Below are 61,504 nucleotides of genomic sequence, written 5' to 3' on the forward strand. Positions count from 1 at the left end.
CATTCAGGCCAGAATATCATGTTGAATTTACCCGACATTCTAAACTTCCTGTACTCATTTACAAAAGATATGTACATCAATCATTTGGAGAGCGTCATTCGTGACGTCTGACTGAGTAAGCATTCGGATCATCCTCGGTGGCTATAAAAACCCAAGGAGTTCCGGATGACTGAGTAAGCTGTACTTGATATGACCGAACAATGAACAGGTGAGTTGACCTGGATATAAAAGTTATTCCGGACATGAATATTCCTCTCATTAATTAAAATTGTCTGGTACAGAGTAAAGTCAACACTTTTCAGGATTTACAAACAATACTTATTAAAAATATTATTATCATTTTCCGATTACGACTAAATCTTACAAAAAAAAATATAACACAGCAGTAGTCATGTGACACTCATGTGACAGTCATGTGATAGTCATGTGATAAAGTAGTGCTTCACAGGGAAGTTAATTACATTTATCAACATCTTAATTTATAAAAACATATCAGTAAAAACTATATGGAGATTTTTTTTATTTTACTTTATGTGATGTGATGTTGGAAGTGAATTCATTTTTGAATATCTAGCAAAAATCTATGACAAAACAAGTGAAATATATGAAATGGAATAAAATTTCAGCTTTTATCAGCCTCTCAAATTTGACTATAAACTTCTCTTAATGATAAACCCCTCTAAAAAAAACACCAAAAAACAGTGGAATAGAAAAAAATATTAATTCATTTATACATTATCAACGTAAATTTAATGTATTCTGTACCACTATCATCAGACTTGAAACATAACAATTACTTTAGTCTAGCCTTAACTACACAATTACTTTTGTCTAGCCTTACTACAATACCAGTTATGCAATGGTCAGGCCCCATACAGTCAATAATAATAATATTTCTTTTCATGTAGGTTGGATACACTTCTTACGAAGGTCCACTATTCTCTGGCCTTTTTAGACAAGTTACAGTCATGTTGTATACATACATCAGTCTTTCACTGCAGGTATTCACATCAATCTCTGTCCCTGCTGGCCTTCATAGACAGCTAAAAATTATATTTGTTTGCCGTTCACAAAGTTGAAGTTCTCTCCGACTTTTATAGATAGATTAAATATATAGGAAATAATTATAATCTTCTGTCTCCAACACACAGGTGTACATTTTTTAATACAAAAGCCAATTTCTCTAGCCATTACAGACAGGTTATTCTCATGTTTAATCTTCTTTTTTGAGCTAAATTATCTCAAGCCTTTATAAACAAGGTACATTTGGATATAATTAATCTTCCATCTCAGAGATAAAGGAGTGTAGGTCTGTCTACGAAGGCAAATTGAAATTCTCTCTGGCCTTATGAACATGTCATGACATGATAAACTGTGTATAAAGGCCAAGATATATTCTGTCTTATAAACAGTTTAGAAAACAAATTTCATAGATATTTCCCTCATTGTCTCCCGCCCACTTCCTGTTTATAAAGACCACTGGCCTCTATAGACAGGTACAAAACCAAATACAAAGATACCTCCCTCATTCCTTCCCACTTCCTGTTTATAAAGACCACTGGCCTCTATGGACAGGTACAAAACCAAATACAAAGATACCTCCCTCATTCCTTCACATTTCCTGTTTATAAAGACCACCGGCCTCTTTAGACAGGTTACAAAACCAATTTCAAAGATACCTTCCTCATTCCTTCCCACTTCCTGTTTATAAAGACCACCGGCCTCTTTAGACAGGTTACAAAACCAATTTCAAAGATACCTCCCTCATTCCTTCCCACTTCCTGTTAATAAAAACCACTGGCCTTTGTAGACAAGTTACAAAACCAAATACAAAGATACCTCCCTCATTCCTTTGCACTTCTTGTTTTTAAAGACCACTGGCCTCTATAGACAGGTACAAAACCGATTTTATAGATATCTCCCTAGCTAATTGTCACCCCTCCCACATCCTGTATATATTTGTATAAAGATCCATAGGCCTCTACAGACATGGGCTACAAAATCAATTTCCTTGATATCTCCCTCAATTTCCCCTCCATCGTTTTAAGGTCAGACTATATTCAGTCTTTAAAATAACAACAGTGGAACTGGCTCCATCTGGGGAAGATATTACTGTCCAGTTTGTATGTAATGAAATAATAAAATACAGCACGGGGGCTTGGCACAACTTCCCAAACCAATGTCCATATAATATATACACTGTAACTTTTCCTCTGTTGGTACAGAGGATTACGGACATAGGCTGCCCTCTGGTGTCTACAGTAGGAAATGCAGCGGATCGGGTGTGTCGTATAATTTTGTGCTATAATAGTGACTGTTCAATCATAATACTGTCAAAGCCATCGGGAGGCTGGTGGTAAAATCTGTCGAATTGGACGTCAATCACAGCACCTTCATCCACTGTAAAGAAACCAAGTCACGTAAGGTTTGTAAGGAAACCAAGTCACGTAAGGTTTGTATACCAAGCTCTTCCAACAATGAGATAAAAATCGTAGCTTCTTAATAATGGCCAAAGCAACAAATTCTCGTATAATCATTGAACCATGGAACTAAATAAAGAGGAGTTCTCTGGATGATTTGTTCGGAAATGGCAATTAGTATTTTTTCGTTTTTCACTGCGATTACCAGAATTAGTGCCGATTGAGAGTAGAATTTGTATTTTATGTATTTGTTGTCATATATATCCTTGATTAATGGTTCTTTAAAAATATTTGAAAAATGAAATCATAGCTGGACAATTTTTCATCAAAAACTTCTACACAGAAGTATAACTCTTATAGAGCAAAACAATATTACATCATAGTATTACTTACAAACTTTCAAAAAATTGACAGAAAGTAACCAAATGCATCACAAATTCTGATGTAAAATTTCTAAGGGGCTCAACTTCGGCAAGTGTCAAAATAAAAATATAATCTAGTTGATGATACGTACCATAGAAAACAGGGAACACTGTTCCTTTGATTCCCATCAGAGGGTTGTTGAGGGCTTTACCGTTGAGAAAGAAATTCAATTCCACATGGTCATAAGACAAACCCTGTAAACAAAAGAGGATACACAGAATGGAATATTGATCAGTAATATGATGCTGTACTGTAATAGACCTATAGGGGCCAAGCTCATCATATCTATCCTGCAAGAGGTCAATGTGATAATGATATCAGTTTTGGTAGAGCTATTATTGAAATGTAATATGTAGACTATGGTCGATTCATTACCAGGCATAAGGTTATACAAATACACAGATAGCCAAGGGAATGTAAAGCTCACTTGATTAAAATTTTTGGTTACTTCGACAAATATTTCTGAAACTTGAAATCAATATAAAACAGAATGTACAAGGTAAAATGTTGTGTTGTGTTATATATGTATATGAATGACACATGTTTTAATAAAGAACTGGAATATATATGTATATGAATGGCATATGTTTTAATCTTGACCGTTTGTATAATTTACGTTTCGAAAACTTAAGTTTTTCAACATAATCAATGAATGGCATGCATGCAAGCTGATCATTCCTAAATAGAATCACATGAATTTCAGTAATATGTTTACCAAATAGCTTTTTCTTTAACAATTAACAAGGTAAATTTTAACTGGGTGCTCTGAAATGAAATTAACTTTTTCTTAATCCACTATAAATTTTCCCATCTGCTGTTTTTGTTTTTTGTTTTTTTTTGGAAATGAACCTGTGCAGAAATAGTAAGAAAAAAAGAACTGGAAAATTAAAGTGCTTATTTCTGTTGTTTTTATCTTTTTATATTTGTGTTACTTTCAAAATGATAACTGATCACTCAATTTTCTCTTCCATAACCAATTGCTATAAATAGATAAGATATCTACAAACTCCCTGGGAATCGTTTTGACACCTACCAGAATATCCCCTTCCTGTGGTACCTCAGGGAGCTTGCCTTTCTCTTCGTTGTTATGGTACAGAACACCGTCGTGTCTCATTACCCAGGATTCCTTGTTGTTACCCAGGGGCACCGTATTCATTTGACATAGCTTGGTAGCTAGACCAACACCCCATACACCTGTAAATAAATCAAAACATGGCAAAGGGCCTGTATTCATGAAATTTATTATCATGCTCACGCAAACATGAATTACATTGTATGTGCTCAACCCAATTTTCTTTAATCTATCTTAGAACATGAAATAGCAGTTTAAAGGAAAACGTTAACATAAATATTGAAAATAAAATCTCACTTGAAGAAGAAGAAGAATAAATTCCTTCAAAACAATGAAAAAATATTTATTCTGATGTAAGATACATCAACAAAATTTTTTGAGTCTCAATCTTAAGCACAAAATGTGTTTTTGAGTATAAGTAAAGTTTCGTGAATACAGGCCCTGGGAAATCTAGTGACTTAAGTCTACCAGTGTCTTTCACATGCAGTGTAAAGTGATTGTATAAAAGACACAAAGACACAAGACATAAGAGTCAAATACAGCAGAGCTAAAGGTAAAATTAACATTAAACTGCATCTTCCATCCTAGCTAACAGGAAGGATTTTAGGTTGTTTCCATACAACACTGTTCAAACTGTCCCAATGGAAAAAGAAACATTCTGCAATCAACAAATGTAACTTTAGACTTTACAGGATGCAGATAATTAATTTAATTGGCAGAGTCCAAAAAGACATCTTCAGAAAGTGACTTAGTTTCAGACAGGCACTGCTACACCAATCACCAGAAACCCATAAGACACTACCCTCAGAGTCTCGTGAAATTCTGATGATGTGCTGGACCGTACACCATACATTCTAGTTAGTGTTTTAATTCTTTTTGAAATAAAAATATATATGATCATCATCAGCAGAGATATAATTAATGTGATATAAATTTCTCTGCTGATCAAATATATCTTTATTTCAAAAAGAATATCTTCATCAGATACTATTAGAAGAAAGCGCAGCAATGATGGGCCATGGTGGCCGAGTGGTTAAGGTGTCCCGGCACTTTATCACTAGCCCTCCACCTCTGGGTTGCGAGTTCGAAACCCACGTTGTTGCCTGGTACTGACTGTAGGCCGGTGGTTTTTCCCCGGGTATTCCGGATACTTTGGCTTTCCTCCACTTCCAAAACCAGGCACGTCCTTAAATGACCCTAGCTGTTAATAAGATGTTAAACAAAATGAAAAAAATAAAATGATTATAACAATGATAAGATACAAACTGTTACCTGTACTCTGCAATTTGATCTCAAAAGTAGGCCTTGTCTTGTGCGATTGGAGCATTTGATAAGGCCGATCCTGTCCCACAGATTCGCTTCCCACTTTTCACAATCACAACATCATTTCCTAGCAACAAAAAAACAACAACGTCATTCAATCACATAAAATTAGAACCAATTCTTGTGTTTAGTTGAACTTTAATATTTCTAAATTTGAGGACTGCTAAAAATCTTTTAAATGTTTTCACACATGATCAATCAGTGATAGTGTAAAAGTTTAAACTTTAAAAAAAGATAATATCACATAAAGCATAAGAAAAAAGAAGAGAAAGGAACAAAATGGGCGCTCCCAATGTACATTAACAAATTGGTTAAATGTAACTTTTTAAAGAAACAATGATTAAATTAAATTGCAAGTGATATTTCCCAATTTGGCAAACCAAGAAAAATGACAGAGATGTATATTCCCATGCATTTTTTTCACTTTATGTATATATGCTGTATGAAACACAAATTCTCAATATGATATGCTACATCTTGTAGAATTGTATTGTAATGCCTTGACTGAATTTGCGCTGAATATTTCAGTTGGTTCAAGTCTATGCCAGTTCTCACAAAGTATGAGTTCTTACACTTCTGTTTTGGAGTGTGGATGGTATGAATATGCTGTTTGTGCCTCGTTTTATTATTGTATTGTTATTGAAGAAACCACTGAACGTCCTAGCTCTGATTTGTCTTCTTTTCGTTGATTTGACCAACAATTATCCGGGAGGTATAGTACCGGTACCACTTACAAAGAGTTCTAGACTGAGTCTCTTTCTTCTACTTTTTAGTTTTTGCAGCTCAAGGTCTTGGGTGTTGTAGCACTGCTATGTGAATTGTATCGCTTGTGGCCCGAGTTTCCTCTGGCCCTGACACCATGTCTGGTCAAATATGGTGTCGGGGCCAGAGGAAACTCGGGCTATATCGCTTGATGCTGGATGTGCTCTAATTATATAATTTATATATATAATATGTTTGTCGGGGGGGGGGGGGGGGGGGGGGGGGTGTCACGTCAACAAGAAAACAAGAATTAACAAACGACTACACAATCGCCATATTTCTTACCCATATTCGTCATGTCCAGTTTCACGGTGGGAATTTCTTTGAGTTGAACATGGCCGGAACGATTGGTCCTGTTCCCACAACAAAAACACGGACAGTAGAAAGATGTCCAGCTCATTTCGCTGGTAAACCGGAAGTTTAGCATTCGACGCTAACTTTCAAGTCGGTATATGGAATGCATATTCCGTAAAACCCAAGTCTCTGGTCATAACGTAAAATCACTGAAATAAATAATAGGTTAAAATGATAATTTAAGCTTCAAACTGTTGAACAGCAAAAACACCAATGTAATTCGATATTGAAAAAATATTTTTGAAGACTAGCTACCTGTACAGGTCCATCTCTTCATAACTTACTATTTAATGACTCTTTAATCGGGGCTCGGGGATCAAATTCGTATTATCAGATGAACATATATGGCAACATTTTTCATGACCATTTAATGTAGAATTTAAAAGACTTCCGATCCGAAAAAAGTGTATTTTTTCTAGCAGTCTGGTTACAGAAACAGTAAAATAAAAAAAAACATCCTCCGTGAATCGCATGATTTGCAAAGTATACTGACAAGTTTTCGTGACAAGATTTCGTGCAAATCATGCATGTAATAAAGTATTAAATTTCTGAGTTGTGTGTTAGAATTGGTTGAACAGGTGTCGGAATTAAATAATTTACAATCAGCTTTGACAGGAAATGATTCAACATCTCTTAAATATATATTGCATGCTTTTTCTTTATTGCGAATAGTAATTATAGATGTTTATTGATGGACAAATTTACCTGCGGAAATAAATATTTTCCTAGATATTCATTGGTAGATCTATAATTTATATTACAATTCCCTAACTGATAAGTATACTTTGTATGGTGTGAGGACTGAAAAAAAATCAAAGTTTCGTTTTTGTTTGTTTTTCAGGAGACTTTATGACCTAGATTCTTGTTTTTATCAGACATGAATTCGGACGAATTCACACGAGTTAGCAAGATTCTCTTGATCAGTCTCGTTTTATTAAGATACCTGGTACATGTATCCAGAAATGACCTTAATTTTCTGAAGTCTTGCTCCGATATATGTTATTGATTTTATCGAATAATTCCGAGTGATTAATGAACCTTTCATTTTTAACTTCGCCAATTTCTTTATTTTTTTCTCTCTCAAAATACTGGTATTGTACTTGTGGACGCTTGTGGTTCAATTCATAACCGGGTCGATTAACATGACTTCTCGAGATAAAGAATTCTCTTTCCGTTTTCTCAACTTTTTTTTACGTTTCCTAATTTTAGTTCAACACCTTCGTTTATAAGTTTTGTTGGATGAGATGCATTTGTGTCAACCCTTCGGTAGCTTCTTGCCGCTCTTTTCACTGTTAATGATATACATATATCTATTCAAATAGTATCTGTCATGGAGAATACTGAAATTAGTTTTTCTTTGGACTTATCTTTCCAAATAATGTTTTTGATATGATTTTGTTTACGTTTATTTATTAACACAAGATTCTCTGAAACTACAATTAACCGCATGCTCGGACATAAAGTTAGATGTTTATAACATTGAAAATTCTTAATCCTGATTTAACCATTGTAGATTTACACAGTACATTTACGCATTAGTTAATATAACGAGGAAATTCAACTTACGCGAGGGAGAAATTTACGCAGAAAAGTGATTCAGCCGCGAAAATGTCTCCCACTTGCATTTTTTTTGTGGCGTATATGTGGTATTATGAAACAGATGAAAAAAAAGAAAGTTTGTAGAAATAATTCCCGCGCGTATAGTTTACTTATCGAAATCGCGAAATTAAACTCGACGGAAATAGCCATGTTTACCTTATATTATACATGGCAAAATGCTTGGAAATGGACGATGGGCGGATTACAGCTGTGGGATCACGGACGATGGACGGATTACAGCTGACGTATCATGGACGATGGACGGATCACGGATGATGGACGGATCACAGACGATCGACGGATTACAGACGATGGACGGATTACAGCTGACAGATCACGGACGATGGACGGATCACAGACGATGGACGGATCACGGACGATGGGCGGATTACAGCTGACGGATCACGGACGATGGACGGATCACGGACGATGGACGGATCATGGATGATGGACGGATTACAGACGATGAACGGATCACGGACGATGGACGGACCACTAACGATGGACGGATCATTAACGATAGACGGATCACAGATGATGGACGGATTACAGACGATGGACGGATCACGGACGATGGACGGATCACAGACGATCGACGGATCACGGACGATGGACGGATCACTAACTATGGACGGATCATTAACGATAGACGGATCACAGATGATGGACGGATTATTGTATGCAATTACAAGACGAAAGAGTGATAGTGTGTCACAGACGATGGGCGGATTACAGACGATGGACGGATTACAGACGATGGACGGATTACAGACGATGGGCGGATCACGGACGATGGACGGATCACTAACGATAGACGGATCACAGATGATGGACGGATTACAGACGATGGACGGATCACGGACGATGGACGGATCACAGACGATGGACGGATCACGGACGATGGACGGATCACGGACGATGGGCGGATCACGGACGATGGACGGATCACTAACGATAGACGGATCACAGATGATGGACGGATTACAGACGATGGACGGATCACGGACGATGGACGGATCACAGACGATGGACGGATCACGGACGATGGACGGATCACGGACGATGGACGGATCACTAACTATGGACGGATCATTAACGATAGACGAATCACAGATGATGGACGGATTGCAGAAGATGGACGGATCACGGACGATGGACGGATCACGGACGATTGACGGATCACAGACGATGGACGGACCAGTAATGATGGACGGATTACGGACGATGGACGGATCACAGACGATGGACAGATCACGGACGATGGACGGATCACTAACGATGGACGCATCACAGACGATGGACGGATCAGTAACGATGGGGTCACGGAAGATTATTTAAAGCAAGTATTTTTTTATATTTAATTGGATAGTTTTATAAGGTTTCCATTAATATGAATTCAGATGTAACACGTAGATTCTACAGCACAAGGAATTCACAAAAAATACACATTTATTTCAAGTGTGGCAAGGACTCGGCCAGTAGGCCAGGTATCACGGGGCGAATAGTTATATATCGAAATAACTATTCAAAGGCTTGTGTGTTACAAAAATAACGTGTATTCAGTATCGGTAAAACATGTGTTATAATTAAGTACAATGTACAATGCAAGGGGGCAATGGGATACAACATTAACTATAATAAAGCAGAGTGTCAAAAAAAACATCCTCTCATCACAACAAGCAAGCTCTCTTTTTTTTTTTTTTTAATTATAAGGTTAATTTATCTACATGAATGTTTCTCAAAATCCAAAACCCGAGCCCCTGTGACCAGCCGCTGGGTTTTGAGTGTGCCCATTCACACGACCCAGCCTAAACAGTTCTCCCGCAGTATTCGCTACACACCTTAACTGTAATATTTCTTTTTGTCTAATCTAGATTTTTTTCTTGCATTTAATTCGTTCATTTATCTAAAATTTGGATGTTGATATTTTTAAAACCCGGCGTTGGTAATTCCGTAATTATTTTTCATTCGGGTTAAGATTTAGTTTGTTTGTGTCTGGATCTTTGGCACGCTTATTATTGATAGAATGCGTCCATGAAAATTTGCACATGTGTGTGTATATATGTTAAACAGGTTGCACTCGCCGACCCTTATGTCACTTGCTAACAAATCACAAGACTCATCGACAAAGCCCTCATGTCATTTGACAAACCTGGCAATTAACGGTAAGTGTTTTGTCATCATTATAACTTGCTGTTTAACCTTTACATGCTGTCGAGTTGAGACTTTAAAAAATTGTGCACATGCATCGCGCATGTAACAAGACGCCGCAGCGAGTGTCTGTTCCACCTGTCTAGCGTTTTATAATTATTCATCGATTATTTAACTCATTTTCACAAGACAGTGGCCTATTTCAGTGCCCTACTGTCGTGTCGTCTAAAACAAAGGAGCTCTAGATCTGGAAATTAAATTTTAATCAACCATGAACATGATGAAGATAAAGATAAGATAATGTAACTACATACGCGCGATGAGGGCTGGTAAAGTATACTTTCTTAAAAAAAAAAGATTTACTAAAGTATTGGAAACATATACTAATAAATGTTTCCTAATCTGATTGCTTAAGATGTGAAGTTTCGTGCCTGACATTTAATTCGTAAATTACAATTCAAACATATTCTATGGTCGCTGAATTCAGTTTTTTGGAGAGTGTACATTTGTATTAGAACATATTTTGAAACAACAGTGATGTATTTTAAACAAAACAACAAAACTTGGCATCGTCATTTTTGTAGTATTGTTTTAAATGCACTGTGTAATTATATTGCAAGAAATATTTCGTTAGGTTGGAAAAAACTGCCAACTTGTATGTATTACACAAACTCTCATACCATGTATTTAATGCCAGTTGGAGTATGGATCTGATATAAGAAATAATTTGGTATCAAAAAAGACTTAATTAACGTCATGGTAAATAATGTTTGACTGAAAGGGTTGTCTACTTATATGATTAGAAACTTGATGTTACTGTATCGGAAGTATTGCATTGGTTTTTGGTACTTTCCAAAGTGCAAATAATTTTTACTTTTGTATTTGTATGATGTTTCATGACTAGATAAATACGATATGAATAAAAATGTTTAAAACTTAAGTTTGAAGTGATTTTTGCTATTTTTAGTAAATTAGCCATACCTTGACTGGTGTACATGTATAATAGACAAGTTTGTGTATTATACATGATGTACAGAAGTTGTTTGGTTTTCTCCAGCCAGTTCATAGCTATACGCATGTCCTGATCAATTTTGATTGGGGTATTGCAGTATATGCATATGCCATTTTCTGTTAAGCAAGAAATCTTGCTCATTTGATCTCTTTCAAAATCAGCTGGCTTAATATATTTGAATTTTCCCAAGCAATATATTGATTTCACTTTATAATGCTCCTATAATGTTATTCACCTCCACAGGTTTTTCTAGAAAACTTGGCAGGCTTTCATAATACAGGGCTTTTTCTCACTGGTTTGGAAAAGGGCCTTTTGTCTCATTTTGGGAAGAAAATTGGTGAATTGGGAAAGATTTTTTCAAGAGTAAACTGCAAATTTTGGGAATTTGGCTAAAATGTGAAATAATTTCAATTGGGAATGGGGCCCATTAACGGCCCCAAAAAGCCCCCAGAAAAAGCCCTGTAATATGATAGTGTTTTCTCAAGGACCATTTTGATATGACCATTTTTTTTTCAATTATGATATATAAGTAATTAGTTGTATAATTGTTGAGAGTTACTTTTCCCAAGGACCATTTTGATATGACTTTTATTTTGCAATTACAATATATAAGTTGTATAATTGTTGAGAGAGTAAATGCTCCTTTGTTTATTTCATTATATTATAATCATGTCCAGAGATCGATTGTTATAACTTTGTTTTTTTAAATCTTGTTGAACTTCGATATCTTATTCAGTTTGATACAAGAATCTGGCATTTTGGCATTGGATGGACACATATTTTATATGTTTTCCATTTCCTGAGTTGCATTGAAAGATTTTAAGAATCCACATGTAAAAATGTTATTATCAAACAAAGCATTATTTGTGTTTATGAATTCTTGATTGTATACAAAAATGAAAACTTTGTTTTTGATTTTTTTCAAGGTTTAGATGTATTCAACTTAGAACATGGGAGATAACTCGCATCCATATCCCCAGGATGGGGGCTGGGGCTGGATGGTTGTCTTAGGTAAGTCATGGGCGATATTTTACATCCACCTCCCCCAGATGGGGACTGTTGCTGGATGATTTGTCTTATGTATGTCATGGGAGATAACTCCCCACCCCCCTCTGGATGGGGACTGAATGACTGTCTTTGGTATATCATGGGAGATACAATTATGTGATCGCACAATGATCCACGATGTGCGCACGCACGATGTGCGATATGTGCGATACGGATCATGCAGGAAAATGTTTGCACGGTGTGCGCACGATGTTTTTGGAACGTTGTGCGATCACACAACTGTAACTCACATCCACCTCCCCTGGAGGGGGACTGGATGATTGTCTTTGGTATATCATGGGAGATAACTCACATCCAAGGGAGGGGACTGAATGATTGTCTTTGGTATATCATGGGAGATAACTCACATCCAAGGCAGGGGAACTGAATGGTTGTCTTTGGTATATCATGGGGGATCACTTGCGTCCGCCTTTCCTTGTCTGATGAAATATAGATCAATTAAGCTCTGAAAAATCAAATATAAGATGTTTTGTAAGTAAACACATCGCAAAGTTTGAATATAGTGTATGTCTTTCCTGTGTATTTTTGGAAAATCCAATTGACCAAATCAGGAAAAATTTACATGGTAATTATTTGAAAATAATTATATGCTAATAATTGTTTCATGCATATACTTGTTTGTAAATTCTAGATGTACACATGATAGCACAAACCAATTTGACACTTAGCTATTCTTTTTTTTTTTAATCTATTTTTTGTGTTTACAATAATTGCCATGATGTTTTTTGTGCTTTTCATGAGTTTTGGTCTTTGAATACAATTTAGAATTTGGATTTCTTTTAAGGAAAAATAAGGCTAAAATGAAATGGGAATGGGGTCGTTTTGATCACGCAGTAATATAGGCAGGGAAATCACTGGAATATTGATAACAAGGGGACCGAACCTTTATGATTTTTAATATAAATCTTAATAAAACTTTTTCTTTGTTGATTTGATACAGAATAACTGATAATAAATGCCTTTTAAGTTTTTGGAACATTAGTTGAAAATTACCAGAATAATGAAAGTGTATAAAAACTTGTTCTCACTGATTTGGGAAAGGGCCTTTTGGGAGTAAAATTGGTAAATATTTTTTCATTTGTGAATTGAAATAAAAATGCATTAAAATATTCTAAAACATAGCTAGATGCCTAAAGCATCCACAGCATTTGCCCCAAATTTGGTTAATTTTTTGCATATACCAATATTGTATTTCCCTTTCTGTTCATGATCGATCAATAATTTGATCATTAATCTTTTAAGAAAATTGATAGCGATTCCCAACACTAACATAAAGCATATATATAGTTTTCAGGGCTTTTTCTGGGAGCTTTTTGGGGCCGTTGATGGACCCCGTTATAAATTGAAATTATTTCATATTTAAGCCGAATTCCCAAAATTTTCAGTTTAAATACTCCTGATATTGTTCATTTATTGATTGTTGAAGTCGCCTGTAAATCTTGAAAATTTCTTTGTTACAGTCAAACTGACAAACCATGATCGATCATAAATATTATGATTGATTAGTCATAGTCAGAGGTAAAACGATTAACCATCAGTTAAATCGATTAATCGGAACAGCCCTACTTGCTGTGAGCTTTCCAATATAAAACAATCTCGTTATGTGATTTCTAAAATCTAATGATTAATCATTATCAATTAGCTTCATGTGCATCTTAGGTGTGCTTACTTGTCGAGGTGAGTCTTTATATCTAACTGAATTATCTAACTTCACAGGAAGCTTCAAAGTACAGTCAAAGGGTCAAACCTGCTCTATAGACCACTTACAAGTCTATAATGACCGTTCTGCAATGGTCCCAAGAATTTTTGTTATGAAATACGCCATGTATATAAGGACCCTACACCTCCACAGTGTTATCAGCTATGGCTACGTTTTTGCTATCAAAATTAGACAACAATTTTATGGCAGCCATAATGAAGCAAAGTAAAGGGTTTTAGAAATCACAAGATGAGCCACTTTATATACATATAGCTACATTGTAGCTTGCAATTTCCATTTGAGTAATGGATAGATATTGCTGACTTTTCAATGGTAGTCTTTACTTAATGAGTATCCAGATCTAGAATGATCGATAGAAATTAGAAAACATGTCACAAGATTCATATACATTAATTGAGAGCAAGTTCATTATTATTATAAATATTTTAAGAAAAAAAGGCTCAAGTTTTTGACAAATGTAAATATAAATTTGTTCATTGCAGGTTTTTTTGGCTGTAACTTTTTCATGGTTGGTATAGCCAAGTCCTTCGGAATCATGCTGGAAGAGCTTGTCCTTTATTTCAGCACAGACATTGCCACGGCAGCTCTCGTCATGGGGGTGGCAGGTGGCATTTACACACTAGCCTGTGAGTAGCATTAGGTATTATGTATCTAATCTGAAATGAGCTATTACTCTATACAGTGATTGTCTTGACAAATGCAACAGGGCTGGACATGTTAACAGTATACTGTATTTACTCTAATAAACAACCCAGGGTGACATGTTAACAGTATACCATGTTTACTGTAATAAACAACCTGTGCTAGGGCTGAACATGTTAAAAGTATACCATGTTTACTCTTATAAACACCCCAGGGCTGAACATGTTAAAAGTATCCCATGTTTACTCATATAAACACCCCAGGGCTGGACATGTTAAAAGTATACCATGTTCACTCTAATAAACAACCTGTGTTAGGGCTGATCATGTTAAAAGTATACCATGTTTACTCTTATAAACACCCCAGGGCTGGACATGTTAAAAGTATACCATGTTTACTGTTATAAACACCCCAGGGCTGGACATGTTAACAGTATACTATATTTACTCTAATAAATACCCCAGGGCTGAACATGTTAAAAGTATCCCATGTTTACTCATATAAACACCCCAGGGCTGGACATGTTAACAGTATATCATGTTCACTCTAATAAACAACCTGTGTTAGGGCTGATCATGTTAAAAGTATACCATGTTTACTCGTATAAACACCCCAGGGCTGGACATGTTAAAAGTATACCATGTTTACTCTTATAAACACCCCAGGGCTGGACATGTTAACAGTATACCATGTTTACTCTTATAAACACCCCAGGGCTGGACATGTTAACAGTATACTATATTTACTCTGATAAATACCCCAGGGCTGGACATGTTAACTGTGTACTGTATTTACTGTAATAAACACCCCAGCGTTGGCCATGTTATAATTAACTGTGCTCTATTTACTGTAATAAACACCCCAGGGCTAGACTTGTTAACAGTTTACTGTATTTACTCTAATTAACACACTGGGGAAGGGGGCTAAATTTAGGATAGATAGAGTACTTTTCTTTTACACTAGGGGAGGGGGCTTATTTTAGATTAAATACGGTATTGAACTTTTAAACTAGAGGAGGGAGGGGATTAGTTTTAGGATAAATACTGTACTAATATAATCTTTAACAACAGGGAAGGGGCCCACCTGGGCTTATTTGAGGATGACTACGATTAAAAACTTTAACACTAGGGGGAGGGGGCATATTTGAAGATAAAGACTGCACAGTGCTTAACTTTCACACTAGGGGAGGGAGCTTATTTTGAAATAATTAAGGTGCTTAACTTTTACACTATAAAGGAGGGGGCTTATTTGAGGATAAAAACAGTAATGTTTGGCTGAAATTGACTTGTCTGGCTCTGGCAGTAAAGTCTAAAGATTTGATATTTATAAGTTTTGAATATTTACACTTTAAACTTTTCATGTTGTTTAGAATTGAAGGAACTTTAAGTTTACAAATGTTAATTATATTAAAGATTATTTGATGATTAAGGAAAATCTAGACATTTTTGTTTTTAATTGTATTATAGAGATTTATCCAAGGCAAATTTTGATTTTTCTTCAGCTCCGTTTGGTCTAGCATTTGGACAACATTTTTCTCAACGTATTGTTGTCATATTTGGTGGGGTGATGGGATGCTTCGGTGTGGCCTTGTGTTATTTCGTCATCAGCATTGAGTATGTCATCTGCATGTTCGGCATCTTTGCAGGTAGGTTTGACTGAAGTGCCACGTAGTAGTTGTATTTGACTGAAGTGTCACGTAGTAGTTACGTTTGACTCAAGTGTCACGTAGTTGTTACATTTGACTGAAGCACCACCTAGTAGTTACATTTGACTGAAGCGCCACCTAGTACGTTTGACTCAAGTGTCACCTAGTAGTTACGTTTGACTCAAGTGTCACATAGTAGTTGTATTAGACTGAAGCGTCACATAGTAGTTACATTTGACTGAAGCGCCACCTAGTAGTTGTATTTGACTCAAGTGTCACGTTGTAGTTACGTTTGACTCAAGTGTCATGTAGTTGTTACATTTGACTGAAGCACCACCTAGTAGTTGTATTTGACTGAAGTGTCACGTAGTAGTTGTAACATTTGACTCAAGTGTCACGTAGTTGTTACATTTGACTGAAGCACCACCTAGTAGTTACATTTGACTGAAGCGCCACCTAGTAGTTACGTTTGACTGAAGTGTCACGTAGTTGTTACATTTGACTGAAGCGCCACCTAGTAGTTACGTTTTACTTTAGCTCCACTTTATAGCTTATGTAGGTTACTTAGAAATCTTATCACAATGTACAATCATCCCCTGACCTTGACATACATATGAATTTATGGCTGTCAGAAATTGTCTGCTGGCGTATACGACAAATTACCTGTATGCTAAAACTACAGAGATCGAGTCATTGAGTTAATGAAATCATTCATTATCCTGAAATTAAGTCACCTGAGCATATTATGTTTGTTTGCACTGAAAGCGTGATATTTCAGTCAATGCTAATTTCTCTGATATTAAACTTATTTATCCAGCAATAATTCTGTGCCTGGTAATTAGCCTGTGAAGAACGTTTCAATAAAAAGGCTAGCTAAAGCTATTTTCTCTGATGCATAAGATTTGAATACAATGGAGCGTAACAGTTTATCAAACTTCACAATCCTTTACAGGTTTGTCCAATGCTTGTTTGTTTGGGAACGGTCTGGTGATGCTAGGTTACTACTTCGAGAAGCGACGGTCAATAGCTAATGCCATGGCTCTGATTGGTGCAAGCGTTGGTCAGTTTGCAATTCCCCCGATTCTGCAGTACCTCCTCGATACCTACACCATCCGAGGTACCTTCCTGTTCCTTGGTGGATTCTACCTAAACTTGTGTATCTGTGGGGCTCTCTATCGCCCGTTATCATTCTACTCCAAAAGGAAAAGCTTGGATCTGGAAGCAAAACTTCCTTTAGATCAGAACAATGCATCATCCAAGTTCGACGTTAGCTGTGTTGAAAAAGAAGAATGTCTTGATAATGAGATGGAGACCCTCGGGAACTGTCACAAAGTCGAAGTGTCGGAAATAGCCTTGTTAAAAGCGGACATGCGATACGGACATCTTTCCAGTACTGGAAGCCTGGTAATGGGCTCCATGGAAAGTCTCGGACAAGTCGTCATTGCGGAAACTCAGCAGTCCGACAAGGACAAAGAGAAAACCTCAAAAAGGTCATCTAGATGTGGACTGAACTGTCCAAAACTCATATACTGGTCAGAGTTCAAAAATCCTATAGTGGTCATCTACACACTGGTCAGTTTCTTTCTGTTCTTTGGATATTTCAACTTTATCATATTCATGCCAATTGATGCCGCCTCGAAGGAAATAGACAAACACAGCAAGACCTGGCTGGTGTCGATTTCGGGAATTGGCGACCTGCTCGGTCGTATATTTATAGGTGTTTTAGGAGACTTGAACGTATGTAAGAGGTACAAGATAATGTCTGTAATGTGTGTTATTTGCGGATTAAACATAATTTTGTATGGAATCGCGACCACATACTGGTGGATGGCAATCCACGTGGCGGTGTACGGGTTTTCAGGTGGAGCTTACGTTGCCATCAATGCTGTTGTACTGATTGACCTTGTTGGTTTGGAGGTCATGCCCAGAGCTCTTGGTATGATCCTGCTTATACAAGGATTCGGTGCTGCAGTTGGGCAACCATTTGAAGGTAAGAATAAAAAATTATACAATCATAGACTTTATATAAGGTTCATACATATTCTTATCAATCCGACAAAGTAAGATGTAACTTTTGATACTATACAATCATAGACTTTATATAAGGTTGATACATATTTTTATCAATCTGACAAAGTAAGATAACCTTTGATACTATACAATCATAGACTTTATATAAGGTTGATACATATTTTTATCAATCTGACAAAGCAAGATAACCTTTGATATTATACAATCATAGACTTCTAGATTAGGTTGATCATTGTTTATATAGACCTGAGAAAATATATTGACTGAAGATGATGTAAAAGTATATTTTATCATGAACTTGTTGATAGCTTTTTGATGAAAAATGTACATTGTTTTATATGAAAAATATTGACTGAAGACTAAGATTTATAAAACTATGTATCAATCTTATTTAAATGGCTATATTTGATTATGGAATGATATGTTTTTAATTCTAATGAATTTAATTAACTGATTTTAGGTCAACTGTTAAAAAAAGCAATACTGTTTTTCCTGCCTATATAAATTGGTGCGTAAAACACAGCAGTTTATATGGTGATCCCGGACAGTCTGTGTTGTAAATGATTGCACATGATTAAAGGTCTAGGGGAGGTAACTCAGACACAATTTCACTTGGTGATTAAGCATGATTTTAAAATAAATATTATTTATGCTTGGCCCCTGTCTTAGTGTGCGGGTATATACATCACATGGGCCTCTTGTTTTATTGTAAATCACTACTTCCTTTAGACTACAATTAATAGATCTGTCTTCTACATTAACACTACTGTCAGTAACTGAGTGTACACATTTCCAGAGATTCTGCCAGTTGTCTTTGGGGTTTGTTATAAGATTTCAGTCCAAATGCTTGGTCTGACCTTTCTGGGGCCCGAGGGGTGGGGCCAAAAAATGTGGGTAAACCAAGCTATGTGTTCATTAATTACATTACTGCATGATACCATATTGTTGTGTTCTGGAAAGTTTGTAATTTAACTTACATATGAGTTTTTAGGTCATCTGACCCATCGTGCTTCGTCCGTCGTCCGTCCGTAAACTTTTCACATTTCAATCTTCTTCTCAAGTTCCACCAATGGGATTAAGCTGAAACTTGCTAGAAATGATCCTGAGATGGTCCTGACCAAGTGTTGTTATTTTTCGGGTCGGTCCGAAATCCAAGATGGCCGCCATAGCCGCCATTTTGAAAACACATTTTAAACTTCTTCTCACGTCCCACCAGTGCCATTGAGCTGAAACTTGCCTGAATTGATCCTGATATGATCCCGACCAAGTGTTGTTATTTTTCGGGTCGGTGAGAAATCCAAGATGGCCGCCGTGGCTGCCATCTTGAAAAACACATTTTAAACTTCTTCCCAAGTTCCACCAGTGCTATTGAGCTGAAACTTGCCTGAAATGATGCTGATATGATCCCGACTAAGTGTTGTTATTTTTCGGGTCGGTCAGAAATCCAAGATGGCCGCCGTGGCCGCCATCTTGAAAAACACATTTTTAACTTCTTCTCCAGTTCCATTGGTGCCATAGAGCTGGAAATGGGTACCCCCGGTGAGGATGTCAAGGAAGGCGAGCCAACATAGTGTTGTTATTTGTTCGGCCTCGTAAAAACTTTGAAATGGCAGCAATGGCGGCCATTTTGTAACATGATTGCGCAATCATGGTTTTCCTGAACAACACCTATTTCAAATTCCACCAATGGGATTCAGCTCTGACTTACCAGAAATGATCCTGAGATGGTCCTTACCAAGTGTTGTTATTTATCGGGTTGGCCAGAAATCCAAGATGGCCGCCATCTTGAAAAACACATTTTAAACTTCTTCTCCAGTTCCACTGGTGCCATTGTGCTGGAAATTGGTGAGGATGTTAAGGAAGGAGGGCCAACAAAGTGTTGTTATTTTTCGGCCTAGTAAGATCATTGATTTGGCAGCCATGGCGGGAATTTTGTAACATGATTGTGCAATCATGGTTCCTAAACAATGCCTATTTCAAATTTCTTCTCAAATTCCACCAGTGTGATTCAGTTCTAACTTACCAAAAATTATCCTTAGATGGTCCAGACCAAGTGTTGTTATTTATTGGGTTGGTCAGAAATCCAAGATGGCCACCATGGCCAACAGTGCGACTATATACTTTTTACAGAGAATACATACTACAATTATATAAGAGTTTTAATTTAGAGTCAGATGACCGTTAAGGCCCCTGGGCCTCTTGTTGTCATACTTGGGAAGTTGCTAAAATCCAGGTGTGCAATACAAGCCCTCTGGGCCTCTTGTTGTTTGAGTTTAACAGCCCATTGATGGCATTGCCTTTGTAGAAAGGGACATAAATATAACTCGGTCATTTGTATAATTTCACATGCTGGTTTTCCTGTTGTTAATAGCCACAACTTTGTCACGATTCCATTCCAGGTTACCTAAAGGATATCACTTCATCATTTCAAACACTGACATACGTAAATGGATTCTGTATGATATTTGGAGCTGTGATCCTCTTCCTACATCCAATGATTGTCCAACTGTTTGAGCCAAATGTTGAACAGCCGCTAGATGAGGCCACCATCGCCAACACATCAGCCTTCAACTCATTCAATAAGACGTCCATAGAAAATGGAGATAAAGTAGAGGCAGTAGAATAATATTGTACACGTTAATCTACAATTGTATCCTTGAAAACGAATCATGAGATTAAATGTTCTTAAGTGTCTTTATCAAACTGAGTAACACTAGTGTACGTATCCTGCAATAAGTCCATTAGACCAACACAAATTTCTGTTACTCAAATTAGACAGACAACTTATTACAGGGTAGTGAACTACAACAGAATGAATGGGCTTAATACCATGCATAGATTTGGCTTATTTCCAAGCATGAGCTTATTGCTAGACATTATGTTACTACGAGTTATAGGCTTATTACCATATGATTGTTTATTACAGAAATGGGCTTATTAATGTCTTATTATCAGACATGGGCTTATTACCAGGCTTGTGATAGACATGGGCTTATTGCCAAAGTTTGAAGTATTGCCAAGCTTGGCATACACATGAGCATATCGCAAGGCTTAGGCTTTAAACCAGGCATGGGCTTAATACCAGACATGCCTTATTACCAGACATTAGCTTATTGCTGGGCTTGGTCTTGATACAAGGCAATGGAGTCATTAACAGGTATTGGCTCATTGCTGAGCTTGGTCTTGATACAAGGCAATGGAGTCATTAACAGGTATTGGCTCATTGCTGAGCTTGGTCTTGATACAAGGCAATGGAGTCATTAACAGGTATTGGCTCATTGCTGAGCTTGGTCTTGATACAAGGCAATGGAGTCATTAACAGGTATTGGCTCATTGCTGAGCTTGGTCTTGATACAAGGCAATGGAGTCATTAACAGGTATTGGCTCATTGCTGAGCTTGGTCTTGATACAAGGCAATGGAGTCATTAACAGGTATTGGCTCATTGCTGAGCTTGGTCTTGATACAAGGCAATGGAGTCATTAACAGGTATTGGCTCATTGCTGAGCTTGGTCTTGATACAAGGCAATGGAGTCATTAACAGGTATTGGCTCATTGCTGAGCTTGGTCTTGATACAAGGCAATGGAGTCATTAACAGGTATTGGCTCATTGCTGAGCTTGGTCTTGATTAAAGGCAATGGAGTCTTTAATTTACCAGGCATTAGCTTATTGTAGGGTATGTGCTCGTTACAAATAGTGGCCTATTTCTGACCATGGGCTCATTACCTGGCAATGGCTTATTGTTGGGAATGGGCTCATTACCAGACACTGTAACTGACTGAGCTATTGCCGCCCTCACCACCTGAGGTGACGTGGCTGGCACTCTGACTGAGCTATTGCGGCCCCCACCATCTGAGGTGACGTGACTGGCACTGTAACTGACTGAGCTATTGCGGCCCCCACCACCTGAGGTGACGTGGCTGGCACTGTAACTGACTGAGTTATTGTGGCCCCCACCACCTGAGGTGATGTGGCTGGCACTGTAACTGACTGAGCTATTGCGGCCCCCACCACCTGAGGTGACGTGGCTGGCACTGTAACTGACTGAGCTATTTCGGCCCCCACCACCTGAGGTGACGTGGCTGGCACTGTAACTGACTGAGCTATTGCGGCCCCCACCACCTGAGGTGACGTGGCTGGCACTGTAACTGACTGAGCTATTGCGGCCCCCACCACCTTAGGTGACGTGGCTGGCACTCTGACTGAGCTATTGCGGCCCCCACCACCTGAGGTGACGTGGCTGGCACTGTAACTGACTGAGCTATTGCGGCCCCCACCACCTGAGGTGACGTGGCTGGCACTCTGACTGAGCTATTTTGGCCCCCACCACCTGAGGTGACGTGGCTGGTACTCTGACTGAGTTATGTATTGTAATGAGACATACTGTACCAGGAATGATTAATTTCAACATCTCCCTTCTTGTTATTATGTAAACATGATTTATTGTTGTTATTGTAACCTAGGAAACCTGTTGAAATTAGAACTGTTGCTTGTTGCTGTTATCTTCTTTTTTTTGGTAATCATAAATAAGATCGTTATATGTTTATCGTTACAGATCTCACAATCCCAGAATCTGTCGCACAAAATGTCTGTTAGGTATTTGCCTTCTTCTATTTATTCCATGTTATATGGTCTAGTCTGTTGTGCCAGTAAAGTCAGGTCTATATTTTCTCACTGATGTATTTTAAGTTTTGCAATGGTAAGAAGAATAAAATAAAATTAAAAAAAAAGAGAAAAAAAACCGAAAAAAAAAAAATAAAAAAAAAATTAGAAAAAAAAAATAATAAAGTAGAAAGCATCAAAAGCAAGGAAAAAGATTCTCATGGAATTTGGAAATTGGGGATCGTGTATTTTGCTAAGTTAACGGCCCTTTGAATAGCAGGGTTATTTTCTGGTGGTTTCTCCTTATATTAGCTGGTCGCATTCTCAACTAACATATGTTGGGTAAATCATATGTTATCTCTCTAGATGTATTAGGTTCATTGTCTTGGACACAACCATCACAGACCACTGGACTGGCCTTGATCTTCATGAGGAACCAAACCACCCCTTGTAGGGATCAAATACTCATCTTCATTCTTCACTTGAGATTGTTTAAGTCTGATATTCATATGGACAAAACTTTTGGATTCACATCATCACTAGTGCCACAATCACAGGCATTACAGTGGTGAACCTTTAAGCATCACTACATATGTAGGCAACACAATCTTAAGTGAACTTCTGAATCAGTAAGGGAACTCATGTATATCTCCTCACACAAGCCCCCTCCTCTAGTATAAAAGTTTATTACCATATTGGTCCTCAAATTAGGCCCCTCCCTTGGTTTTCAAGTTTCGTACCTTATTTATCCTCAAACAGGCAAGTACCGTATTTATCCTCAAATAAGCCCACTCCTGTAGTGTAAAAGTCTGTTGGGGAAGTTTAGGGAGGTCTTACTTTGAACCACTTTACACTGACTGTTTTAAGATTGATGATTCCGTAAAAATAAAGAAGGGGGCTTATTTATGGATAAATGTGGTAGTCATGTCGGTAATGAAAGAGAACAAGTGCAAATAACCTGGATTGATTTGTCATTGTAAAGCTTACAGGCTTTTAAGTTCAAAGATTCATTTTGCAGCTGTAATCATGCTGGGCTTATTTGAGAATCAATTGAGGTATTTGAGAGATATTACTACTCAGCTTCAGTGTTTAGTCACATGGGTTGGGATAGTTTAAAGACAAATTTAGGTATCGGAGTGAACGTTGTCCTCTGCTCAACTTCAGTCTTTCTTCAGTCAAAGGGGATTGGCTAATTTGAGGAACAATTAAGCTATCCGAGTGATAATTGCCCTCTAATCAACTTTAATCTTTCTTTAGTCACATGGGGTTGGACTAATTGGAGGACAAATTTAGGTATTGGAGTGCTACTTACTTGCTACTCAGCTTTAGTCTTTCTTTAGCCACAGGGATTTGCAATTTTGAGGACAAATTTAGGTATCTGAGTGCTTCATGCACGCTACTCAACTTTAGTCTTTCTTAAGTCACAGGGATGGACTAATTTGAGGAAAACATTTAGGTATTGGATTGCTACTTTCTTTAGTCACAAGGGATAGACTTATTTGAAGACAAATTTAGGAAACAAAGTGTTTACACTTGCTCTTTTCTAAACGTCTGTGTATCTTTAGTCACAAGGGGATGGGCTAATATGAAGATAAACTTACTTATAGTGGTAAGAATATTAACAAAAACATTCTTCAGGGAGCTGGTCTTGGTCACAGTCAACCTTTGTAGAATAGAGGTAGCTTGGTTTCAGAGTAATGCATGCTCTTTCCTCAAATTTATTCATTGGAGACTGGACTTATTTGAGGATAACTTTATTCATTGGAGACTGGGCTTATTTGAGGATAACTTTATTCATTGGAGACTGGGCATATTTGAGGATAACTTTAGTCAATGGAGACTGGGCTTATTTGAGGATAACTTCATTCATTGGAGACTGGGCTTATTTGAGGATAACTTTAGTCATTGGAGACTGGGCTTATTTGAGGATAACTTTATTCATTGGAGACTGGGCTTATTTGAGGATAACTTTATTCATTGGAGACTGGGCTTATTTGAGGATAACTTTAGTCATTGGAGACTGGGCTTATTTGAGGATAACTAGCTTATGTAGTTTATTCCTCCAATTAGTTGTTTCAACATTGCATTATTTTAAGGTTCAAAGGTTAACGGTTATAGGGTAAGACCACTGACGTTATTAACCGCAGGAGAAGAATAAAACTTGAGATTAAGGCTAAAGATTAAGGTCACAGTTGTTTTATATGGTAGTTTACTTAGAGAAGTATCAATAGCAAGAGTGTGAAGGTTAAAGTTCAAGGTTATGTGAGTAAATTTTATTTGTTGTGTATTTTAACTGATACTGTAATCCTAACTTTGCTATTGTGTTCAGTATATTCCCCTTTATGTTAGTTATATATATGACAAATTTATCTTTTGTCAAAATTGTATATTTTTTCCACATATCAACATACTAGTTTTGTTTTTGTTCTTATCTGTGAAAGGAGGAACATATCATATGTCATTCAAACATTGGGTTGTTTTGTCACTTTTTTGTTTGTATACTTTTAACTACTTATATTATTTCGACATTTTTACTGTAAACCAAATCTTAAATTATTGATGACAACAGGCATAATGCTCAATATACACAATGACACTTTGCCCCCATTTTTCTTTGCATTTTAAACATAGATGTGTCTTTGTGTAGTATTATGTATCTAAGCTAGTTGTGGCATATGTTGCTGTTTTAAAGTAACTCTTTAAGTGATGTAGGCGCTGTGTGTTGCATGTGTGTGTGTTGCATTGAAAATTACATAGAATTTGAATTTTTATCTTTTTTTTTTTTATCTTTTTGTTTTGTTTTTTTGTTTTATTTTAAAATATGCTTGAAAATATAAAAAAAAGGAAAATGCTTTTTAAAATACCTGTAAAGGGCTTTACAAATGCTTTTTTGGACTTGTATGAACCATAGGTATGTATGTGTGTATTTATTGTGTTTGCCTCTTGGGAGCGGTCAAAGGGTTCTATATAAATTGTTTATATAGGAACCCTGCTGTCCCCGCTGAAAAAAAAACAGATTTTTACAAGATAATGTGTCAGTGTAAGGTTTTGCCTCCGACACGTTCCAAGGTGCTTTGCTCGGGACCAAGGGTATGGTCAGTGTTACTATTTTTAGAGAATATTTGTTATTGTTGTAGAAATTTACACAAAGCCTCATATCAAATGATATACATTTAATAGATATAACCAATAACTATGTTAAGCTTACTACAATTGAACGTACTTTAAATTAAGCCTGATAAGTGCAGTATGGATATTGACACAATACAGCAATGCTAGGCAGTCGTATCTTAAGGTCTTTACTTCAAAACGTGTGTACATATTTTGATTGAATTTATAGTTTTTCTTGAAGAGAGATAAATCTACAAATCATGCATGCTAAAACTTCAAGATAATAACGCGGTATTTAATGGCTAAACTAAGTGAGTTCATAATGAAAATATATTAAATATTTTGGATAATGATTTGAAGCGCGTTCTTTAAGGAAACAAATCAAATCTTTTCGATAACGTTTTGAAGCGAGTTCTTCTTGAAAATAATTTAATCTTTCGGATAATGATTTGAAAGCCGGTTTTTTATGGAAATAGATAAAATCTTTTGGAAAATGTTTTGAAGCGAGTTCTTCTTGAAAATATATTTTATCTCCTGGATAATAATTTGAAGGGAGTTCTTCATGAAAATATATTAAATATTTACGATAATGTTTTGAAGCGGATTTTTTATGAAAGAAACTCAAATCTTTTGGATAAAGTTTTGAAGCAAGTTCATCTTAAAAATGTATTTTATCTTTTGGATAATGATTTGAAGCGAGTTCTACAAAATGAGATTTATGATTTTATGATTTATTAAAATCTTTTGGATAATGATTGTGATGTCAATATCTGGTTGTGATATTATTGTATCAACAAAGTATCTGTTTCACATAATAATTCTTGTCTTTTTAATAATGTAAACCTACATTTTTAGATTTTTTACGCTAAATATTTTCTCAAAATTATGGGCTGATAGTAATTCGTATATTGATCTGTACAAGTATTACTTTGTGAATACGCCAATTCTACACTGTGTTTATCAATTTAGTATTTTTTGGTACTAAAACTTGAGGGCGCCAAAAGGATGTGCATTTAGATATATGCTGATTTGGAAATTGGAATTATTATCGCTCTTCTTAACGAGACTGGGATTACTTTGTACCAGAGAAGGGTATCTATCGGTGCTTTCAAATTCTCTGTTACTCACAGGTGTCCACCTCTGATAAAGTCACAAATCACTGTAGGTCACATAACAAAAGACTTGAGGAAAAACTTGTCACTTTAGCTCGTATTGATATTGATAGTGCAGTTGTTTAGGTTTCTTTTTTTCTTTTCTTTTTTCACAGGCGGGATTCCAAATGTTGAAGTATATTATTTTAAGGAATTTCTCTTTCTTTGTTTTCACACGATTTTTGTGTAACTGCTACTATTAGTAAATAGCATTTAGGTACATCCATAAACATTATCAATTATTAAGTTTTAGGTTATATGGTTTCATATTACTTGTCCGGGTTTCATATTTATCTCTGGCTCAGGAAATATGAAATCCAGGCAATATGAGATCATATTTCCTGCCTAATACCTAAATTACAAATTTATCATATTGGAAAACCCATTTGAAATGAACACTGATGGAAATCAAATAGCCCACATAAGTCAACAGAACTTCTATCAAAATAATGTCTGATTTATTCGCAGAAATGTCACAATTTCTGTTGTACGTAGATGAGCCATATTAATTCCACCATTGCTGTAGAATTGATCACTCTTTGCATGCGACTTGTATATTACATGCATGACATTATATTACCAGTGAAGAATCAGATCATCTTTGGGTGACTAGCCAATCAAATGTTTACGGTTTTATTTTGCAGTATGACGAATTGATATGTTTAAGCAGTAAGATGTATAATTATATACATATTAACATTTTTGTATATATGACATTTTAATCATATTACATTGTTATGAAATTTTATTTATTTTTCAGAGCATAATTTAAACACATCGATATCTAATTAATGAAAGATTTCAACACCAATTTTACATGAATTTGGTGTTGTTTTAAATCAAATTTAGCTGTGGCAATACCGTACGATATTGATTTTTTTTACTGATTCGTTACTGCTCTATCGCTTCTGTATTGCTCATTCGTTATATAGCTCCTAAAACTTCACAGTTATCACATCTAAATCAATACATTTAATTATATATAATAGATTTATCGGCAGAGTTGGTTATTTTGATAAAATGTTTTATTATTGTTTAAATGTTCGCTTATTTTAGATCTCTAGTTGTAATCGTTTTGTTTTATTGTTGATTATTTCACAGAAATCTGAAATACCTCTTTTTATTGTTTAAGCATGCTCACAACAAAATCTCATTTTATTTATCAGTTCTTGCCTTTTTCCCGTTGAACATTTTTGACACATACGTTTTATCAACAGACGTAGTCTGTATTTTAATGTTATGACAATGAAAGAAAATATATTAATCTCAAACATTTTCTGCTAGATAGTATCTCAGGTGAGTTCGTTGAAATATTTAGCTGAAATTTTATTGTTACTGTAACATAATTTAAAAAAATAACTCGATTACTCTAGAGTGATCGCTGATGGTGCTGAAACTAACGAGGTTCTAATGGGTATATGTTGATAGTAAAGAGGCGTAGAACATAATATTATTTACATGCCTGAAATTAACTTAACAAAAAGTATACATTGCAAAAGATATTTTTTGATTGATGAATTAAAAGACAATCGCATATTAGATTGATTTGCAAAATAATTAGATTTTAAATAATATATAAGTGATAATATTTAAATGTCTATATGATGATAGAGCTATTCAGACAGTTTCACGAACTACTTGACACTTTTTGGGGGGGAAATTTCATGAAGGATATAAAATTGTGCATGTTTGAAATTTTAAACCTTCTTTTGAAAAAAATATTAATTTTAAATTATTGATTATTAAGAAGATTTATTGCATCATTAATACCTCTATATAAACTGGATGTGTCGGAGCGACATGATTACCCCCGCCAGTAGCCACAGAGAAGTTTGCTATAATTTAGGGTGTCTTTGGGCAACACGTTCTTGTTGATTCGGGAACAATATAAAACATGTTTTTGTAAATGAACGCTCTATCACCAGGAACGTGACAGGAACACGGATATGGCGTCTATTACGCAGTGGAGAGTGAAAAAGTGAAAATTGAAAAACGAATTTGCTTATTTAAATAACAGGATAGCAATCTCAAATCACCGTTTGCTATCTAACACAATATGGATAAAATACAGACGTTTGACATTTTACAGTTGACATAGCGCCGCCATCTTTAGTAGTTTGACGTCCTTGCAACAGCAAGGATCATATGAAAATAAGTGTCAAGGAGACACCTACAGAAGGAACAACAAGGCACAGAAAGGCTGAGCAGTGAGTCAAGAGAGGAAAGATTTCTTGTTCCTAGAGCATGTTCTGTACTTAGTAATCGATTTTAGGACATCAAGAAACTGTTCACGTGTTCTAGAACAATCAAGAACGGTGTTGTTGTCGCCCAAAGACACCCCTAGCGTTATTGTCTTGGGTATACTTCTGAGTCTTAGTGGTAGTGGCCTTAGACAGTTACTAACTGTCGGGGATATGTTTTATATAAGCTGGATTCAGTCTTTTTCCAAGATGGCGGGCATTCTGAATTGTCTATCCGATCTTCTTTCTGTAAGAAAAACTTGAAAACATCTCTACCGGTATAATTTGGGCACCCCCAACTTTAAACTTTATTTCAGTACAAAAACCTGCGCAAATTACATGGGTTTTTACGGTAATTTTTACGGTAGGCATTGTCATGTACATTGTGCTTTTACTAAAGCAGATTCTACGATTTTGGTATGCAAATGTACTATATATATATCTGTGATTTTTGAAAATTCCCACTGGTGTTAAGTAAAGGTCCCTACTATGCTTGTAAACGTTTTAATGTAAAATAAGGGTAAAATATGTACTTTTTCTTCCAAATATATAATTGTCAGTTTAGCGACTATAAAGTGAAATATTTCAGCATACTGTAGTACTAACCTACAATGTTCATCATGTAGTGCTTGGCAAATTTCTTTTGCCTATTAAAAATTGACGGAAATTAATCAAACGGGAAAACCTACTATAGGATGTGTTTAAAATATGATATTTAAAATAAGTTTGTTATTGAACTAGGGTATATGTAACATTTTATCTTCATAAAGTTTGCTATATTTGAAGATCTGAATACCTCTCTGTTCAGGATGTTAAATAAACCTGAGAACTATTTATAACTGAATTGCTGGAGTATGAGTGAAAATCAGCATTAACTCATCTTTCAAAAGCTCTTTCATGAAGGCATGAATGAGCATCTAAACCAAAGGTAGGCATGGAACCTGTAAATGTAATACATTTAATTAGATATTATGCTTCAGTTCGGACAGCGTATAAAAAAAAAAAAAAAAAAAATCATAAAATGGCTTCCAAGGAATGGAAATTTATCTAAAAAAAAAAAAAAAAAAAAAACTCTTCTGAAAACAATCGCTTGAAAAACCGAAAGTTACATAAGACATATAGAAGCACAAAAGAATTTCTTCTGGGTACAAATATAATTTGAACGATAAAATGTGAAACTCAAACTCTAAACATTTTGAAGGGTAGTAGTAACGTAAAGTGTGCAGCTTTTGGTTTTGTATGAAAGTATACAACAATCTATTCTTGTTTACAATTGATCATTATTATCGGGACTGGAGCATCTATCTAATCATACTGTAAACGTGGTTATTTAAGCGGGGCTTAATTTCGCGATTTCGATATGTAAACTATATGCGTGGGGATACTTTTCGCGACCAATTGACCTACTTGTATTTATAGATTAGGAAAATTGATATTAAAATGATACGCTTGGGGAAAGTTTACGCGATCAAAAAGACTCCGCTTAATTAGCATAAATTCCCTCGCGTACATTTCCATGTTTACAGAAAGTGAGTTTTATTGGTACACTGTTCTATATTTTAAATGCTATTTTGCTGTAATCAGAACCGTCGTGAGGTCCAAAACATCAGAATATATGAGGTTGGGGAGATCCATGGCTACCAATTAATCATACGGGTATGTCGGTAAGTTCTGGGATTTTTTAATGTCTGTGCGTAAAAGTGTTTTAATTTGTTTTCATCACATTCACATGACAATATTTCAGCAATGTGTTATAATTCACTTGCATGACATCAACTAATTAAACTGCATATATGCCATATGTTAACAATCTTGTATGATTTCACATTTATAATCGAAGCAAACTTGAAGAATAAGACAAAACATAATTGTATAAAACATCAGTTTCTTCGAAAACACGGAAATATTCCTTGACCTTACTTACATTCTTAGTTTTTTTTTGTAATTTGAACATCAGACATTAAAAAAATCTTGGAACTGTTTTGCAGCTAAATGATATTTATATCATTATTTCAAGAAATCTGATTCAGAACTGTCTACCAGAAGCTTTTGCATTATTGCCCATAAAATGATGAATTAATAGGGAGACATTCCCTAACTTATTCAACGTTTCACAAACGGGTCATGCAGGGTGAAGGTCAGATACTTAATTCCGTCATAGCGTAATAATGGCTCTTAAGCTATTTCAAACATCGTGACGGTTTGACTGAGAACACTTTTCTTTCGACTATGCTTTTTGGTGATTTTAACAACAAGTAAACAAAACATCTGAAACGAAATTTATCTCACTTGAGAACAGTTTTAGGACTAAATGTCTACACAGAAGCATACATAAAATAAGAAAAGAAAAGTTTCTCTCATTAAAAACGGAATATTTTAATATGTAAATGTATAATGGACAATAGATAAACAACAACTGGACAGTTAAACTAAGGACCGAGAGTGTTGAGTTGAAGAAGCATCATCATCAGTCACGGATAGAAAAAATGGATATTACAATGTATTTCTTTTTATTGTTTTTAATGATATATTGTTTTTAGACTTATTGCTCAACTTCTTTAGATACTCATATTTTGTTGTGTTGATTTTATCCTGCATTGTTTATCCTGCAGTAAGACAAGGGTCAGCATAATCCCTAAACTATCAAAATCTACATGACAGTATCATTTGATGGCTTTCAAACTGCAATATATGGCTCATTAGCAGCTTATTGTTTGATGAAAAGGTATTATCTCGATATATTTACTCCTCAAGAAATATGTCAATTGTTACTTTATTTTTTATCATTGATGTATCGGACACAGGCATTTTTGTGTTGATATCCAATGTGTTCAGCAGCTGCCTGGATAGCAGTGCTTGTGTAATAACTTCTGTATATAGTGATGGGACTGTACGATGTGCAACGAAAATGTCAGTAACTATAGTACTGTAATGTCAGATTAAAATGTATTTTTGAAAATAAAAGATGTGATAGTTGTTGTAATAATTCTTATCTTTGTTGTCAGTAATACATTGAACCAAACTGTTGCTTTTAAGCTCTTCTCTTCAAAGGAGTGAGTTTATACCAATGTGCCACATCTGTCGTCCGTCCGTCAGGTGTCAACTTTCCCTTTAAACAACGTCTCAATAAAAACATTGTCGTATGCATGCTATGTGGCTAACCCTTTCCCATTAGGTTACTTCTTCTCAATAACCAGGAGACACAGGGTCATGCTATTCGGCCAGCAGCATGTTCAAAGTAATCACTTTGACATTCTTTCAAGGTAACACGAGCCAATTGTTTTTAAGTAAAACACGTTTTTGATTGGCGAACAGGCGCTTTATCATACATTGTAATAATGAGATCGTTAGCTAAAGATGGTATTAAATATATAAGATATTAGCATTGGGGGCGAAATATGATAGACTAAAATGAATTAAACCGCATCATACAGTTGTTTCATCCTACCAGAACTTGTCAAAAAATCTAGGGTCTAAAGGTTTGATACCTTCATTGGAGGCAATGGAGGAAAATAAAAGTACTCTGAAGGAAATTTCAAAATACTGCCGAGGTTTAGCCCCATAATTCAGAAAATGTAATAATGTTCAACAGTACAAGCGTATTTTCTGAACTGTGCCACTATACAAACCAATTAAAACCTGGTATGTAGGTAACGGCGAACCTCGGGTACTCGAGGCAACCAGCAGTCTCAAACGATCGTATTCACACTGTTCCTTCATTCCAAAAACAAATTGAATTCGACATGAAGTCTCCAACTCCGTCCAAAATAATGAGCCAGCCTACTATGAAAAAGACTGATTGAACAAATTGTGCTTCAAGTAAATATTAACGTCGCTTCTTGATTATATAACGTATATGAGAACATTAAATTTCAAGTTACAATCATTTTTTGTTTAAGGAACGTTGATGAAACCTGATTGCCTGGTTAAGAAATAAGATGATGTCATTTTACACGCGATCAGGATACTGGAGAATAATGTACACAATGGAAGAGTTAGTTGTTAGAGTGTAAACCTTTCAATGGATTGGATACATTTCGGATATTTATAAAACGTCATTATTTGATTACATCATACCTATTAATACATATAGGTCGTGTGCAAACATTTGACAGAAACTGATATTTTCAGACAGTATTTATTGTTTTCAGCTTAAGACATTACATATCCCGCCTCAGCTTAAGACCATTTCTTATCCCACCTTAAATTGGCTTCAGATCGTTACTCACCCGGCTTTAGCTTCAGGCATTACTTATCCCGCTTGAACTGTATATCATAACCTGTTCCTTCCTACCTGTAGATCATAGCTTATCAGATCGTTACATACGTTAACGCAGTCCCTGGAGGATGGATTACTCTTGCTTTGTTACTAAAATTATTGGTGTATGTCTGTGTTAAGTGATGCAATAATTTAAACATATGCAATGTATATGTACTTACAAAACTGTGTATAATTTCAGACGACCAACGAAACTTTCAAATCTGATGTATAATAGTGAATCCTATACTAATTTAAGAAATGTAGTTTATCTATATAATCAGAACGTTAAGAGCGAGAAATCTTAACCGGTCTTTTGACAATTTAGTTTCTTGATTTTGGGTCGTTTCACCAGGTCAATTGAGCAATAAACCTTCAATATAATGGATGTATTTTGACAGACAAGGCTAGAACCACTGCGTGAAGAGAATACGATATCTTAAGTAAATCAATTGTTTATTGGTTCAGTAAAGTGACACACAAAGGGATTCATACCATGGAGGGAAGGTACTGCATACACACTAGGGGATTCACATCATGGAGGGAAGGTTCCACATACACACCAGGGGATCCACATCAAGGAGGAAAGGTTCCACATACACACCAGGGGATTCACATGATGGGAGGAAGGTACCGCATACACACCAGGGGATTCACATCATGGAGGGAAGGTACCGCATACACACCAGGGGATCCACATCATGGAGGGAAGGTACCGCATACACACCAGGGGATCCACATCATTGAGGGAAGGTTCCACATACACACCAGGGGATTCACATGATGGGAGGAAGGTTCCACATTCACACCAGGGGATTCACACCCTGGAGGGAAGGTACCAGATACACACCAGGGGATTCTCACCCTGGAGGGAAGGTACCGCATACACACCAGGAAATTCACATCATGGAGGGAAGGTACCGCATACACACCAGGGGATTCAGATGATGGGAGGAAGGTTCCACATACACACCAGGGGATTCACACCCTGGAGGGAAGGTACAGCATACACACCAGGAAATTCACATCATGGAGGGAAGGTATCAATTTCTAGGGCAGAGTTGTGACATAATGAGGGGAGACTACTTTCTACTCCGTCTTTTTTTTCTGGTTTTTGATACTCTAATCTACCCGAGTTATCTCCCTTATCTTTAATGTATAGCGATGACATTAACAGAGAATATGACTCGGTTCCTACCAACTGAGGTATATGGCAACTCAGCCTATCCACACTTTATACCTGGACCCCTTATGCACGTGCTTGACCCCGATTAGGCCCTTAAATGTGACACAAGTAAACCAGACCCCACAGAGACAGTGCAGTGCTGTAGCAGACGGCAGATAAGATTTACACATAACAAACCGCTAGTCGAGATTAACATTACAATTATTTATTAACAATTAGAAATAACACATGTAGCAGAAAACATTTTGTAACAACATCTACAGGTATACTTGTCGTTTTAATGTGTCACTTAATTAAAAAAAAAAAATCAACACAAAGAGACTGAATATATTGAATCATACTTATGGCACTTAAGGAAAATAACGTGAAATGAACATATAACAAAGTCAACATTAAGCTTCCAGTGAAGATACAGATGAGAATTTCCCTTTCCACACAATAACTATAACCGACTGGGACTGTCTATCACTACATATCGTCTCTATTGATTCTCACGATTCCTGAAAATTAACACTTTCTTAGTTTTAGCAATCACATCATTTTAACTAGTTTTTAAACCACTAAGTAGACTCCTTGATAATTATCTTTTGCATGTTGATATTGGTCAGCACGCTTTGGACACAGAAAAATTGTTTGGAAGATAACTATCAACTTACTCTGCAGATATTACACAAACAAATCATTAACGGTCCTGATCGACAACCTTTAACTTTTCTGATATTTTGTTAATTTATTGAGTATTGCTAATTAAAATTTTATGTATTGTTGATTCAAATATTTCGTGTTGGTTGAAGGTCAATGCCGCCCATAACAGTATACTATAAATGCCTCGTTTTTAAGCAGTTAGGCTTGTCTTCCTGCCTCAACAAAATAGGATGCAAATTCAATAGGAATTCGGAGACAGGCGAGGACCACCTCGTCCAGACATTGTTTACCTTTTAAGTGCATTGTGGTATTATGTTATTATGTTAATGATTTATTTTTAAATAATTTCAATTACTTGGCTATTGTGAATTTTTAGATTGTGATATCTTTATTAAACTGTAACATGTAATTCAAAATCATGAGGTAATGACAAAGTAACTTGTTTTGAGAGTGATATGTTGTTTATAAACATTGCTTACCTTCCACGTAACACTCAGGGTCAGTAATGAGGACGGGGTGTACGGGTATCATTTTTAATATACAAACTCAGTGTTGCAGATCCAAAAATGAATTAAACTGCATCTAGTCGTCAGTAATACTAGGAGCTTAAAGTGTTTATACAAATGTACCTGTCAGATGACGGAGGCCGAAAAAAAAAGTAAAAAATAAAAATCTGATTTCAAAAGAACGTCAAATAAACATGTATATGTATATTTCACACCAGGACTGGTGGGAACTAAAACCCGACATACAGGCTAAAATCAGGATTTATATTGGGTGAAATCAACCAAGAGTGACAGGTACTCATGTGATGAAGAGAAATTGGGACGCAAACTTGTTGCTGATGATCTATTTCACAAATAAATACACTGTCATTGTGTCTATGCAGTAAAACAACTATTGAAGGCCCGGTCACACCATTCCAAACAGGCTATGCGGGCTTTGTGCGTATAAGGATTTTGCTGCACACAAGGATATTTCTGCAGGCGAGTCGATGTTTTGGCGACTTTCGCGTGGTGCTTGCATGTGGTCCGTGTGAGATGCTTGACATATGCATAGATGATGCATGAGAGCATAATACACGGGTATATTAGTCTAGGCCACGTGCGGGCACGAGAGCATTTAGGTATTAAGCGAAGAGGGCATTATTTCTCACCCAGTCTACATTGGAAAATCAAATCCCTGTTTCCTTACAACAAAATATACAACAGATAGAATTCCTCTGATGAAACGGCCGAGTTTCCGAGTAATAGTTATTGGAGTATTATCTAGGCACCATTTTGACATGATGACAGTTAGTAAAATACTGTTTGGTGAAAACCAAGAAGAAAAAAGAGTTCAGCTCCTATCTCTTGATATTGTGTATATGGATAATGTCTTTTTGGCAGACACTATTTTTACATCAGGCCTTTTGTTTTTCTCATCACCGTTATATGTATCCCATAAGTTGAAATCATTTCTCCGACTTTGTTCCCAGTTTGAAATCCGTCTGAGTGGCAGACAAATTAAGCCTCCTAGTACAATAGTGATGCCACCGAAGTAGAATGCCACATTGTAGTTGCCGCTGATGTCCGACAACGCTCCTGAAATAGAAAACAGAATGAAGTTATCATTATCACTCTGAATCTTGTCATGTATCAGACTTCATTTCCAAACATCACAAATAATAAATTTGTCAACGAAACGTCATGAATACGAAAAAAATGGCAAATGTGACGTCGTGATTCTATTCGCTGCACGCAAATACACTTCTAGGAATTGAAACCATCACGCTCATCACACATCGTACTACAACATGTGGATTATAACATACATTTAGGAACCATCACACATCGTACTACAACATGTGGATTATAACATACATTTAGGAACCATCACACATCGTACTACAACATGTGGATTATAACATACATTTAGGAACCATCACACATCGTACTACAACATGTGGATTATAACATACACTTAGGGACCATCACACATCGTACTACAACATGTGGATTATAACATACATTTAGAGACCATCACACATCGTACTACAACATGTGGATTATAACATACATTTAGAGAACATCACACATCGTACTACAACATGTGGATTATAACATACACTTAGGGACCATCACACATCGTACTACAACATGTGGATTATAACATACATTTAGAGACCATCACACATCGTATTACAACATGTGGATTATAACATACATTTAGGGACCATCACACATCGTACTACAATATGTGTATTATAACATACATTTAGGGACCATCACTCATCGTACTACAACATGTGGATTATAACATACAGTTAGGGACCATCACACATCTTACTACAACATGTGGATTATAACGTACAGTTAGGGACCATCACACATGGTACTACAACATGTGGATTATAACATACATTTAGGGACCATCACACATCTTACTACAACATGTGGATTATAACATACATTTAGGGACCATCACACATCGTACTACAACATGTGGATTATAACATACATTTAGGGACCATCACACATCGTACTACAACATGTGGATTATAACATACATTTAGGGACCATCACACATCGTACTACAACATGTGGATTATAACATACATTTAGTGACCATCACACATCGTACTACAACATGTGGATTATAACATACATTTAGGGATCATCAAACATCATACTACAACATGTGGATTATAACATACATTTAAAGAACATCACACATCGTACTACAACATGTGAATTATAACATACATTTAGAGAACATCACACATCGTACTACAACATGTGGATTATAACATACATTCAGAGACCATCAAACATCGTACTACAACATGTGGATGGATTATAACATACATTTAAGGACCATCACTCATCGTACTACAACATGTGGATTATAACATACAGTAAGGGACCATCACACATCGTACTACAACATGTGGATTATAACATACATTTAGTGACCATCACACATCGTACTACAACATGTGGATTATAACATACATTTAGGGACAATCATACATCGTACTATAACATGTGTATTATAACATACAGTTAGGGACCATCACACATCTTACTACAACATGTGGATTATAACATACATTTAGGGACCATCACACATCGTACTAAAACATTAGGATTATAACATACATTTAGAAACCATCACACATCGTACTACAATATGTGGATTATAACATACATTTAGGGACCATCACACACCGTACTACAACATGTAGATTATAACATACATTTAGAGAACATCACACATCGTACTACAACATGTGGATTATAACATACAGTTAGGGACCATCACACATCGTACTACAATATGTGGATTATAACATACATTTAGGAACCATCACACATGGTACTACAACATGTGGATTATAACATACATTTAGAGAACATCACACATCGTACTACAACATGTGGATTATAACATACATTTAGAGAACATCACACATCGTACTACAACATGTGGATTATAACATACATTTAGGGAACATTACACATCGTACTACAACATATGGATTATAACATACATTTAGGGACCATCACACATGGTACTACAACATGTGGATTATAACATACATTTAGGGAACATCACACATGGTACTACAACATGTGGATTATAACACACAGTTAGGGACCATCACACATCGTACTACAACATGTGGATTATAACATACAGTTAGGGACCATCACACATCGTACTACAACATGTGGATTATAACATACATTTAGGGAACATCACACATGGTACTACAACATGTGGATTATAACACACAGTTAGGGACCATCACACATCGTACTACAACATGTGGATTATAACATACATTTAGGGACCATCACTCACCGTACTACAACATGTGGATTATAACATACATTTAGAGAACATCACACATCGTACTACAACATGTGGACTATAACATACAGTAAGGGACCATCACACATCGTACTACAACATGTGGATTATAACAAACATTTAGGGACCATCACACATCGTACTAAAACATTAGGATTATAACATACATTTAGGAACCATCACACATCGTACTACAACATGTGGATTATAACATACATTTAGGGACCATCACACACCGTACTACAACATGTGGATTATAACATACATTTAGAGAACATCACACATCGTACTACAACATGTGGACTATAACATACAGTAAGGGACCATCACACATCGTACTACAATATGTGGATTATAACATACATTTAGGGACCATCATACATCGTACTACAACATGTGGATTATAACATACAGTAAGGGACCATCACACATCGTACTACAATATGTGTATTATAACATACATTTAGGGACCATCATACATCGTACTACAACATGTGGATTATAACATACATTTAGGGACCATCACACATCGTACTACAATATGTGGATTATAACATACATTTAGGAACCATCACACATCGTACTACAACATGTGGATTATAACATACATTTAGGGACCATCACACATCGTACTACAACATGTGGATTATAACATACATTTAGAGAACATCACACATCGTACTACAACATGTGGATTATAACATACATTTAGGGACCATCACACATGGTATTACAACATGTGGATTATAACATACATTTAGAGAACATCACACATCGTAATACAACATGTGGATTATAACATACATTTAGGGACCATCACACATGATATTACAACATGTGGATTATAACATACATTTAGAGAACATCAAACATCGTACTACAACATGTGGATTATAACATACATTTAGTGAACATCACACATCGTACTACAACATGTGGATTATAACATACATTTAGGGATCATCAAACATCATACTACAACATGTGGATTATAACATACATTTAAAGAACATCACACATCGTACTACAACATGTGAATTATAACATACATTTAGAGAACATCACACATCGTACTACAACATGTGGATTATAACATACATTCAGAGACCATCAAACATCGTACTACAACATGTGGATGGATTATAACATACATTTAAGGACCATCACTCATCGTACTACAACATGTGGATTATAACATACAGTAAGGGACCATCACACATCGTACTACAACATGTGGATTATAACATACATTTAGTGACCATCACACATCGTACTACAACATGTGGATTATAACATACATTTAGGGACAATCATACATCGTACTATAACATGTGTATTATAACATACAGTTAGGGACCATCACACATCTTACTACAACATGTGGATTATAACATACATTTAGGGACCATCACACATCGTACTAAAACATTAGGATTATAACATACATTTAGAAACCATCACACATCGTACTACAATATGTGGATTATAACATACATTTAGGGACCATCACACACCGTACTACAACATGTAGATTATAACATACATTTAGAGAACATCACACATCGTACTACAACATGTGGACTATAACATACAGTAAGGGACCATCACACATCGTACTACAATATGTGGATTATAACATACATTTAGGAACCATCACACATGGTACTACAACATGTGGATTATAACATACATTTAGAGAACATCACACATCGTACTACAACATGTGGATTATAACATACATTTAGAGAACATCACACATCGTACTACAACATGTGGATTATAACATACATTTAGGGAACATTACACATCGTACTACAACATATGGATTATAACATACATTTAGGGACCATCACACATGGTACTACAACATGTGGATTATAACATACATTTAGGGAACATCACACATGGTACTACAACATGTGGATTATAACACACAGTTAGGGACCATCACACATCGTAATACAACATGTGGATTATAACATACAGTTAGGGACCATCACACATCGTACTACAACATGTGGATTATAACATACATTTAGGGAACATCACACATGGTACTACAACATGTGGATTATAACACACAGTTAGGGACCATCACACATCGTACTACAACATGTGGATTATAACATACATTTAGGGACCATCACTCACCGTACTACAACATGTGGATTATAACATACATTTAGAGAACATCACACATCGTACTACAACATGTGGACTATAACATACAGTAAGGGACCATCACACATCGTACTACAACATGTGGATTATAACAAACATTTAGGGACCATCACACATCGTACTAAAACATTAGGATTATAACATACATTTAGGAACCATCACACATCGTACTACAACATGTGGATTATAACATACATTTAGGGACCATCACACACCGTACTACAACATGTGGATTATAACATACATTTAGAGAACATCACACATCGTACTACAACATGTGGACTATAACATACAGTAAGGGACCATCACACATCGTACTACAATATGTGGATTATAACATACATTTAGGGACCATCATACATCGTACTACAACATGTGGATTATAACATACAGTAAGGGACCATCACACATCGTACTACAATATGTGTATTATAACATACATTTAGGGACCATCATACATCGTACTACAACATGTGGATTATAACATACATTTAGGGACCATCACACATCGTACTACAATATGTGGATTATAACATACATTTAGGAACCATCACACATCGTACTACAACAGGTGGATTATAACACACATTTAGGGACCATCACACATCGTACTACAACATGTGGATTATAACATACATTTAGAGAACATCACACATCGTACTACAACATGTGGATTATAACATACATTTAGGGACCATCACACATGGTATTACAACATGTGGATTATAACATACATTTAGAGAACATCACACATCGTAATACAACATGTGGATTATAACATACATTTAGGGACCATCACACATGATATTACAACATGTGGATTATAACATACATTTAGAGAACATCAAACATCGTACTACAACATGTGGATTATAACATACATTTAGTGAACATCACACATCGTACTACAACATGTGGATTATAACATACATTTAGGGACCATCATACATCGTACTATAACATGTGGATTATAACATACAGTTAGGGACCATCACACATCGTACTACAACATGTGGATTATAACATACATTTAGAGAACATCACACATCGTACTACAACATGTGGATTATAACATACATTTAGGGACCATCACACATCGTACTACAACATGTGGATTATAACATACATTTAGGGACCATCACACATCGTACTACAATATGTGGATTATAACATACATTTAGGGACCATCACACACCGTACTACAACATGTAGATTATAACATACATTTAGAGAACATCACACATCGTACTACAACATGTGGACTATAACATACAGTAAGGGACCATCACACATCGTACTACAATATGTGGATTATAACATACATTTAGGAACCATCACACATGGTACTACAACATGTGGATTATAACATACATTTAGAGAACATCACACATCGTACTACAACATGTGGATTATAACATACATTTAGAGAACATCACACATCGTACTACAACATGTGGATTATAACATACATTTAGGGAACATTACACATCGTACTACAACATATGGATTATAACATACATTTAGGGACCATCACACATCGTAATACAACATGTGGATTATAACATACAGTTAGGGACCATCACACATCGTACTACAACATGTGGATTATAACATACATTTAGGGAACATCACACATGGTACTACAACATGTGGATTATAACATACAGTTAGGGACCATCACACATCGTACTACAACATGTGGATTATAACATACATTTAGGGACCATCACACACCGTACTACAACATGTGGATTATAACATACATTTAGAGAACATCACACATCGTACTACAACATGTGGATTATAACATACATTTAGGGACCATCACACATCGTACTACAACATGTGGATTATAACATACATTTAGGGACCATCACACATCGTACTACAATATGTGGATTATAACATACATTTAGGGACCATCACACACCGTACTACAACATGTAGATTATAACATACAATTAGAGAACATCACACATCGTACTACAACATGTGGACTATAACATACAGTAAGGGACCATCACACATCGTACTACAATATGTGGATTATAACATACATTTAGGAACCATCACACATGGTACTACAACATGTGGATTATAACATACATTTAGAGAACATCACACATCGTACTACAACATGTGGATTATAACATACATTAAGAGACCATCACACATCGTACTACAACATGTGGATTATAACATACATTTAGGGAACATTACACATCGTACTACAACATATGGATTATAACATACATTTAGGGACCATCACACATCGTAATACAACATGTGGATTATAACATACAGTTAGGGACCATCACACATCGTACTACAACATGTGGATTATAACATACATTTAGGGAACATCACACATGGTACTACAACATGTGGATTATAACACACAGTTAGGGACCATCACACATCGTACTACAACATGTGGATTATAACATACATTTAGGGACCATCACACACCGTACTACAACATGTGGATTATAACATACATTTAGAGAACATCACACATCGTACTACAACATGTGGACTATAACATACAGTAAGGGACCATCACACATCGTACTACAACATGTGGATTATAACAAACATTTAGGGACCATCACACATCGTACTAAAACATTAGGATTATAACATACATTTAGGAACCATCACACATCGTACTACAACATGTGGATTATAACATACATTTAGGGACCATCACACACCGTACTACAACATGTGGATTATAACATACATTTAGAGAACATCACACATCGTACTACAACATGTGGACTATAACATACAGTAAGGGACCATCACACATCGTACTACAACATGTGGATTATAACATACATTTAGAGAACATCACACATCGTACTACAACATGTGGATTATAACATACATTTAGGGACCATCACACATGGTATTACAACATGTGGATTATAACATACATTTAGAGAACATCACACATCGTAATACAACATGTGGATTATAACATACATTTAGGGACCATCACACATGATATTACAACATGTGGATTATAACATACATTTAGAGAACATCAAACATCGTACTACAACATGTGGATTATAACATACATTTAGTGAACATCACACATCGTACTACAACATGTGGATTATAACATACATTTAGGGATCATCAAACATCATACTACAACATGTGGATTATAACATACATTTAAAGAACATCACACATCGTACTACAACATGTGAATTATAACATACATTTAGAGAACATCACACATCGTACTACAACATGTGGATTATAACATACATTCAGAGACCATCAAACATCGTACTACAACATGTGGATGGATTATAACATACATTTAAGGACCATCACTCATCGTACTACAACATGTGGATTATAACATACAGTAAGGGACCATCACACATCGTACTACAACATGTGGATTATAACATACATTTAGTGACCATCACACATCGTACTACAACATGTGGATTATAACATACATTTAGGGACAATCATACATCGTACTATAACATGTGTATTATAACATACAGTTAGGGACCATCACACATCTTACTACAACATGTGGATTATAACATACATTTAGGGACCATCACACATCGTACTAAAACATTAGGATTATAACATACATTTAGAAACCATCACACATCGTACTACAATATGTGGATTATAACATACATTTAGGGACCATCACACACCGTACTACAACATGTAGATTATAACATACATTTAGAGAACATCACACATCGTACTACAACATGTGGACTATAACATACAGTAAGGGACCATCACACATCGTACTACAATATGTGGATTATAACATACATTTAGGAACCATCACACATGGTACTACAACATGTGGATTATAACATACATTTAGAGAACATCACACATCGTACTACAACATGTGGATTATAACATACATTTAGAGAACATCACACATCGTACTACAACATGTGGATTATAACATACATTTAGGGAACATTACACATCGTACTACAACATATGGATTATAACATACATTTAGGGACCATCACACATGGTACTACAACATGTGGATTATAACATACATTTAGGGAACATCACACATGGTACTACAACATGTGGATTATAACACACAGTTAGGGACCATCACACATCGTAATACAACATGTGGATTATAACATACAGTTAGGGACCATCACACATCGTACTACAACATGTGGATTATAACATACATTTAGGGAACATCACACATGGTACTACAACATGTGGATTATAACACACAGTTAGGGACCATCACACATCGTACTACAACATGTGGATTATAACATACATTTAGGGACCATCACTCACCGTACTACAACATGTGGATTATAACATACATTTAGAGAACATCACACATCGTACTACAACATGTGGACTATAACATACAGTAAGGGACCATCACACATCGTACTACAACATGTGGATTATAACATACATTTAGGGACCATCACACATCGTACTAAAACATTAGGATTATAACATACATTTAGGAACCATCACACATCGTACTACAACATGTGGATTATAACATACATTTAGGGACCATCACACACCGTACTACAACATGTGGATTATAACATACATTTAGAGAACATCACACATCGTACTACAACATGTGGACTATAACATACAGTAAGGGACCATCACACATCGTACTACAATATGTGGATTATAACATACATTTAGGGACCATCATACATCGTACTACAACATGTGGATTATAACATACAGTAAGGGACCATCACACATCGTACTACAATATGTGTATTATAACATACATTTAGGGACAGTCATATATCTTACTACAACATGTGGATTATAACATACATTTAGGGACCATCACACATCGTACTACAATATGTGGATTATAACATACATTTAGGAACCATCACACATCGTACTACAACATGTGGATTATAACACACATTTAGGGACCATCACACATCGTACTACAACATGTGGATTATAACATACATTTAGAGAACATCACACATCGTACTACAACATGTGGATTATAACATACATTTAGGGACCATCACACATGGTATTACAACATGTGGATTATAACATACATTTAGAGAACATCACACATCGTAATACAACATGTGGATTATAACATACATTTAGGGACCATCACACATGATATTACAACATGTGGATTATAACATACATTTAGAGAACATCAAACATCGTACTACAACATGTGGATTATAACATACATTTAGTGAACATCACACATCGTACTACAACATGTGGATTATAACATACATTTAGGGACCATCATACATCGTACTATAACATGTGGATTATAACATACAGTTAGGGACCATCACACATCGTACTACAACATGTGGATTATAACATACATTTAGAGAACATCACACATCGTACTACAACATGTGGATTATAACATACATTTAGGGACCATCACACATCGTACTACAACATGTGGATTATAACATACATTTAGGGACCATCACACATCGTACTACAATATGTGGATTATAACATACATTTAGGGACCATCACACACCGTACTACAACATGTAGATTATAACATACATTTAGAGAACATCACACATCGTACTACAACATGTGGACTATAACATACAGTAAGGGACCATCACACATCGTACTACAATATGTGGATTATAACATACATTTAGGAACCATCACACATGGTACTACAACATGTGGATTATAACATACATTTAGAGAACATCACACATCGTACTACAACATGTGGATTATAACATACATTTAGAGAACATCACACATCGTACTACAACATGTGGATTATAACATACATTTAGGGAACATTACACATCGTACTACAACATATGGATTATAACATACATTTAGGGACCATCACACATCGTAATACAACATGTGGATTATAACATACAGTTAGGGACCATCACACATCGTACTACAACATGTGGATTATAACATACATTTAGGGAACATCACACATGGTACTACAACATGTGGATTATAACACACAGTTAGGGACCATCACACATCGTACTACAACATGTGGATTATAACATACATTTAGGGACCATCACACACCGTACTACAACATGTGGATTATAACATACATTTAGAGAACATCACACATCGTACTACAACATGTGGATTATAACATACATTTAGGGACCATCACACATCGTACTACAACATGTGGATTATAACATACATTTAGGGACCATCACACATCGTACTACAATATGTGGATTATAACATACATTTAGGGACCATCACACACCGTACTACAACATGTAGATTATAACATACAATTAGAGAACATCACACATCGTACTACAACATGTGGACTATAACATACAGTAAGGGACCATCACACATCGTACTACAATATGTGGATTATAACATACATTTAGGAACCATCACACATGGTACTACAACATGTGGATTATAACATACATTTAGAGAACATCACACATCGTACTACAACATGTGGATTATAACATACATTTAGAGAACATCACACATCGTACTACAACATGTGGATTATAACATACATTTAGGGAACATTACACATCGTACTACAACATATGGATTATAACATACATTTAGGGACCATCACACATCGTAATACAACATGTGGATTATAACATACAGTTAGGGACCATCACACATCGTACTACAACATGTGGATTATAACATACATTTAGGGAACATCACACATGGTACTACAACATGTGGATTATAACACACAGTTAGGGACCATCACACATCGTACTACAACATGTGGATTATAACATACATTTAGGGACCATCACACACCGTACTACAACATGTGGATTATAACATACATTTAGAGAACATCACACATCGTACTACAACATGTGGACTATAACATACAGTAAGGGACCATCACACATCGTACTACAACATGTGGATTATAACAAACATTTAGGGACCATCACACATCGTACTAAAACATTAGGATTATAACATACATTTAGGAACCATCACACATCGTACTACAACATGTGGATTATAACATACATTTAGGGACCATCACACACCGTACTACAACATGTGGATTATAACATACATTTAGAGAACATCACACATCGTACTACAACATGTGGACTATAACATACAGTAAGGGACCATCACACATCGTACTACAATATGTGTATTATAACATACATTTAGGGACCATCATACATCGTACTACAACATGTGGATTATAACATACATTTAGGGACCATCACACATCGTACTACAACATGTGGATTATAACATACATTTAGAGAACATCACACATCGTACTACAACATGTGGATTATAACATACATTTAGGGACCATCACACATGGTATTACAACATGTGGATTATAACATACATTTAGAGAACATCACACATCGTAATGCAACATGTGGATTATAACATACATTTAGGGACCATCACACATGGTATTACAACATGTGGATTATAACATACATTTAGAGAACATCAAACATCGTACTACAACATGTGGATTATAACATACATTTAGTGAACATCACACATCTTACTACAACATGTGGATTATAACATACATTTAGGGAACATCACACATGGTACTACAACATGTGGATTATAACACACAGTTAGGGACCATCACACATCGTACTACAACATGTGGATTATAACATACATTTAGGGACCATCACACACCGTACTACAACATGTGGATTATAACATACATTTAGAGAACATCACACATCGTACTACAACATGTGGATTATAACATACATTTAGGGACCATCACACATCGTACTACAACATGTGGATTATAACATACATTTAGGGACCATCACACATCGTACTACAATATGTGGATTATAACATACATTTAGGGACCATCACACACCGTACTACAACATGTAGATTATAACATACAATTAGAGAACATCACACATCGTACTACAACATGTGGACTATAACATACAGTAAGGGACCATCACACATCGTACTACAATATGTGGATTATAACATACATTTAGGAACCATCACACATGGTACTACAACATGTGGATTATAACATACATTTAGAGAACATCACACATCGTACTACAACATGTGGATTATAACATACATTTAGAGAACATCACACATCGTACTACAACATGTGGATTATAACATACATTTAGGGAACATTACACATCGTACTACAACATATGGATTATAACATACATTTAGGGACCATCACACATCGTAATACAACATGTGGATTATAACATACAGTTAGGGACCATCACACATCGTACTACAACATGTGGATTATAACATACATTTAGGGAACATCACACATGGTACTACAACATGTGGATTATAACACACAGTTAGGGACCATCACACATCGTACTACAACATGTGGATTATAACATACATTTAGGGACCATCACACACCGTACTACAACATGTGGATTATAACATACATTTAGAGAACATCACACATCGTACTACAACATGTGGACTATAACATACAGTAAGGGACCATCACACATCGTACTACAACATGTGGATTATAACAAACATTTAGGGACCATCACACATCGTACTAAAACATTAGGATTATAACATACATTTAGGAACCATCACACATCGTACTACAACATGTGGATTATAACATACATTTAGGGACCATCACACACCGTACTACAACATGTGGATTATAACATACATTTAGAGAACATCACACATCGTACTACAACATGTGGACTATAACATACAGTAAGGGACCATCACACATCGTACTACAATATGTGTATTATAACATACATTTAGGGACCATCATACATCGTACTACAACATGTGGATTATAACATACATTTAGGGACCATCACACATCGTACTACAATATGTGGATTATAACATACATTTAGGAACCATCACACATCGTACTACAACAGGTGGATTATAACACACATTTAGGGACCATCACACATCGTACTACAACATGTGGATTATAACATACATTTAGAGAACATCACACATCGTACTACAACATGTGGATTATAACATACATTTAGGGACCATCACACATGGTATTACAACATGTGGATTATAACATACATTTAGAGAACATCACACATCGTAATGCAACATGTGGATTATAACATACATTTAGGGACCATCACACATGGTATTACAACATGTGGATTATAACATACATTTAGAGAACATCAAACATCGTACTACAACATGTGGATTATAACATACATTTAGTGAACATCACACATCTTACTACAACATGTGGATTATAACATACATTTAGGGACCATCATACATCGTACTATAACATGTGGATTATAACATACAGTTAGGGACCATCACACATCGTACTACAACATGTGGATTATAACATACATTTAGAGAACATCACACATCGTACTACAACATGTGGATTATAACATACATTTAGGGACCATCACACATCGTACTACAACATATGGATTATAACATACATTTAGAGACCATCACACATCGTACTACAACATGTGGATTATAACATACATTTAGGAACCATCACACATCGTACTACAACATGTGGATTATAACATACATTAAGAGACCATCACACATCGTACTACAAAATGTAGATTATAACATACATTTAGGGAACATCACACATGGTACTACAACATGTGGATTATAACATACAGTTAGGGACCATCACACATCGTACTACAACATGTGGATTATAACATACATTTAGGGAACATCACACATGGTACTACAACATGTGGATTATAACATACAGTTAGGGAACATCACACATCGTACTACAACATGTGGATTATAACAAACATTTAGGGACCATCACACATCGTACTAAAACATTAGGATTATAACATACATTTAGGAACCATCACACATCGTACTACAACATGTGGATTATAACATACATTTAGGGACCATCACACACTGTACTACAACATGTGGATTATAACATACATTTAGAGAACATCACACATCGTACTACAACATGTGGACTATAACATACAGTAAGGGACCATCACACATCGTACTACAATATGTGTATTATAACATACATTTAGGGACCATCATACATCGTACTACAACATGTGGATTATAACATACATTTAGGGACCATCACACATCGTACTACAATATGTGGATTATAACATACATTTAGGAACCATCACACATCGTACTACAACAGGTGGATTATAACACACATTTAGGGACCATCACACATCGTACTACAACATGTGGATTATAACATACATTTAGAGAACATCACACATCGTACTACAACATGTGGATTATAACATACATTTAGGGACCATCACACATGGTATTACAACATGTGGATTATAACATACATTTAGAGAACATCACACATCGTAATACAACATGTGGATTATAACATACATTTAGGGACCATCACACATGGTATTACAACATGTGGATTATAACATACATTTAGAGAACATCAAACATCGTACTACAACATGTGGATTATAACATACATTTAGTGAACATCACACATCTTACTACAACATGTGGATTATAACATACATTTAGGGACCATCATACATCGTACTATAACATGTGGATTATAACATACAGTTAGGGACCATCACACATCGTACTACAACATGTGGATTATAACATACATTTAGAGAACATCACACATCGTACTACAACATGTGGATTATAACATACATTTAGGGACCATCACACATCGTACTACAACATATGGATTATAACATACATTTAGAGACCATCACACATCGTACTACAACATGTGGATTATAACATACATTTAGGAACCATCACACATCGTACTACAACATGTGGATTATAACATACATTAAGAGACCATCACACATCGTACTACAAAATGTAGATTATAACATACATTTAGGGAACATCACACATGGTACTACAACATGTGGATTATAACATACAGTTAGGGACCATCACACATCGTACTACAACATGTGGATTATAACATACATTTAGGGAACATCACACATGGTACTACAACATGTGGATTATAACATACAGTTAGGGAACATCACACATCGTACTACAAAATGTGGATTATAACATACATTTAGGGACCATCACACATAGTCCTACAACATGTGGATTATAACACATTTAGGGACCATCACGCACCGTACTACAACATGATGATTGTACCTGCTAAAGGTGACCCCACAAATGTCGACAAACCCATGCTGAGTCCGACCAATCCAAACGAACTGTTGAGTCTGTGTACACCCAATAATTCTGCCATCAGGATACTTCTGAGGAGAATGAAAACCGCTGCAATTAGAATGAAACGTCATTGCATCATTTAAATGCATAAAGCATAAAAAAACATATGATTGATTGAGAACTAGAATGGACTATTGTATATTAATATAAAATACCAAAAAGTAGCATAAATTTCAATATTGGAAAACAAAAAAAGGTTAGATAAATGTAATATGTTATGGAGAGAACTTTAATATAAGCTTAGCCTGATGTTCAATCCATTTGATTTCCAATAAAATATGTTGAAATGAAAAAGGTTATACATGTTCTTAAATGAAACTTTTGTTTGTTTGTTGTTGTTTACTGGTATGTTAACTGATTTGCTTTACAGATGTTTTAAATGATGCGCTGTCATGTTGAAATATTTGTTAAAAAAAGTGATGCTTAAATTAACATTTTGACAGTTTTTTTACTACGCTTCTTAAAAAAGTCAATTATCGTCATTCATTGGTCCTGAAGGTTCATCACCAAACTTCCAGTAAATATTACTTGCTATTGAAATTGTTTAAACAAACACCAGGGTGTTTGCGAGATTAGCTATGGTTTCATGTGTTTCTTTCGAAAATGAAATACTCTTGTATTCACAAAGGCCTACTTCCTCTTCCTAATAAACCAAACTGGTTGATTCGTTTACAGCGAGAATAAGAAGAAACTTTAAAAAAAATAATATCTATCTCAAAACAGGTAACAGGTACGAAATTATTTACAAAGGTACTCGTATACTTGAATTCTAAAAATGCATTTCTGATTTTATCTTTCAGTGTTGCAAACTCACTTACCCTATGTAACAACAAACCACTTCAGGGGTAGGTACACATGTCAAGAATTTTTGGTATTTATAATCAATGCTCAGGTAAAATATTGATAGCAGAACGTTTCAGACAAATGGATAAACAGCACATATAGTATGTCCTTGTATTGTAAAGGTGCAACGTAACCTGGAGTTTATTACGGGAACATTATACATTGTCAATATAATCTTACGTAACAACGGTTTTCAAAGCCTTTTTTGAAGCCAGTATGGTGTCTGCGGTCAAGCATGATGGTATTACAATAGGATTCACTGAGAGCGTTCCCTGGGCATATACAGCCAGGTTTGATTACCGTAGTCGCTTCGTAAAAAAACAGTCTAGTATATTGCCGAAAGAATTGCAACCGGATACTTAATGCGTGGATATTTTGAGTTTTTCTGGAATATTCTGGAGATTTCACGAAGGCTGATCCAGAAATGACTTCCTTCCATAGTCTCCAATATCGGTTCCTGATAGGTCGGTCGATATCCAAAGGATATTTCTAGAATTTTTATGATAATGACGAGGGCGAGTGAAATTAGTAGACGGGCCGAACGGTCATAACGTTCACGGTTCGCACCAACTTATTCTCGTTTTCAATTCAATTGTAGGCGTCTATATCCGATATTCCGTGTGGATGTTGGCGATGCCATCGAAAACTTTGACATAGATGTCATCGCCATTTCGCTTTGCCGCCATTGTTTACTATATCTCGCCTGAGAACAACAGTCCGACGTTGAAAAACAACTGTCGAATGTTTTCGCTTAACCAGTGGTAAATCGTTGGTCATACTTTTTCACCAGTTACACTTGACTTTGTTGCTTTTTTACAAAGAGAGAAAAGAACTTTACCCATTACTATGCCAAACACAACAGCATAGACGACAAGGACCGCAAATGTGGTGTAGAATGGTACAAAACACGTAGCCAGGCCGCCAATCAGTAGGGCAATATTGTTTATAATCAAACAGTTAGCCCATGGTTTGTCTGTGATGTAGCCAATCACAACACGTGCAATTGTGTTGGATACGCCCATAGCTGAAATCAAAAATGCCCCCTCCCCGGTCGACAGGTTGGCATCACTAGCCCAAACAGGAAGGAAATTCGAAGGGATGAAAAATCCTGCAACAAACGTCATAGCAGTATAAACGCTCTTTAAATTTTCAGATTTAACAATAATTTTTAAATGACTAACTGCTTTCTGATAGATTTTAATGAGCTACAATATCATATTTTGGTCTTTTCCGCAGCTTTACTAATCCGTCTTTCATAAACTTGTTAACTAATTGTTTTTATCTAATGAAGGTATTTATAATGCTATATATAATCATCAGAGTACAACTACGCTAACATTAACTACATATTGACTATTAACTAACGGAATTAAAAAATCGTGATACATATAATACATTGTGTCAATAATTATGTATATAACACAGTAACATAAATGACGAAGGAAGGCAATTTTATGACTCATAATCTTATGGCTCATAATCGCTTAACGTGGATAAGGCGCAGTGGTTTAAGCTGTGGGTATATCTGGTCAGGCGATAGGGTTCTGTAGATTGTAAACTCGATACCCTGTTAGGGCGCGAGTCATCAAAATGTCTTCCTTCCTCATTTGAGTTATATAATATCATACCAAACATGACGAGCAAACAGGAAGCTCCATACAACAACATAGTGGGACTTTTAAGAAGCGAAAAGTCAAACATGTCTTTCATTGATAAGCAAAACTGTCTAAAACATCCGCCGGGATTCTGAACGGTTCCGGTATCACACTTATCATACACATCCTTGATTTTTGCATCGTTTCGGTTCATATCCTTCCCTGGTGGCCTGAAGATAGCGGAAAAAACAACACCATTAAGAACTATGGCGGACATGATCCACGTTGCTCCCCTCCAGTTGTATGCTTCCAAAAGCAGCTTTGTGATTGGTGCAAATACAAAGGTGCCAACCCCGGCTCCACAAACAGCTATTCCCGTAGCTAAGGCTCGTCGTTTGTTAAAATATACACCAATGATCACAATCGAAGGTAGGTAAAGAATACCAAAACCAATTCCTACAAAAATGAAAAAGAAAACAGAAAAGAAGGGGATGAGATCAGACGCGAACACCAAAACAGAAACATGCCTGGATACAACTACGAAATTAATAACTTAATTATCCAAATGGAATGTATACGCAATTTCGCTTAAGGAGTATTTCAATGTCTTCGACATATTTTCAACTCTGTATAAAGGACTAGATAGGACACATACAGCCAGAAGATTGAAGGCTAATCAATTAGGACAACTGCACATTATTTCAATGTTTCTTTATTAATTAGGACAACTGCTAATTGTTTAATTATTTCTTCATTAATAAGGACAACTACATGTTGTTTAATTGTTTCTTTATTTACGACTACACATGTATTTGTTTGGGACAACATTATATCTTTCTTCATAAATAAGGGCGACTTTACCTTGTTGAATTGTGTTCTTTATCAGATAGGGTAATTACACATTGCTTAATTATTTATTCATTAATTAGGACAATTGTACATTGTTTAATCGTTTCTTTATTAAGACAACTACATATGATTTAATTGGGTTTTTTTTTCATTAATTACGACTGCACATTGTTTAATTGTTTTTTCATTGATAAGTATTACATTAATTGTTTCTTCGTATATAAGGGCAACTATACATTGTTTGATTTTATTATTAATTTATTAGGGTAACTACCTATTTTTTTTATTGTTTCATCATTTATTAGTTTAATTGCTTATAAATTGATTTATTCTAATAACCTAAATATTCAAATGAAGTGTATAAGGCATTCCGCTTTAGGAACATTTTAACTTCTTCATAAGATTTCCAACTCTATAAAACGGACAGGATATGACACATAAAACCACAACTGCACGTTTTTAATTGCTTACTTATTAATGAGGACTGCACATTTTTAATTGTGTCCTCAGTAATTAGGATAACTGCACATTTTTAATTGTTTCCTCATTAATTAAGACAACTACACGTTGTTAATTGTTTATTCGTTAATTAGGACATCTATACGTTGTAAATGGTTTATTCGTAAATTAAGGCTACACATTGTTTCTACATTATTTACAACTTTAAATCATTGAAAGTTTTTTTTTTTTTTTTTTTTTTTTTTAATTTTTATATCTTGTTAAAAGTTGTAATTAAGTAGTCTATTTTTATAGCACACACCTTTCCTGGTTATTTTTTACCAGAATTCATCCGTTTCCAGGCTCTTATACTGATTTCGAGGTCTCGATTAAATTAACGACGTGATATCAAAATTGTATTATAAATTTTCTTCTTTATAATCTGATCTCGTTTCTTTAAACCAGATAAAAAAATACATACCCCCTGCGATGCTGTAAAAGATAAGCATCACATTCAGGTTTGGGGAAAACGTGGAAAGGAAAAGTCCGACACTGGCAATCACTGTTCCAGTAGCGGCCACCTTTCTAATGTCATACTTGTTCACCAGTACACTGACCACAGGACCTAAATGGATATTCAGTAAATTATGTAACATTCACATATATATCATATATACACGATCTGAACTGACAAGAAATATGGCGTAAGGTATTGCGCAATTGTTTCCCTTTTGTTGCTACCGAAATTCTGTATTATGATTTTTCATCAATTTGCATTTCTTTCTTTTAAACTGTCAATCAAATGTGATTAATGTTACGTCCAATATCATTTCTCCATCTATTTCAATACCTCCTTTTCGCTCTGAGTTTGTTTAGTTTGATGCATTCGCCATTAATTTATCATTGTTTGAACCTTCAAAAGAATTTTTTTTGTTTGTGGTTTAAAACAAGCCAATTCAATATTTCAGCTCACCTGAAGTAAGACATGTTCCAACAAGTATCGAATGTAATAGTTGGGTCTTTCCTTTACTTTCTCCGAAATGTCTCAGAAATTCAGGGAAGAAAATTCCATACGTAAAAAAGATGCCGTCAATCAAAACGTTGATCATCAATGAGGAGAACGTGACCATCCATCCCCATCCGCCATCCGGTGCTTGAACAGGTGTTGGATGTTCATTGACCACGTCGGCTGAAGACGTTTTTCTCATCATTCCAGTCGGTACCTATAATCATATCAATACGTGAGAGGATCAATTGAATTCATTCGCTGATTGTTTTTAACACCGAGAAATGTAACCCTATTTTTCATTATCAATTTCAAAAGTAGTACAAAGTATCCCATAACCTTAGTGCAACGTAACTGTATTTCATATCGATATAACACAGGTGTATAGAATTCGCGATCCGTTGTTAAACTTCGTCAATACTGACAATAAATGTAATAGAAAAAAATAAGATAGACAAATATTTTAATCATCCATCTTTCTGACTGAAATAAACTCTCTAAATACTATGTAGCATCAGTGAAATATCGTCGGTACATTATCCAGTTGTTTACTCGGCCGAAGGTGATACCTAAATTATCATATCACCATGCTCAAACATCTAGTGGACGCTTGTAAATGAATCGGCCAAAAGAGAATTCCAAAATTACCATTTTGTGAACAGTCAGTTGTTGTTCATTTGTTACAGAATAGCACAAGGACAATAGCAAACGAATATACAACAGATTTTGATAGAGCCTTATCGGTATAATTTATTCTAGCAATGAAATGGGTTTTTTTTTAAATCAGGGAGATATATTTATCTTACTCGAATGGCTACGATGTAAACCGAGATCAAAAATTCGATATATTCCCCTGCCATGAGCCTTGAGAATCCAATAGTTTGGCCAAATTTGGTCAGAAGCATCATTTAGGGAAAGAGAACTAATTTTGCATAACTGGCGGGTGAGATCAATTTCGGTATGAAACATCATTATTGGGTGCAGTAGACTATGATTTATGAATAGAGGATAGGAGGTTTGAGGTTTAATTGGGTAAAATAATGATTTTTATATTCTATCCTCTTCTGTACGCATTTTGTTTATATTTGGTCTTCAGTATTGCGTGTAGAATACGTAAATGAATATTCCGACCTGAGTTAGAAATCTAAACAGAGGAGTTCATTTGGGTAAACAAGGTGAAAGTTTTTCACCAGAATTTTCTTTAAATCTTCCTTGGACCCACGAAGCTAAATCTAAGTTAAAGTGTTGACTTTCATGCATGGCAACAAGAGGCAGATCCCGAAATAGAAAAAATCCATTTAATGTATAGCTTGAATGAGACTCGCCGTTTTCATGTTTTCATTGCGATGATGTAGTAGACATTTTACCATTTCCGTCTGACTATACATTTTTGTATAGATATCATTTTTTTTCATGGCTAAATTTTGATTGATATCAATAGTGTCAATATATGCATATAATCAAGGATACTTTTTTGTACCTCAATGGATTATTGTATGCCACAGCGTCTTATAATCTAGTAAAATCGCCCATGTAATAATGTTGCATATATAACAAGTGTACTTAACTATGGCACGTGCTTAATTGGATGTGTCAGTCAGAGATAAATTGTGACGTTATGTTATGAATTAAAAAATACGCAACAAAATGCTTCCATTGATTTTTTCATCCACATTTTGAAAATGTGTGTTATTTGAGTGTAAAACGTATCTTAAATTAATTTTAATTTCAAATGAGATTTTATGAAACTATTCAGGTATATTTAATGTTTGCTTATATGATCTATGACTCATCTAATATGTATGTATCTGTTCTACGTTTGTTTACACCAATAAGCGTTTTTGGTAGATCCACACACATATTGTCCATACTTGTAGGTATATTTACAATACTCACCAGTCATTGGAATAACACAATATCCTGTGATCAACCACGACGTTTGGGAGTTCTAGTATCAATAAAGTCCGCTTGTTGTCAACACTACATAGGTAATAACCGAGTCAACTAGAGAGCACTGAAGTAAGGTATGCTGAAATAAACACCACGCTCCAGGTAGTACCCTGTACAGGCCGCGGGTAATGGAGCGAGTCCTGGCTCATGACCCTAACACGAGGCCCATAGGTCTTATATTTACCTCAGTTCTGAAATACATACTGAAAGTTGATGTTTTTGCTTTTAAATTAATACTAGTTTCCGTCATCCAAAGCATGTTACCGGCCCAATAGCATGGCTCGTGTCTCTTAGTTACCGAGAAGTTGTTTAAAGATACAACACATTTGACTCCTATTACATTTAAAGTAAATCAAAGTGAATAATAAAAACAAACAAACACACAAACAAACAGACAAACAAACGAACTTGGCAGCCAATTTACCTAGCATGTTACTTTTTCTAAGCATCATAATGGCGCGATCACTTGGCTCTCAATGTCTTGGTTATTGTGAAAGTAAAAAGTAAATTGTTTACGACGGAAGAAGGACAGCTAACGACGACAAAAGACAATCGCAATATGTCACTTGAGACTTCGCCTCAGGTGACCTAAAATCAAAATTGGTTTCCTTCCTTAAATACTGATCGTCCACCGGATACAAGTACTTTGGTCCTCACTAAACGATATCAATTAACCAGCAATACATTTTCTATTGTTTTATAAAGATAGGTTGTTGAGTATTATGACTTGAATGTGTCCGTCTTAAAGACATGTATAACATGTTTTACATAAACAAGGAATGAATTAGTGGATGTTTTTAGCCAGAATCAATCAACAAAAATGGAAAGTCTTGCATTACTGTATAGTTGTTAATTTTCACGGCACAGATATTTCGCGGTTTTCACAGTCGAATCTAATTCTGGTGCATTGAATTCCAAGGAATTAATATAATGTTGATAGAACTTGTTGGTGGGCATTAAATTCCGTGGAATTAATACTTTGTAGTGGATAGAACTTGTTTGTAGTTATTGAATTCCACGGAATTAATATTTGGCGGTTATCGGGCCTTATTCGTGAAAATTAAATCCCGCCAACATTTTTGCCACTATCCCCCCTGTCAGGTTTTAATTCGTATGAATAGAGGAACACAAATTCGTAATATCCTTGGTATTTAAGGTAACTGATTAAATTTGTATATAACACCTTAGAGGTTTCTGAGTTCGACATATCGAAGTTTTACTGTAATTGCAGCCATGTCGTATATTATCTTTACCTATATAATTACTGTACAAAACAATACGTGACTTTTATTCAATTGTATCATTTCACTTCGTCTTTACATTTAGAACATCACAAAAAGAAAAATGTTATACTTCATACATAATTACTAGTGTCGACGATATAACAGAAACACTGGTAAAAGTTTTGTATGATACCTGAGAGAAAGTGTCACGCTATATTTTGTAAAGGTTTGAAAATAATCAGTGCATAAAGTTTTTATTTGTTGTTAAACGGCCCCGTTCAACTTACTTTCCCATATTGTTTGCACGACCAGTTTTGAATAGTAACATACACATTTTGAAATTCCGTTTCTACCAGCAGATTACTATCATGATTTTGTTGTGCATATTCAGGACTTAAGTTAGATTTTAATATGAGAAGTCCGCAGTTGAGTCAAAGTACTGGAAGTACTGTAAACGAACATTATTGTTTAATGCAAAATCAGTAATCTTCTTAGTTTTAAGTTGATGAATTTACTGATATCGGTTTAGGAATTAATTGCAAATAATTTGAAATGTTTGCAGCTGTTCTGATTTGATTGTACACATGCATGTTTCTGTAAGGTCCTAATTGAAATTGGAAGTTTGTTGATCTATCTTGGATCGATGAAAATAAAATATGTCTTCTTTCTTCGGGAAGGCATCATCAGTTATAATACAGCCAGGACTCTGTGACCTTATTGATGCCAACTTCTAATATGCACTAAATTTAGGCTAGTACCCATCGTTAGTTTGGCATACATAGTTGTATTTCAACTAAATATGATGAAAACACACATAAAGAATTACTGAAAACCAAAACCAGAGCTGGTTGAGCT

The 61,504-nt window shown here is 35.5% G+C and overlaps 4 protein-coding genes across 5 annotated transcripts in view; 2 read left to right on the forward strand and 2 right to left on the reverse strand.

The window, feature by feature from the left end:
* The window catches only part of LOC117342538 (SPRY domain-containing protein 7-like), an 8,069-nt gene extending 1,633 nt beyond the window's left edge, over nt 1-6,436 (reverse strand). Inside the window, 6 exon segments of the mRNA XM_033904719.1 lie at nt 1-2,400; nt 2,935-3,037; nt 3,877-4,037; nt 5,188-5,212; nt 5,214-5,305; nt 6,286-6,436. The exon segment at nt 1-2,400 is cut by the window's left edge and continues 1,633 nt beyond it. Coding sequence (XP_033760610.1) covers nt 2,303-2,400; nt 2,935-3,037; nt 3,877-4,037; nt 5,188-5,212; nt 5,214-5,305; nt 6,286-6,427 — 621 coding nt within the window. The 5' untranslated portion in view covers nt 6,428-6,436 and the 3' untranslated portion in view covers nt 1-2,302.
* A 1,928-nt stretch (nt 6,437-8,364) lies between these two features.
* LOC117341896 lies at nt 8,365-9,291 on the forward strand. Its single transcript, XM_033903756.1, has one exon. The coding sequence runs from the start codon at nt 8,365-8,367 to the stop codon at nt 9,289-9,291; it is 927 nt and encodes a 308-aa protein (XP_033759647.1).
* A 2,775-nt stretch (nt 9,292-12,066) lies between these two features.
* Nucleotides 12,067-32,311, forward strand: LOC117341897 (monocarboxylate transporter 14-like). Its single transcript, XM_033903757.1, has 5 exons — nt 12,067-12,127; nt 14,387-14,530; nt 16,048-16,191; nt 17,144-18,181; nt 20,622-32,311. Exons 1-5 carry the CDS (start codon nt 12,067-12,069, stop codon nt 20,846-20,848), a joined length of 1,614 nt encoding a protein of 537 aa, XP_033759648.1. The 3' UTR covers nt 20,849-32,311.
* Nucleotides 32,312-34,954: 2,643 nt separating this feature from the next.
* On the reverse strand, nt 34,955-59,509 carry LOC117342542 (monocarboxylate transporter 14-like). Of its 2 annotated transcripts, XM_033904721.1 has the most exons (7): nt 59,373-59,509; nt 57,444-57,693; nt 56,952-57,095; nt 55,217-55,639; nt 54,427-54,696; nt 52,668-52,793; nt 34,955-36,997 (listed from the first exon to the last, which is right to left on the reverse strand). In XM_033904721.1, the coding sequence occupies exons 2-7, from the start codon at nt 57,679-57,681 to the stop codon at nt 36,753-36,755; spliced, it is 1,446 nt and encodes a 481-aa protein (XP_033760612.1). In that variant the 5' UTR covers nt 57,682-57,693; nt 59,373-59,509; the 3' UTR covers nt 34,955-36,752. The 2 variants fall into 2 exon arrangements, with proteins under 2 accessions (XP_033760612.1, XP_033760613.1); XM_033904722.1 differs by lacking the exon at nt 54,427-54,696.
* Nucleotides 59,510-61,504: the final 1,995 nt, after the last annotated feature.

The sequence above is a fragment of the Pecten maximus genome, chromosome 14 (assembly GCF_902652985.1).
Source record: "Pecten maximus chromosome 14, xPecMax1.1, whole genome shotgun sequence".
Taxonomy (NCBI): domain Eukaryota; kingdom Metazoa; phylum Mollusca; class Bivalvia; order Pectinida; family Pectinidae; genus Pecten; species Pecten maximus.

Coding starts and splice junctions, on each gene's coding strand:
- LOC117341896 (XM_033903756.1), top strand. CDS start 8,365: ATGGACGGATCACGGACGATGGACGGATCATGGATGATGGACGGATTA.
- LOC117341897 (XM_033903757.1), top strand. CDS start 12,067: ATGGGAGATAACTCGCATCCATATCCCCAGGATGGGGGCTGGGGCTGG. Junction 16,192..17,143: donor CATGTTCGGCATCTTTGCAG/GTAGGTTTGACT, acceptor AATCCTTTACAG/GTTTGTCCAATGCTTGTTTG. Junction 18,182..20,621: donor AGTTGGGCAACCATTTGAAG/GTAAGAATAAAA, acceptor ATTCCATTCCAG/GTTACCTAAAGGATATCACT.
- LOC117342542 (XM_033904721.1), bottom strand. CDS start 57,681: ATGATGAGAAAAACGTCTTCAGCCGACGTGGTCAATGAACATCCAACA. Junction 57,096..57,443: donor TGGAACATGTCTTACTTCAG/GTGAGCTGAAAT, acceptor ATATCCATTTAG/GTCCTGTGGTCAGTGTACTG. Junction 55,640..56,951: donor CTTTTACAGCATCGCAGGGG/GTATGTATTTTT, acceptor TCATTTTTGTAG/GAATTGGTTTTGGTATTCTT.